At 41.4% G+C, this 62648-nt stretch overlaps 4 protein-coding genes across 4 annotated transcripts in view; all 4 read left to right on the top strand.

The window, feature by feature from the left end:
• LOC123016554 (vomeronasal type-2 receptor 26-like) overlaps window positions 1–707 on the top strand; it is an 8104-nt gene extending 7397 nt beyond the window's left edge. The window contains exon 4 of the mRNA XM_044417067.1: window positions 7–707. Within this exon, the coding sequence (XP_044273002.1) occupies window positions 7–707 (701 nt within the window). The remainder of the gene's footprint in view (window positions 1–6) is intronic.
• Window positions 708–3391: 2684 nt separating this feature from the next.
• Window positions 3392–11630, top strand: LOC123016553 (vomeronasal type-2 receptor 26-like). The gene is made up of 7 exons (XM_044417066.1): window positions 3392–3606; window positions 3971–4262; window positions 5325–5750; window positions 6531–6758; window positions 7742–7868; window positions 9948–10839; window positions 11603–11630. The coding sequence occupies exons 1-7, from the start codon at window positions 3392–3394 to the stop codon at window positions 11628–11630; spliced, it is 2208 nt and encodes a 735-aa protein (XP_044273001.1).
• A 2660-nt stretch (window positions 11631–14290) lies between these two features.
• On the top strand, window positions 14291–22921 carry LOC123016552 (vomeronasal type-2 receptor 26-like). Its single transcript, XM_044417064.1, has 5 exons — window positions 14291–14500; window positions 16240–17097; window positions 17569–17796; window positions 18893–19019; window positions 22020–22921. Exons 1-5 carry the CDS (start codon window positions 14291–14293, stop codon window positions 22919–22921), a joined length of 2325 nt encoding a protein of 774 aa, XP_044272999.1.
• A 15599-nt stretch (window positions 22922–38520) lies between these two features.
• Window positions 38521–57989, top strand: LOC123016551 (vomeronasal type-2 receptor 26-like). The gene is made up of 9 exons (XM_044417063.1): window positions 38521–38819; window positions 40988–41048; window positions 41930–42157; window positions 48962–49068; window positions 50132–50423; window positions 51613–52407; window positions 53957–54181; window positions 55493–55619; window positions 57088–57989. Exons 1-9 carry the CDS (start codon window positions 38521–38523, stop codon window positions 57987–57989), a joined length of 3036 nt encoding a protein of 1011 aa, XP_044272998.1.
• Window positions 57990–62648: the final 4659 nt, after the last annotated feature.

Here is a 62648-nt window from a genome sequence, read left to right as displayed (position 1 = left end):
TCAAAGCCAACAACCAGAAGCTCACCTACACTCTGCTCAGCTCCCTCATGCTCTGCTTCCTTTGCACTTTGCTCTTCATTGGTGAGCCTCAGGAGCCCACTTGCCTCCTCCAGCAAACTGCCTTTGCCATCATCTTCTCAGTGGCTGTGTCCTCAGTACTGGCAAAAACCCTCTTGGTTGTTCTGGCTTTCATGGCCACTCAGCCAGGATCGAGGATAAGGAAGTGGTTGGGAAAGGAGAAGGCTGGTGTCATTGTTCTTTCCTGCTCCCTCATCCAAGTGGGCATCTGTAGTGTGTGGCTGGGAACATCACCCCCTTTCCCAGATGTTGACCTCCTCTCCATGGCCGAAGAAATCATACTGGACTGCAACGAGGGCTCAGTGATCATGTTTTACTGTGCCTTGGGCTACATGGGCCTTCTTGCAACCATCAGTTTCACGGTGGCCTTCCTGTCCAGGAGGCTTCCTGGTAGCTTCAATGAAGCCAAGTTCATCACTTTCAGCATGCTGGTCTTTTGCAGTGTTTGGCTCTCTTTTGTTCCTTCTTACCTCAGCACCAAGGGGAAATCCATGGTGGCTGTGGAGATCTTCTCCATCTTAGCTTCAAGTGCAGGATTACTTTCTTGCATCTTCTTCCCCAAATGCTACATTATTGTGCTGAGACCTGAGCTGAACAGCAGGGAACAGCTTATTAAAAGAAAATACTGAAGGATGAATGCTTGCCCTTCATTACATTTTTAGTCTAGAGGATTGTGCCATTTTACAATAGTGAATCAAAGTTTACTTCACAAAAAAATCATATAAATATGAAAATTTCTACTTGCTATGCTCCCAGATCCAGGAGCATCAGTGACATGAAGAAATGATGCTGCTTACACAGCATATCGACCTGAATTCCTGCCCACTCCACATGAACCCTGGGCATACATGCCAGGAAGATGCTAAGTGAACTGCTAAGATACATGCTAAGTGAACTGGATTCTGGGAAGCCAAAACCAGGGAATGGAGTGAATTTCCTGCACAAAGCAGATTCCTTGCACATCTCTACTTATGTTTGGATGGAGACTACAGAAGGAACCAACATGCTTCATCAATATGAAGAAAATATAAAGCTATGGATAGTGGTGGAATGAACCTCACCCATCCATCTTTCAACTGCAGACTTCCTATCCTCCCAGTTTTGCAAAGTGAGCCAACTCAAGAGAAAGTCCACAAATGATCATGGAATGAAAGTTGAGCAACTGGCAACACAAGCAGAAGCTGCAGCATGTGTTGTAGGAGAAGCACACCAGTACTGGTTGTGCAGGGCTCCATATTTGCTGAGCTTCCCGTGACCAAATGTCCATTTCAGTACAAAGCACTACTGCATGTGGCATGGAAGAAGAATGCTGCTAGCAGTAGTGGAGATCTCCAGTACTAGTGAGTACAGTACAGACATTGGGCAAGCTCACCAGGAACCTGGACTCCCTGGAAAGCAGAACAATGTCCAGGGGAATGCATGTGGCATGGAAGAAGGATGCTGTGGAGATCTCCATTTCTGGAGAGTGCTCCACAAACACTGGACATGCTCACAAGGAAAATGCACTCAGGGCCAGGACAAGCAGAACAGAATCTGGATACCCAAGTCTTCAGAATATAATGGAATCCCACCCCTACAACGTATTTTTTATCCCAAGCTAAGAACATGCCCAAATGATCTCTGGGTAACTCCAATGAAGCCTGTGAGAGTAGGCATGCAGATTTTAGGTTTGTCATTCTACACAGCAGCTGCAACCATCCAGAGTTCAGGTGTCATTAATGTTTCCTCCAACATCAAAGCTTCCCCCAAAAACATGGGCAGGAGGAGGCCTTGCACCCATCTTGCTAGAGTGATCCTGTGGGCACCTGGTTTGCTGCCATATGTATCCAACGCTGGACTAGATGGATTTTTGGTCTGATCCAGCATGGCTTTTCTTATGTTCTAGGGGACCACAACGTGAATAGCTTCTGTTGATCGGAAGCAATGAAAACAGTTTGTATTAATAGATTTCTGTAGGCCCATTTAACCAGCATGAGGAAAGAGTGCAAAGAAAGTAAACCATGAATTTTACATACTCAGAAATGGTCTGAGATTACTGGGAATTAATCAATTATTTCAGGAGGAAGAGGGGGGTATTGGAAATAAATACCTCATAAGGTTCAGTTTAGGATGCTTACAAAATGCCCTGTACAGACTGGGTGCATGCCCAGGGTGGGCCAGCTGAGTAGGTATTGACATTGAGAATGAAGGAAGGAAAATCCACCCAAACACTCTGAAAGGTAGCTAGTGCAAAGTAGCTCAATAGCTTGGAATCACCACTTGATCATCCACTGCAACCCAAAGAATGTTGGCCTCAAGCCTCATGGAACCTTTGGGGAAAATTGGAATAAGGGGAATTGGCATGGGCTCTATTGTATTTTCTTCATCCTGGACCTCAGTGAGGGAGCCAGATCCTCGGTCTGAGGCACTGAGTAGTGAGTTGAACTGCAAGAAACTGCACTTCACTGATGTAGGATTGCAACCTTTTACATAAAGTATAAAGAGAAATGCCGTGGAGGAGGATAGGAAGAGCAAATTAAGATACAGGTACCCACACAGGATCCTTCTGAAAAATGTAGCTTCAAGAAGATCAAAGGCTAACTTATCTACCCTACATCCTGCAGGGGGAAACCAAAACGGTTCCAAGGAAGCATTGAACGATCCTGAATGGGAAAACAGGAGTTCACATTAACTGCTTGGTACAGAAAGACTGCATAAAATCTGTTTTCTAAGTCGAAGTTCCTGACCTCTGCATTGGAACTAAACTTTTCACCTCCCAACATTTAACCATTATTCCTGAACAGAGTAATAGCTTTGAGTGTACATGACAAACAAGATTAATTTCCATAATATATTGCAATTACACAATGTGCCCCCAATGGAAGAGAGTTCTGCTCTTTCATTGAGTCATTGAAAGCATTAAGTAGTCGATGCTAAGGTACATCAAGCATACTTTTTCTCTCATCAATTCATCAGAAAAATTTCAACTTTGAAATGGTAATTAACTAGCATTGTAATTATCCATTAAATGCTGCCACACCACAAAACCCCTCTGGAGTTCTAGTAGACTCACACCAGAGGAAACACAAAATAGTGAAGGCTGTCATAAATAAGACTACTACATGATAGAGTTGAGGAAGGGACTCGGAACAAGCAAGTTTCCTGTGATGCGATAATGTGATGTGATTTGATGTTGGATACCTCTCTACCTGCAGACAGCTGTCAACAGAGAAACTACCATTTGAGGAGGGAGTTCCATGGGGAGTGCTTCAAAAGTTGCCATAGAAAAGGGGGAAGGTGGTGTGGCACTGTTAAATTTGGCATTGCATTGAGAATGGTGCTGCTTCAGGTCTTGCTTTTGGTAGTGCTTTCTCAAATTGAATACCTAGCACACATCCTCAAATGCAGCAACTGGGAGCCGCCTGTCGCACAGAGAGCCTATCAGTCAGGAGACACTCTCATCGGCAGCATCACTTTTCACGGTTTAATCATATCCAGTGCACTAACCTTCACTGAAGAACCCCAGCCAGACTCACTCAAAGAATTCATGTAAGGATTGCACTGCTGTCTGTTTTCATTTCTTTTTCATCTTGCAGAGAAATGATCACACCCCAGAGAGGATGAATCAGAAATGAATCTATGACCCATTCAGGTCAGTTTTAACTATTTTCAGACAAAGCAGCCTCACCACCAATTCCCAAGAACTGAGATGCTTCAAACTCAAAGCATTTTGCTTTCGACTGTACATATCTGCATGGCTTTGCTCTGTCCATGCTGACTCCTATTCTGTGATTTGCTCTTTTTCAGCCTAGTGCCCTTATTCAAGGCACTTTCTGTCTGGCCATTCATGTATAGCTTTTCTTTGCGTGTGCTGACTTCCACTCTGTGTCTCCGGTGTTGCCTCTACTTTCAGCATGATCCCTAAGAATTATCAGCATCTCTTGGCCCTGGCATTTGCAGTAAAGGAGATCAATGAGAGCCCTCACATACTGCCCAACTGGACTTTGGGCTTCCACATCTACGACAGCTATGACAATGCAAGGAGAACATGTCTGGCCATCCTACGACTTCTGTCAGTGCAGGAGAGATTGGTCCCCAACTATGCATGCGGCATCCACCATAATCTAATAGCAGTCATTGGGGCATTGGACTCTGAAGTCTCTCTCAATATGGCAAATATCTTGGATATCTACAAGATTCCACAGGTAAGAATCCTCATCCTTTCTCTATGTGAGAAATGAGGATATAGCTGCACAATCGCACTTCCTTGGTTGTTCCCAGCTCCTGTCAGAGAGATTGTTCCAGTGAAATCAAGCAGTTGGGTTCTTATTCATCTTCTTTTACTCAATTTAAATAATGGCAGATTACGTTACTTGTTCCTCATGCTGGCGTTGCTTCTCAAGCCCCATATTGCTAGTTTCAGCCAGAATGAACACACATTACTATTTGGACAGACAAACTTAAAATGACTGAAAAAATGTTCACCATTGTATTTGATCATTCTCATTAGCCATTATTAATCTTGCTATCATGTTTACTATGGTAAAAGTTTTTATGTCTTTTAAAAATGTCCTTTCCTTTGTATAATACACACTGTAATCAAATCACACTTCAAGGAATAATTTAAAATTATCTAAAATATTGCAGATTTTGCAGTATTACAAAATTATACAACTTGACACAGTTAAGATGGACAAACGATTGAAATGTATGCTTACTCTCATTCAGATGCAAGTTTCTCTACAGGTCAAGCTAGCAAAACTCTGCAGTACAGGACTGAATTGACAAGCTCAACATTTCCTGCATATGTATTCTTGTCAAGTAGGGAATCTGAAACCTCAATTTGTCAGTTGCTCCAATTGATTTTATATGCTTGTTTTATTTTGGATGTACTGCTATTTCTCCCTTTTCATGATAATTTGGTATATCAGCAGCAGTATTATGTCTCATGTCATGGAAAAAAGGGATGCCAGTTCAACTTGCACTTCATAACTATTTCAACATTTCCTTAAGAAGTCTGCTGAGCAGAACAAGCTTTCTGAAGAGGCAACCATGAAGAAGTGTTTCACTTCAATACTCTTCAATAGTTCTGAACTGCATATTGAGAACTCCTGATTGTGGGAGACAGAGCATTCCTTTGGAAAGCATAAGCTTTGCAAGTCATGCAGTGCTTCTCACAGAATGGCTGGCAACCAGCATGTGGGTCATACAGAACTTGTTCCAATCATTAATGTCATGTTTCTAAAATTTCTTCAACCTCTCTTTAGCTCATCTATGGTGTGCGTCCCGTCATGAACAATAAGACCCCAGGACTTCCCTTCTATCAGATGGTTCCTCATGAAACTCTGCAGTATGAAGGTATTCTGTCTTTGCTCCTGCATTTCAGCTGGACATGGATTGGACTTGTTTTTATGGATAATGACAATGGAGAAAGATTCTTGCAAACTGTGTCCCCAATGTTTTCCAAAAGAGGCGTCTGTTTTGCATTCATAGAGAAACTCCCGCCAAACACTTACGTCACTAACATTAATGCTATGTTTGAAAAGGGGGCAAAAATATATGATATACTAGTGGACAGCAAAGCCAATGTGGTGGTTGTTCATGGAGAATCACATTCATTTGCAACTTTTAGATGGCTTCCATATATACCAAAACTGGAGAAAAGGACAAGCAAATTCAAGGGCAAAGTCTGGGTAGTGACAACCCAGATGGAGATCAATGCATTGGCCTATCAAAGGAATTGGGAGACAGAAACATTCCATGGCACTCTCTCTTTGAGGATGCACTCCAATGACCTACCAGGATTCAAAGTATTTGAGGAGAGCAGAAATCCAGTCAGCACAAAAGGAGATGATTTTCTCAGGATCTTTTGGCAACAAGCTTTTGGCTGTCTTTTCCCAAATTCATTAGCAGAGTATGTGGAAGAGGAGATCTGTACTGGAAAGGAAAGGCTGGAGAGCCTTCCTGGAGTTTTCTTTGAGATGAGCATGACTGGCCACAGCTACAGCATCTACAATGCAGTCTATGCTGTGGCCCACGCTATGCATGCCAGGTCTGCATCCGAAGTCAAACACAGGGCCATCATGGAGACAAAAGGGCAGAAGTTCAGAAATGAAGAGCCATGGCGGGTAATGTTCTCCCAGTACTCAAATGTGAAACTCTCCTGCCTTCTGCCATGGCAGGAGCCCTCAACCTATGCCTCAAAATATATTCTATATTTCAGTCACCTTCCCCTGTTTTCTTCTGATTTTTGGACCATGTTGCAGTCCACACTTAACCACTAAACTAAGTGCCTGGATTGGATTCAGGAAGTGCATCAAGATAGCTCCCATTCAAAATATGAGTAGCTGTTCTTCAGTTTTCCATCCCCTCAAAATTATTAATTACATTCTTCTACAGCTGATCTTCGAACTTAGCCTCATATACTACATTATCACCCTAACTAAACTCTTGCATTTCCAATTTCAATCTAGCTCCATCACTTTCTCAGAGGGGTCTCATTTAATAGCAGTCCTCACAACATGATTTCCTTCAATGAGAAAGGGGAGATGGTACCAGGTTTTGACGTTATCAATTGGAAGTTTTTTGCCAATGAATCCTTTCTCCGTGTGAAAGTTGGAAGGATCAATCTTCAGGCTTCTACAGGCCAAACTGTCACCATCAAGGAGGAGGCCATCACATGGCACCACTGGTTTAATGAGGTAGGAGACACTGGTCATGTCCTTGGAACAAGCTCTGATCTTCAGTCCTGCTGGCTTTATTTCAGTCAATTCCAGCAAAGCAGTATGCAAAATTCATTTTGGATTGAAAGAAGCATATTGTGTGAAGTGAAGGCATAAGAGGAAAAAGACTTCCACATATAAGGTTTACTTTGCCAACAATACTGTTACAACAAAACCAATGGAAGAAATGTAAATGCAGTTAAATTTATATCAGGTTTTTATTATTTGGAATAGATTAGCCAACATTTTTAATACTCTGCTAAACAGAAACCATGCAAACACAGCCAAATGTCACTGAAAATGTCTGTCTAAAGCTGTTGTGTCTGTTCCCAGATGTGTGGGGAATATCTTGGGAGACACTGAAGGGCCCAGCCCCAGAACCTGGAAATGATACCAGCCACAGACTTCAGATTACCACTCTTGTCCTTATAGACCTGAACAGCAAATGAGATCAAAGGAATATACTGTATGTAGAGTGATTATCATACCTGTTTGATCCAACAGCTTATAAGTTAATTCCAGTTCTCATTGAAAATACTTCTACATTTTGCTTCTGGAAACCTTCTGTAGCAGATTAGTTCTGCTTTCAAAGTCTGCTGCTGACACTCATCCATGATGCATGAAGAGCAATAATTTTCCTGTTGCTATGAGTAGCATTCTAAATAGTTCAAGGCAGTCTTCTAAGATAATATCTGATGCATTGTCAAGCAATGCCACTTCAAGAAGTGGCATCTCATCTAGTACATTATTCTATCATTTGCTGTATTTCTTCCTACAAAATGAGGGTCTGTGTGAGCACTCACCCCTAAATAAAGAAAACTTGCAATTCATGGTAGTAAATTAAGAATCTCAGCCTGGAATGCTGGGAAAATTTTGTAACTTATTTGTTGTTTGAGAACCTTCCATTTAAAAAAAATGATTTCTGTTCATGTATGTATTCTGCTTTTGTATTCACATATTAGACACGACCACTTTCTGTATGTACAGAGCGTTGCCATCCGGGCTCTAGCAAGACAGTGAAGGAAGGAGAGCCGTTTTGCTGCTACGACTGCATTCCATGTCCAGATGGAAAGATTTCAAGCCAGGCAGGTAGGAGTATTTATTTAGCTATTCATTTATATTAATATTTTTATACCACCCTATTCCCATCAGCTCTGGGTGGTGTACAAGAAATTGAAACCAACAGTGATGAACATGGACTAATACAATATATTAAATAAAACTAACATGGAACTATTTAGTCAGAAGATATAGGCTTTAACTCCTTAATGTGAGAATCTGTAAAGTCAGATGCATGTCTCTGCATGTAATACACTTTCATTGATTAGATATTAAAAGTGGCTGTTTTGTAGATGAGGTGATTGTTCTTCAGTGTTTCAAATGGGATCAGAAGGTCTGTGAACCAGTGCCTGGCCATGGTAATGGACTTGACCAGGAGCAATACACTGAGACTCAATCCAGGCAAGATAGAGGTACTGGAGGTGTGGTTCGCATGTAAGGGAGGAGTGACCTCTTTCACCCCTTCTACAGAGGTTGACAGTTCCCATAATGGCTCAAGTTTGGCTGAACTGTCACTTGTCACACAGGGGGACCCTGTGGTATGGGGCAGCTTTCCCCATCTTAGTTTGCTATGCCAATTATATCCATCTCCATCCAGGTACAGACTAGACATCTATGTTTTCATAGCCGGTTGCATGGATTAAGACATTTTACTTAAGACTGCCTTTCCAAATGGGTCAGAACCTTTGGCTGGTCCAAAATAGGGCAGCAAAATGGCTAACAAGCACTGACTGACATGATCTTTTTGGGGGCAGTATTATCTGCACAGACTGCCAGTCCATAACTGGGCTGATTTCTCCTAGAATTACATTCCAAGCCCTACATGGCTTGAGGGCAAATTACCAAAAGAAGCATCTTCTTGATAAATATAACAGCTGAACATTGGTACTAAGTCAGAAAAATAATAATTCAAAATTACTGGATTTATATAAAAGAATATTCTGATTCAGCATAGGAATTAAAAACTTTCAGAGCCAGGGAAGTGTATATCTCAGTCAGATAATTGTAAATATCAAAGTCCAGTCTAACATTATTGACAGATGCTGTAAATCACCATATACCAAAATTCCATAAATTATATAAAGTTAGCCAATCTAATCTAACCAATTACATCAGCAACAAGGTACCAGATGCATATTGATTATGGTGTTAAAACAGTGATCCATATCTGAAATAAATGGAGATCATGATATTTCTTTTACTCTTTCTTCTTGTTTCCTTCTACCACATAACCCTGTGAATTAATTTAGTTTATTCATCAAAAACCACATCTTATGAAGTCATTTATTCATATATGGCCCAATAGAAAGAAATCATCTAGCAGGAGTTAGAAGCTGTTGATTTTGACTGTTCTGGTGAAGCTAAAGAGAGAAATAAACCTTGCCTAAAAATCTCCCTTTTCTCCATAGAAGGAAATCTCTGAAGCGAATGCATTTACAACTCCTGACAAGTGAGAAATTCTCACTTGAACCTTTGAAGCCCCATTTGATTTGGCTATTATTTACACCTGGAGGGTGCCAGAGACTGGATGAGAAATTCAGATTTACAGCTGGAGAAGCAGATTTATGCCGGGGCCCTGTTTAGTCATCACTTTTCATTTATGAGACCATTCCTCAGAACCTTCACTCTGATTCTCACCCCTTTCATTCATGCATGCAAGAAGACTGGTGAAAAAGGGATCCATTGAAGCACAGAGCCCCATGGGAGAGGCACCCCCTGTTTGTTGCAACAGTCCCTGCTAGAGTAGGAGGGAGAATTGCCTGTTAAGCTCTCTGTCCACTCTGCTGCACTTCAGGGCATGAGCCCAGAGAGCACAACAGACACAGCTTGACAGCCACATCAAACTGACTTCTACTCAGACTGTCAAAGTAAGGAATGACTGTGTGGTGTCTCCAAGGAATCACCTGTAGGACTAAAGATGAAAATGATAGTAGAAGGGCGGAGAGTAAGTAGGACAAGCAATATTGTCTGTCACACACAGCTCAGCATGAGAGGAAAAAAATATCACATCATGTTGAGATTAATGAAATGTTTGAATTCTGAGTTCTGGTTTTCCTGTCTTTGTTTTGTCTGATAAGACCATCCCTTTTCCTTTCATATCCTTTCTAGACATGAATGATTGCAATCCGTGCTCAGATACAGAGTATCCAAGCAAAAATCGGGATTTCTGCATTCCAAAGACCACAACCTTCTTGTCCTATGAAGAAATTTTGGGACTCAGTTTAGCCTTCCTTGCTCTTGGCTTTTTTTTCATCACAGTTCTGGTGCTGGCCATGTTCGTGAAGAACCACAGGACTCCCATAGTCAAAGCCAACAACCAGAAGCTCACCTACACTTTGCTCAGCTCCCTCCTGCTTTGCTTTCTTTGTGCTTTGCTATTCATTGGCAAGCCTCAAGAGCTTACCTGCCTCCTCCAGCAAACTACTTTTGCCATCATCTTCTCAGTGGCTGTTTCTTCTGTGCTGGCAAAAACCCTCTTAGTCATCCTGGTTTTCATGGCTACTCAGCCAGAATCCAGGATGAGGAAGTGGTTGGGGAAGGAGAAGACCAGTGTCATTGTTCTTTGCTGCTCCATCATCCAAGCAGGCATCTGCACTGTGTGGCTGGGAACTTCACCCCCTTTCCCAGATGTTGACCTCTTCTCCATGGCTACAGAAATCATACTGGAATGTAATGAGGGCTCTGTGACAATGTTTTACTGTGCCTTGGGCTACATGGGCTTCCTGGCAATCCTCAGTTTCACAGTGGCCTTCCTGTCCAGGAAGCTGCCTGGCAGCTTCAACGAAGCCAAGTTCATTACTTTCAGCATGCTAGTCTTTTGCAGTGTTTGGCTCTCTTTTGTTCCTTCTTACCTCAGCACCAAGGGGAAATCCATGGTGGCTGTGGAGATCTTCTCCATCTTAGCTTCCAGTGCAGGATTGCTGTGTTGCATCTTTCTCCCCAAATGCTACATTATTCTGTTGCGGCCTGAGCTGAACAGCAGGAAACAGCTAATCAGAAGGCAACACTGAAGAATGTATTCCTAGCCTTTGCTATCATTTGCAGCCTAGAGTTTTGGACAGATCAAGACTATGGATAGGTTCTTTCAGGACAGCAGCTTTTTTTAATCAGATCAGATCTCCCCTACTTTGCAGAACTGAATTAGGATCACTTAAAGAAAAAAATCATCAATTAGATATTCTGCTTGTTAGCTTCCTAAATGGATTGTATTCACTGCTCTTCAATAAGTTGGCATGGCTGTTTTTTGTTTCTTTAAATTCTCATTTAATTGGTGTTCCTTAAGTTTCAATTAATTTTTAAAATGGTCATCCTTCCAACCCTGTACTTCTTACTATTTGATTTTCTGGTTCCAAATGAAACCAATAAAAGCTGCTTTCTCCAAACTATCAAGACAATCAAGCAACCTAAACTTTCCTAAGAGGAAACATGATAATGGATTATTATTGTCATACATATAATATTAAGAATTCCTTTTTCTTATTTATGGTTCTACATTGCTACTGCTAGCAAGGGTGTGTCCTTAAATATGATTCTTTGTTTTATACATTCCATAGTGCTGTATAGGAATTTTGTGCATCTGCACATGGAGAGTCTGTGTACTGTAAATATTTCCTGCTTCCCTTCCCTGCATGAGATCTGTAATTTATTGGTAACCAGTAAAATATCTTGTTCTACCCTAATGTACTATCACCTGTTTAAGAGAGGAAGATGTGCCCCTGCAAGAACAATACTGATTCACTGTCCCTTTTCTGTATTCAAATAAGCAAGTCTGCTTCTTACATTCATGTATGAGTCACTTGACAATATATTGGCTGTCTCTTTACAATATATTGGTCTCTCATGGACACTTCTCATGTCAGATGCAGCAGCACTAACACTTACTGCATGTGGAAGACAGATGCTGCTAGCAATTGTGGAGATCTCCATTCCTGGTGAGTGCTGCATAAGGACTGGACAAGCTCAGCAGAAAAGCAGAACAAAGTCTAGGGAGCCAACCCAGGTGATATACTGGGGTGCCACACCACAATATGTTTCTCAAGACTTACAGCTTATATAAAGTATAGATAGGAAAAGAATGGAAGATGATAGGAAGAGAGAATTAAAATACAGGAGTTCACACAGGATCCTTAGCTAAAACATAGTTAGTTTAAATTAATTTAAATTCAGATTTTAATAGTTAAAGGCTAATTTATCTATGGTACTGTGCATGATGGAACCAAAAAGGGGCGGCATAGAAATGTTAATAATAATAATAATAATAATAATAATAATAATAATAAAGGTTCCAAAGCAACAATGGGGGATCCTAAATGGGATCCTAAATGGGAAAACATGCATGCACAAGAACTGCTTGGGACATCAAATCTACTGCTTCCTGAATCAAATTTCTGACTTTTACATTGAAAGGAAACTTTTAGCCTCCCAATGCTTAACTGTTTGCTTAAACTGAGTAATATCTCTGTATGGATGTGACAAACAAGATTAAATTCCATAATATCCTGCAACCACCCAAAATATCCCCCATGGAAAATAGTTTCACTCTTGCAATGAGGCTTTCCAAGCATTAAGTGGCCCATGCTTAGATGTATCAGGAAATCTTGAGAGTAGGACTGGGAGAATGCATGTTTTGATTCACACACTACATGAAGCAAGATGCTTTACTTATTCTCAGCACTTTATTGGGAAACCAACTGGATACCCATTTCTGAGAGAGAAAAACAACAGTGCTGTCTGGTAGTCAATACATCAAACCAACTACGAGTGTTCCAGTATGTATACAGAATTTTTAGAAGTTATGGGTCACACACACACCTTCAGGGTGGTGATGAGATTCTAAATGGGTGAAAAGCTGAGGGTAATGGAGAAGTGAAAAAATATAACTCAAAAACATCGAGGAATCATGTCTCTCATCAGGAACAACACCATGACACACTAAAGGCTAGACAAACAGCTAATAAATAAAACAATCAGGAGTTACAGAATTCAAACACGTTTCAGTGTTTGGTGTCTATAGTTAGAGATACAAAATTCCTTAAGACAATCACCAGCTTGCTAGGTATTTTTACATTGCAAAGGAAGCACAGATGCCCCAATCAGCTTGCAATATTGTTTCAGTTCTGATTTGGCTGGCAATCAGCAGCTATTTGAGAACATACGGATCATTTGCATAGCCTGGGCTGTTTTTCATTCGCCCAGAAAAGAAACTAGAAAGGAAAGACCATGCAGATGGGGGCAAGGGGAGAAGACAGGCAAGGTCCCCTATTATACTGTATAAAAGTTTTATTGGGGCAACTCCAACAGAAGCAACAAGCATATTATCTCACAGCAATTCAACAGAGAAATTGCAAGTTTGGACTGGTAATTAACCTGTGTTTTAATTATCCAAAGGGTAGCAATTAATCCTGCTGCACAATGAACCTCTCTGGAGTTTAAAGTGGCTACAGGCCACATTAAACAGAAAACTGTGAAGGCTGCCATAAGTATGCCCAGATCAAGGGAGAGATGAGGAAGGGACTAGGAACAAGCAAGGTGCCTTTACTGCAATTCCCAATGCAGAAGGGAATTCCATGCCACAGTGCTTCATGGTCTGAAAGGAAAAGAATGTACAGTATTTGAAAAGAGTTCAGAATGGTGCTTTTGGAGGTCTTGCTACTAGTACTCTTTTCCCAAAGTGTGTGCCTGGCACGCATTCTCAAATGCAGCTTCTGGGAACCGCCCTTCCCACTGCAGGCCTATCTGCCAGGAGACTTCCTTATTGGCAGCATCACTTTTCATGGTTTATTCATATCCCATGCAATAACCTTCACTGAAGAACCCCCACCAGACTCAGTCAAAAAACTCATGTATGGATTGAATTGCTGCTTGTTTTCATTTCCTCTCCATCTGTCACAGCAGTGATCAGTCCCCAGGGGCTTTCCTCAAAACTGTGGCTGAAGTTGCAAGCTTACTTGCACAACCCTGGGGGAAGGGACCCATAAATAACTCTGTGCCCCATCCTTGTCAGTTTTACCTCTCTTCAGTCATGAATTCATTCCCTCCAATTACCACAAAATCAGGCTGCATAAATGACAGCACATAAACAGCACACATGCAAGGATGATGCATTAGTTTTGTAACACTATTTTCTCTATGGCAGCTTCCTCATGCCTGCATAATTTAAACAAAATTTCTCCAGTAGTTATGTTTGCAGCAATGTTTTTTCATATATAGGCATTTTTGTACAAAGCCTTTCCACCTGTTCTCAGGGACAAAGCCCAATCAAACTCAAAGGAGTTTGCTTCCTACTGCATATATCCACATAGCTTTGCTCTGCCTATCTTGACTCTCATTTCATGACCTTTTCAGTCTAGTACGCAAATTCAAGGCACCTTCTTTCTGGCCATGAATGTATAGCTGTGCTTCATAGGTGCTGACTTAAACTCTAAGCCTCAGTTGTCACCTCTCCTTTCAGCATGGTCCCCAAGAATTACCAGCATCTCCTGGCCTTGACATTTGCAGTGAAAGAGATCAATGAGAGCCCTCACATACTGCCCAACCACACTTTGGGCTTCCGAGTCTATGATAGCTACGCCAATGCAAGAACAACCTGCCAGGCCACCCTGCGACTTCTCTCAGTGAAAGAGAGATTGGTCCCCAACTATGCATGCAGCATCCACAATAATGTAATTGCAATCATTGGGGCACTGGACTCCGAAGTCTCTCTCAATATGGCAATTTTCTTGGATATCTACAAGATTCCACAGGTAGGAATCCTCTTCCTTTCTTTGTGTGAGAGAGGGGATATAGATATACAATCACACTTCCTTGGTTTTTCCTACTTCCTGTCTGAGAAATTGTTCCAGTAAAAACAAGCAGATGAATTCTTATTCATCTTCCTATTACTTGATTTAAATAATGGGAGATTAGGATTCCTTCTGCCAGAATGAACACACTTTTCTATCTGGACTGATATTAAAACTTAAGATGACTGAAAATATGTTCTAACCACTTGCACTTTTGATCATTCGTATTAGCCATTATTAATTTTGCTATCATAATTACTATGTTAAAAGTTTTTGTGTCTTTTAAAAATTCCTTTTCCATTGTGTAATACACACTTTAATCAAACCACACATTAAGGAATAATCTAAAAGATTTTAATTTTTTTGCAGTAGTACAAAATAGTACAACCTGACACAGTTGAGATGGACAAAAGATTGAAATGTATGGTCACTCTCATTCAGATGCAAGTTTCTCCAAAGGTGAAACCAGGCAAATTCAGCAGTGCAGTACTGAATTGAGAAACTCAACATTGTCTTCCAATGTAATTTTGCTATCAGTTTTACTATGCTACCAGTGTGTGACTTTTAAAAAATTATTTTCCATTGTTTGTTAGACAGTGTAATGAAACCACATCCTAAAGGGGGGAAAAGATAACCAACTACAGCATTGTAATTTAGTCAACAATTCATGGTGAAAGTGAACACCATGAAAATTTACCAGAGAAAACCAAAGGACCTGAAAGCTGACCTTTAGGGCACTGGTACTCTCCTGCTAGCTGCTGGGTGAGAGTGGCAATTGTCCACTCTAGACAAATGGCTCTATGGATCTATCCTTGATACCAAAGCATGAAAAAATGGAATTTATTTTAAATGTTTATACCCTAATCCATGCATGTAGAATAGGAGAAGTCCATCTGCTCAAGTACTTTGAGATTGCAAAGTCTAAATAACACCACTGTATGACAAGTACAGAGATATAAGAGCTATATAGGCAAGAGTTCTGACACTGAGCATTTAGCAACATAACCAGATAAATATGTGAAGAAATTAATCGTCTGATGCTACCAACATTTCAGTCTTGCACTCCCTGACTTTGCATAAAATGAATGTGGGAACCAGAAAATAATCCTATCAGATGCACTTAGAGCAGACAGAAGATCAAAACATATGGTCATTCTTGTCAACTTGGAAAACCAAAACTTCATTTTATGTGTTGTTTCAACTGATTTGATGGGTTTTTTAAACTTCTGGTTGTAATTCTATTTCTCCCTTCCTGTGACATTTCACTAAATTATAGTTATTATTGTCTAATGTCATGGCATGATAGAACACCAGTCTGACATGCAAATGAATTAATATTACAAGACTTCTGAAAGGAGGACCACTAAAAAGAACAAGCTTTCTGAACATGCTTCCATGGGGATGTGTTGAACTCCAACTCACATCAAGCCATGATGGCTGGGAACCATAAGAACTGAGAACTCCTGATTGCAGGAAGCTGGGCATTACTTTGGAAAGCATAAGCTTCACAAGCCATGCAGGGCTTCTCACAGAATTGCTGGCAACCAGCATGTGGAACATAAAAAACTTATTCCAATCATTAATGTCATCATGCTAACATTTCTTCAACCTCTTCTTAGCTCATTTATGGTGTGGCTCCAGTCATGAATGATAAGACACCAGGACTTCCCTTCTATCAGATGGTTCCTGATGAAACTCTGCAGTATGAGGGGATTCTTTCTTTGCTCCTGCATTTCAGCTGGACATGGATTGGACTTGTTTTTATGGATAATGACAATGGAGAAAGATTCTTGCAAACTGTCTTTCCAATGTTTTCCAAAAGAGGTGTCTGCTTTGCCTTCACAAAAAAACTTCCCCCACACACCTACATCACCAACATTAATGTTATGTTAGAAAGGGGAGCAAAAATATATGATAAACTAGTGAACAGCAAAGCTAATGTAGTTGTGGCTCATGGAGAATCCTATTCCATTGCAATTTTTAGATGGCTGACATACATATCAGAGTTGAACATCATGACAAGCAAACTGAAAGGCAAAGTATGGATAGCCTCAGCCCAGATGGACTTCAATGCATTTGTCTATCAAAGGGATTGGGTAACAGGAATATTCCATGGTTCTCTGACCTTGCGGATTTGTTCCAATGACCTACCAGGATTCAAATTGTTTGAGGAGAGCAGAAATCCACTCAGCACAAAAGGAGATGATTTTCTCAGGATCTTTTGGCAACAAGCTTTTGGCTGTCGTTTCCCAGCTTCAGTCATGAATGAGGTGGAAGAGAAAATCTGTACTGGGAAGGAAAGGCTGGAGAGCCTTCCCGGAGATTTCTTTGAGATGAGCATGACTGGCCACAGCTACAGCATCTACAATGCAGTCTGTGCTGTGGCCCACGCTATGCATGCCATGTCCTCATCTGAAGAAAATCACAGGGCAATGGTGAAGACTAATGGACAGAAGTTGAGGAATGAACAGTGGCAGGTAATGTTCTCCAAGTACTCAGGTGTGAAATCTTCATGTTTTTTTCTCTGACAAGTGCCCTTGAACCCTCCTTCAAATTATACTGCACATTTCAGTCACCTTCCCCTGCTTTCCTCTTCTGAGTGTTGGATGGGGGAGAGCCAAGACCTTGCCCCCACTTAGCTACTAAGCTGATTGTGTGAGTTTAAGTAAATCACCTACTTTAAGCTTAAGGGCCCTTAGAGATTGTTGTGAGGAGAAAAGTTGGAGAAGAGGAAATTATTTAAAGCTGTTTTGAGTTCTTTACATTGGGCCAAAAAGAAAAGCATAAATGTAACTCCTATTCAGTACAGTAGCATTTCTTCCTTCAGACGTCTCACCCCTAGAAATCATTAATGATTAATCATTAATTATTCTCCACCTGATACTAGAACTTTCCCTTTTATGCTACACTGCATTCTTATAAACATTCTTGTTTCCATTTTCAATCAGCTCCATCAGTTTCTCAGAGGTGTCTCCTTTAATAACAGTGCTCGGAACAAGGTTTCTTTCAGTGGTAAAGGGGAGGTAGTGTCTGGATTTGATGTTATCAATTGGAAGTTCTTTTCCAATGAATCCTTTCTCCATATGAAAGTCGGAATGTTTGATCTTCAGGCTTCTCCAGGCCAAACACTCACCATTGATGAGGAGGCCATCACGTGGCACCACTGGTTTAATCAGGTGGGAACCACTGGTCAGCTGTTTTGAACAAGCTCTGATCTACAGTCCTGCTGGCTTTCTTTTCAGTTGAGTCCAAAAAAGCATAAAGCAAAAGACATTTTAAATTGAAAGAAGCATATTGGGTCTAGTGAAGACATAAAAGAGAGAGGACTTTCCTGGCCAGTTATATTGTTAACTCAAAGCAGCTGGAAGTAATTTAAATACAGTTAATTTATGTCTGTTTTTAATGTATGGAACATCACAACCTGCATCTTTAATGGCAACCATGCAAATACAGCCAGATGTACACTGAATAGCCAGAGCCTGCTTATGTCATCAGCACTAGACTTCAGATCTCCACCAGCCAAACTCTCTTATACCAGGACTCAAAGAGTTCTAACATACAAATTTCTGAGTGACATGTTAATAAAATGTTTAACACATATAAGTAATTGCTGGAAAGCCAGAAAAAAAAGATAGCCAGCACTTTTAAAAGCCCTTTTTAACAGTAATATGCAGAAATCCCATCTAGGGAAAAATGGTCTTCCCATAAGACCCCCTGCCCACTTCCCTTTTTTATCTTGATAATCTGCCCCTGCCTTCCAAGTTGGAATATGCTGTGGCATTTGTGTCTGGAAGCCTCATGACTCGTGCAAGAAGAATGCATGAGAAGGGAAGTGTCCACAAAGTTCTCCTTTTATGAGTGTTTTAGAAGCAGGCATTTTTAAGCAAGGTGCCCTTTTTGAGCTGAAGGCCCATATTCTGAAGCTGTCCCCACCAGAATTACACCATATGTGTTCTTCTCAACCTTGTAATTCAGGACAGCAGGGAGCATCCAGCATGCCTCCATGCTAGTTGCATTCCATTTGACTTATGGCCTCCTTATCACTCATATAATGAACTTGAATATGTTGTAACCATGCTATTTCTGTCTGAAGAGTCTGGTCTAATTCAGAACTCAGTTGTGCTTATGTTGGCACAAGATTTTTAGTAAATTAGGATTCGCACATTTATGAAATGCTGGGTCAATTTTTTAAGTCATCCATTGACTGAAAGCGCTTTTGATTTGAAAGGCTTCTGCCCAAGTATTTATCCTCCTTTTTAATCCATATATTAGACACGACCACTTTCTGTATGCACTAAGAGTTGCCGTCCAGGCTCCAGCAAGAAAGTGAAGGAAGGGGAGCCATATTGCTGCTACAATTGCATCACATGTCCAGCTGGGAAGATCTCAAGTCAGGAGGGTAGGAGATATGCATTAATTGGACAGATATTTAAAGTGGCTGTTTGTAGATTGGGGTGATTGTTCTTTAGTGGTTTAAATGGGATCAGAAGGTTTTGTCAGGGATGGAGTTGGAAAAAGGGAACATGTTGATTCCCTTGTACCCCTCATTGGTTCTTGATACTATGAGCCACAGTATCCTGCATCAGCTACCTGTCTTGGGAATAGAAGACAGGAAACAGCAGTGGTTCAACTGCTGCTAGGAAGGCAAATCCCTAATTGTTGCACTATGCCTTGACAGTCATGAAATTGGAGCTCCACAGGGCTTTATCTTATCCCCACCCCTCTTCAATGTCTACATGGGGAAGGTGTTCTGGGAGTGTGGACCAATATGTCATCAGTACGTCTGGACTGATATCTGCTAGAATTAACATTCAAAGCCCACATGACTTGAGGCCAAGTTACCAAAAAGTGCATCTTCTTTTCATAGAACCATAAAGTAGTAGAGTTGAAAGCAGCCATGGTGCCATAGTGTACAACCCCCATCAGTTGTGGAAGTTAGAGTTGTTTCTAATGCACATGACCTCTCTAGGCAACCAGTTCCACTGTTGTAATGCTCTGTCATTGAGGAATCTTTTTCCTGATACCTAGCCTGAGTTTAAGATTATTCTAACTTGAACTGAGTATTCTATGTGGTACATCTGGTATGAGCGAGCAGAGATCTTGACCTTCCTCTTTGTAACAGCCGGTGAGGTACTTACAGTGTCATATCATGTCCCTGCTCTGTCTGCTGTTCTCAAGGCTGAACATGCCAAGTTCTCTCAGTCTCTCCTCATAGGGCAGTGTTTGCAAACCTTGTTTCATTTTTGTTGCCCTCCTCTGGACCCTTTCTCATTTTTCTCCATCTTTAATAAATCTTGGTGCCCAGAACTGGATACAGTATATCAGTTGAGGTCTGATTAGTGGAGAGTATAGGGGAACTGCTACTTCTCATGTCTGAAAGTCATACTTCTATGAGTACATTCCAAAATAGCATGTGCCCTTTTTGCAGTTGCATTCCATTGTTGGCTCAAATTTAGCCTATTGTCCAAAAGAACTCCAAGTTCTTTTTCTTTTTCAGTTCTGTCGAGCTACGCATTCCCAACTTTTATCAATGCATTTGGTTTCTTTTTCCTAAGTGGAGGACTTGGCACCTGTCCCTATAGAATCTCATTCTGTTGCTTTGACCCCAGTGTTTAAATTTGTTATTCTCAATCCACCTAATACCTTTTCTATCTAGTCCATTTTTTTACTAATTTGGTTATCAGAATGTCACAATGCACTAAGGCAAAAGCTTTCCTAAAATCAAGGTAGATTATGTTCTTGGTGTTCTTCCAGCCTTTCTCCCGTCATCTGGCACTTCTCCCATATTCCAAGATTTATCAAAGATAATAGCTGGTGTTTCTGTTAATTCCTCTGCTACCTCTTTTATGACTCTACAATGGAGCTCATTGGATCTGGGAGATTTGAACATGTTTATTCCATCTAGAAATTCCTTGACCAAGTGTCTGCCAATCTTGGGCTGCCATCTCTCACATTCAGCTTTACTTCCCCTTGGTTATAGATTTTCATGTGGAAGACTAGGAATTGAGCACCTCTACCTTTTCTCTGTCATCTGTAAGCACTCTGACATCCACTTTTAGTAGTCACCTCTCTAGTTCACATGTCTTTTGTTTTGGATGTATCTGAAGAAGGCTTCCTGATGCCTGCAGTTCCTTACTCCTTGTTCATTTTCTTCATTCGTGGCTTCGCCCTGCTTCCACCTCCTGAACATGTTCTTTTTTTCTTTTGGGTTGCCACTTAACTTTTTGAGGAACCATATGGCCTTCCTCTCTTGCTTTCAACATGTTTTTCTTGTTGAAATTATTTGTAGTTGTGCTTGGAGAATCTTCTTTTTCAAGATTTCCCACCCCTCTTGGGCTTCTTTTCCCTTTAGAGTGAGTTGTCATGGCACTTGGCTTATCATTTTCCTGAGCTTGTTAAAGTTGGCTTTCTTGGAGCCCAGGGTACATGATTGGTCATGGTCAACCTTCCTCTCTTTATTATCGAGAATTCAAGTATTGAATGGGTCACTGTCTCATTCTCATGGATGCTATTTTGTCTTCCTGTTAATATTATATTGAGGCTAGCTAATGCTCTTGTTCCTTCCTCTACCTTCTGCTGGAGGTAGTTCTAAGCAATGCAAATATACTTGCCCAAACTTCAAAAACATCCTAAGTGTTTCTTCTTTGGGAGTCCCTGCAAAAGAAAGTAAGCTGGAAGACTCTTAAGGAAAGTGATGTCTCTGTAGCACCACACTTGTAGAATGAACTTCCCAAAGAGGCTTGCCTGGCACATAGATTGCAGGAAACACCATCTGTTTTCCTCCTTTTCATAAATTCCAGGTGAGGAAGTGGATTCTCTGAATCTGTGCCTGGCCATGGTAATGGAATTGATAAAGGGCACTACATTGAGTCCCAATCTAGAGAAGATGTAGGTATAGGAGGTATGGTTCACATCCCTGGGGCTGTGATATTTCACCTCTTCTATACAGGGCTACATTCCACATAATGGATCAGGATAGGGTTAACAATCACTTGAGAAACAGGGGGACCACATAGTTTGGGGCACCTTTCCCCAGCTTTGGCTGCATTGCCAATTATATCCACATCCAGGCAGGTATAGACTACTTATCTATGCTCCCATAGGCAGTTGGATGGGTTACTGGAAGACAGTACACTTATGCTGACTTTAAAATCTCTGCATCATGGGAAATAGCTTGTCATCAGAAGATTGTCCTGACTGCAGATATTTAAACAAAAAAAAAAAAACTAGACCAAATACAGTTCATTTGAGAGCCTGAGGTTGATACTGCTCCATTTCTGTATTCAGACAGTTGCGACTTCCTTTGATACTAAAATTTATGACAATGAATTCTTTGTTTTCACTTGTCTGTCTTCTTTTTATCAGATCAACACCATCTCTCCTTTTCTTTCCTTTCTAGACATGAATGATTGTAATCCATGCTCAGATACAGAGTATCCAAGCAAGAATCAGGATTTTTGTCTTCCAAAGACCATAACCTTCTTGTCCTATGAAGAAGCTTTGGGACTCAGTTTAGCCATACCTGCTCTTGCCTTTTCTTTCATTACAGTTCTGGTGCTGGCTGTGTTCGTGAAGAACCACAGGACTCCCATAGTCAAAGCCAACAACCAGAAGCTCACCTACACTCTGCTCAGCTCCCTCCTCCTCTGCTTCCTTTGTTCTTTGCTATTCATTGGTGAACCACAGAAGCTCACCTGCCTCCTCCGACAAACTGCCTTTGTCATCATCTTCTCAGTGGCTCTTTCCTCTGTGCTGGCAAAAACCCTCTTGGTCATTCTGGCTTTCATGGCTACTCAGCCAGGAGCCAGGATGAGGAAGTGGTTGGGAAAGGAGAAGGCCAGTGCCATTGTTCTTTGCTGCTCCCTCATCCAAGCAGGCATCTGTAGTGTGTGGTTGGGAACTTCACCCCCTTTCCCAGATGTTGACCTCTTCTCCATGGCTACAGAAATCATACTGGAATGCAATGAGGGCTCGGTGATAATGTTTTACTGTGCCTTGGGCTACATGGGCCTTCTTGCAACCATCAGTTTCACGGTGGCCTTCCTGTCCAGGAAGCTGCCCAGCAGTTTCAATGAAGCCAAGTTCATCACCTTCAGCATGCTGGTCTTTTGCAGTGTTTGGATCTCCTTTGTTCCCTCTTACCTCAGTACCAAGGGGAAATCCATGGTGGCTGTGGAGATTTTCTCCATCTTAGCTTCCAGCGCAGGATTGCTGTGTTGCATCTTTCTCCCCAAATGCTACATTATTGTGCTGAGACCTGAGCAGAACAACAAAGAGCAGCTAATTAGAAGAAAACATTGAAGAACGTATGCCTGTCCTTCACTATCATTTCTAGTCTAGAGGGTTGTGCTGCTTTACAGAAGTGATTTATATGTAACTCATGGGGGGAAATCAGATAAAAATCACTGCATATATTTAAAAAATCATATATATCATAAAAATTCTGACACGTACCCCACATTCAATTTTAGTTACTCTTCATAATGACTATCAGCCTCTTTCAATTTTCAGTAACTTTATAATGATTCTGTAGGTGGTAATATTGACTAGGGAACTCAAAATCATACTTCTGAACCAATGCACATATAGGGAACAATTCTGTACTGATGCACATATGTATATGGACCTCTGGCACTAAGCAAAAGCAATTGAGGTTCTCCTTGCTGGCCAATCAGTTCACTCACAGCAGACTATCTTCGAGGAAGCCTGACAAATAGTTAAACTGCTATATGTAGTTCATAGAACAGCTTATTTTCCTATTTATTGTTGGGATCAGATGCTGATTCACCAAGAAAGTGACTGCAGAACATACCTGGAGGTGCTATCAGGAAACAAGTGAGTGGAAATAATGCAGCACATCTGGAAGCCCAGGGAGCTGCAACAGAAGATTCCCTGTTCTTTGCCACGGTAATAGAAGCTGCTGTAGTTGCTAATTTGTGGTCGCACTCCCAGCTTTTCCTTTCCCCAAGCACTTTCACTGGCATCCTACCAGACCCCTGATGGCCCACCCACCTTTCTCCTGCCTGGCTCCATCCTGTTCCTGTCTTTATCCTTGTCTTCAGCCTGACTCTACCTAGAGTCTACCCTGTACCCCATTCTCCCTATTTAGTCTTTCTCCTGCATTAGTGACTTAACAATCTTTGACCTTAGGTCTGCTCTTGGACTGTGCATTAGCCTGGACCCTACTGTATTATCAGTTCCTGACATTCAACTGTTTGAAGGAGTGCCTCTTACCCCTAGCCTTCTAAACTTGGTGCCAGTCTCCACCCTGCTGCTGGCATCCTGACCATAGCTGCCTACATCCTGGACCTTATGATTCCCTATTACTACAGCTGCATATTTAAAGCTATTGACACAAGAAAGTAATGGTGCAAATAAATTCCTCAGGATGTTCAGATAAGGAAGTTTAGGACAAGTTCACTGAATCGCTCTGCAAGAATGCTAGTGAAACCACCCCAGGGGCTTGGAATCACCTCTTGAGCATCCACTGCAACCCAAAGAGGATTAGACTCATGTACTTTTGAGGGGAACTGGAATAAGGGTGATGGGTGAGAGAAGTGAATCAAGTGTTACCCTAAACCCTAAACCTCATAAAAAAAATCATATGAATATGACAATTCCTCCACATTAAGCCCCCAGATTCACTTTTAGCTGCTCTTCATGAAGACCATCAGCATCTTTTGATTACCAATAACCTAAGAATGTGTCTGTAGCTGACCAGAAAACACAAAATCATACTTCTGAACCAATGCATGTATACCTATGGACTCTGCATACCAAGCTAAAGCAAATGATGCTACCCTGGGTGCTCTGTCAGTTCACTCAGCATAGATTGTCTTACTTCTGAGAAGCCTGATGAAGTATTGCAATATATAGTACTTAGAACATCTTATCTTCCTTCTTAAGATAAGCCTGATTAACCATGCAAGTACCTGCATGGACCATGAAAACTCTGGAGGTGCTTGCCAGGAGCAGGTGGAGGGCAATAATGCATAATAACTGGAAGCCTGGAAAGCTGCAGCAGATAAGATGAATCAATGGAGAATCATGAATGGGAAAACATAAGTGCACAATAACTGTTTCATACAGAGAGGAGGTATAAAATCTCCTGTTTCCTGGGTAAAAGTTCCTGCCCTGTATATTAGAACTTGGTCTCAGTACCATTGACCACTGCCAAACACCGTGTCACTTGGCTTATTCTGGAATAAATGGGCATGCAAAGGCATTCTATGTTGCATTCTTTGTTTCTGTAGCCACATTCGATTTTATGGTTTATGTGTTTATATGAATGTGTATTGAACATTGACACAACTTCTGTTTCTGCTCCAAGAGCTCCACAGAGACACTGTCACTGAAATTAGGGTGGGAACCTCTGGCTCCCTAACCAACAACATTTTAATCAGAAAAGGTGTGAAGCAGGGGAGAGTGTTGTTCCCCATATTATTATTCAGTTTATATGAATTATTATTTTATTATTTTATTTCAGATTATTTTATTTCGTAGAGCATTTGCCAGAATCACAGTATAAATCTCCATCATTGGATCAACAAAAAAAAAAATCAATTTTGTTATATGCTGATGACATTGCCCTTAGTTCTCAAACCAAAATTGGCCTAAGAAGGTTTATACAGCAACTTGAGCAATATTGCAAGGAAGAGGATATCACTATAAATCAGCAAAGACTAAAGTAATGGTTTGTAGGAAAAAGTCTAGAATTTCATCTTGGAGTATCCTCAGTAACTCACTTAAACAGTGTTGCTTCTTTAAATACCTGTAAGTTATTTCCAAGGATAACTTGAACTGCAATCTCCATCTGGTAATGCTCAAGTCTACAGTGCTAAGGATCATAGGCCCAGTCTTCCATTTTTCCCACACCATGGGGGGATGCCTGATAGGCTCAGCACTGAAGCTATTAGAAAGCAAGGTCATTCCTCACCTCCTATATGGAGCTGAAGTCTGGGGATAGAATGAAGATATTCTTTCTAACCTGGAGATAATCCAAAATCACTTTCTAAGATGTATCCTTGCTCTCTCAAGGGACACCTCAGCTGCCCTATTGAGAACTGAAACAAGGCTCCCTTCTCCTAGGACTTGTGCACACGTAGGCATTCTCAAACATTGGAATAGGAACATATCCCCTTGTCCCAATTCTTAATTCAATCTGTTATTGTCAAAATATTTCTAACATTCTGGGTTCTTTTTTAATTCTATCATCCATAGATACTCCATTCCTGATGCTATTCTAGGGGCTGCAGCTGAAAACTCTCACCTCGGCGATTGGATCTACTATTCAGACACCATACTAACTAGCCCCTTACAACAATTCAAGCATGATCTTTGTAGGTCTATGTAGTCAACATCTCTAATCACAACCCCAGGATGGTTTTTACAGCCCTGTGCTTTCAAACCATGCATATAGCTCTCATGTTTGGTCAATATTCCCAAATCCAATGGAGCACCATAACTGTATCTGTGGATCCCTCAAAGTGGAGAACCTTCCTAATTACATTATCAATAGCTGTCTATATGGAGAGCCAAGAGACAAAATTTTGCTGGGTTTCTTATCTGCTATAAAGGCATAGTCTGATTCTGAGAAAATACCATTTCTGTTTTCAGACCATGATTCCAAAGTGTCATACAGTTTCTCTTTTTGCCTCTGCAGCTAAGAAGATAAGATCTAGGGAGGTTTTGAAGGAGGTACGTTCTTGCACATGACAGGCCCATTTTTAATTTTTATCCCTTTTTAACTCTTTCAGTTTTAATTAACTTGCCACAGCAGATTTGAAGCTCTCCTTTGTTGAATTGTATCTTCTGGCTTTGTAAATATGTAATGGCCTATGACTTAATAGAATGAAATACCTACCTACCTACCAATGTTGCAACTAAACCTTTAACCTCCCAGTGTTTAACCATTATTCTTGAACTGAGTGATAGCTTTGAGTGTGCATGACAAACAAGATTAATTTCCATAATACCCTGCACATGCAAGATGCCACCAAATGGAAGCTAGTTTTGGTCACTCATTGAGGCATTACAAACATTAAGAGGCCAAAGTTGGAATGCAACAAACATACCCCCCCCCCCCCACACACACACACACTCCCGGATAAACAATTCAACAGGGGAACAGCAACTTTGAACTGGTACTTGCATTTTAATTATCCAAAGGGAAGCAATTTATACTGCCACACAATGAAACCCCTCTGGAGTTCCAAATGGCCACAGGCCACATAAACCAGAAAACCATGAAGGCTGTCATAAATAAGCCTACTACAAGATAGAGATGAGGAAGGGACTAGGAACAAGCAAGTTGTCTGTGCTGTGATCTTGAATGCTTCCTATCAGCAAACAAAGCTGTCAGTAGACAAGACTACCATTACAGAAGGGAATTTCATGGCAGAGTGCTTCAAGGACTTAAGTGTCATCCACAAAGAAAAGGGATTTCTGGGCATTTGGAAAAATGTTGACATCATGTTGAGAATGGTGCTCTTAGAGGTCTTGCTTCTGGCACTGTTTTCCCAAAGTGTGTGCCTGGCACGCATTCTCAGATGCAGCATGTGGGAGCCACCAATTCCAATGAAGGCCTATCAGTCAGGAGACATCCTCATCGGCAGCATCACGTTTCATGGTTTAATTGTAACCAGTGCAATAACCTTCACTGAAGAACCCCCGCCAGACTCACTCAAAGAATTCATGTATGGATTGAATTGCTGCTTGTTTTTCTTTCCTCTTCCTCTGTCGTAGCACTGATCAGTCCCAGAGTTCTTGCTTCAAAACTGTGGATGAAGCTGCAGCCTTACCTGCACACATTGGCAGGAACAGATCCAAAAATAAGTCCATGCCCAATCCCTTTCAAATTTTACCTCTGTTCAGTCATGAATTTTTTCCCTCCAATTACCACAAAATCAGGCTGCACATAAATGACAGTACATAAACAGCACATATGCAAGGATGATGCATTAGTTTTGTAACACTATTTTCTCTATGGCAGATTCCTCATGCCTACATAGTTTGAACAAAATTTCTCCAGTAGTTATGTTTGCAGCAATTTTTTTTCCAGAGGTAGGCATTTTTGCACAAAGCCTTTCCACCTGTTCCCAGGGACAAAGCCCAATCAAACTCAAAGGAGTTTGCTTCCTACTGTGTGTATCCACATAGCTTTGCTCTGCCTATCTTGACTCTCATTCCGTGACCTTTTCAGTCTAGTACGCAAATTCAAGGCACCTTCTTTCTGGTCATGCATGTATAGCTGTGCTTCGTAGGTGCTGACTCAGGCCACCCTGCGACTTTTGTCAGTGTACTAGAGATTGGTCCCCAACTATGCATGTAGCATCCACAATAATCTAATAGCAGTCATTGGGGCACTGGACTCTGAAGTCTCTCTCAATATGGCAATTTTCTTGGATATCTACAAGATTCCACAGGTAGGAATCCTCTTCCTTTCTCTGTGTGCGAGATGGGAAGATAGATACACTTCCATATTTCCTTGGTTGTTCCCAGCTTCAGTCTGAGAAATTGTTCTAGTGAAAGCAAGCAGATGAATTCTTATTCATCTTCCTTTTACTTGATTTACATAATGGGAGATTACATGATTCTCTCCTCATGCTAGTGTTTCTTTTCAAACTCCATATAGCTTCCTTCTGCCAAAATGAACACGTATTATGATATGAACTGACATTCCAACTTAAGATATCTGAAAATATGTTCTAACCATTTGTGTTTCTTATCTTAACTGGTAACCAGTATTAATCTTGCTAGCATGATTACTATGGTAAATGTTTGTGACTTCTAAAAATTCCTTTTCCAATGTGTTTTACACACCATAATTAAAGCACACCTTAAAGAATAATGATGAAGTAATCTAAAATGTAATAATTTTTTGCAATCTAGTGCTTATCAACAATTCATACTTGGGTAGAACACCAGAAACATTTATCAAAAAAAGTTAAAATTCTGGGAATGCTGGTCAAGTAGAAAGAAATAAAACATGCACAATTTGAGTCATTACATTTATTTTAAATATTTTCACTTTTCTTCATAGATGAAAAGATGCCAATCTTTAAAAGTCCATTGAGACAGCAACATCTAAATTACAGCACTGTATATAGAGGTATAGCAGGCATATTTATTTATTTATTTAAAACATTTCTATGCCACCCCCATCACAACAAAGCCTCAGGGCAGCTCACAAAAAATACATAAAAACATACATAAATAATAATAATATAATAATTTAAAAGGAAAAAACATTTAAAAACCCCCGGTGCATTCTCGGCTAATTTTAAAATACTAATTAATTCAATAATTTAGCGATTAAAATAAGTTTTAAATAAAAAGGTCTTAGCCTGGTGCCGAAAAACAAATAACGATGGCACCAGGCAGACCTCTCTGGGGAGCGCATTCCATAGATGGGGCACCACCGCAGAGAAAGCCCTCCTCTGGGTATTCACCCTCCTAATATCATTCACAGAGGGTTCCCGGAGAAGGGCATCCATTGCTGATCTCAAGGGGCGGGAGGGCATATATGGGCGCAAGCATTCCTTTAGATATCCAGGTCCCAAGCTGTTTAGGGCTTTATAGGTCATCACCAGCACCTTGAATTGGGCCCGGACTTCAATCAGAAGCCAGTGGAGCTGACGGAGAACTGGGGTTATATGAGAAGAATGCCCAGTCCCTGTCAGCAACCTGGCATCACTATTCTGCACCAATTGAAGTATCCGGACCATCTTCAAGGGTAGCCCCACGTACAGCGCATTACAGAAATCTAATCAGGAAGTTACCAGCGCATGTGTCACTGTTGCCAGGCAGTCATTCTCCAGGAATGGACACAGCTGATGTATCAGCCGAAGCTGAAGGAAGGCACTCCTCGCCACCGCAGTCACCTGAGCTTCTAGAGATAGCTCAGGGTCGAGGAGCACTCCTAAGCTGCGAACCTGTCCCTCAGAGGGAGTACAACCCCATTTAGGACAAGGCCCAAGTCCCCCATCCTGAGGCCCAAGCTACCCACCAACAGGACCTCCATCTTGTCTGGATTGAGCTTCAGTTTATTGGCCCTCATCCAGCCCATTACCTCGGCCAGGCACCGGTTCAGTACAGCCACTGCCTCACCTGGATTGGTGGAAAACGAGAGGTAGAGCTGGGTATCATCAGCATACTGATGATTCCGCAGCCCACACGTCCTGATGACCTCTTCCAGCGGTTTCATGTAGATGTTAAATAGCAAAGGGGACAAAATGGACCTCTGCGGAACTCCATGGTATAACTGCCATGTTGCCTTTGATCAGTTAGCAACATAACCAGAAATGTGATTTGGCAAATTGATTTGGCAAAACGTAGATGGGGAAATCAGAAAATAGTTAAACCTGGCACAGTTATGGCAGACATAAGGTCACATGTATGGCCCATCTCATTCAGATGCAAGTTTCTACACAGGTCAAACTGGCCAAATTCTACAGTGCAGGACTGAATCGAGAAGATCAACATTGCCTGCCCATGTATTCTTCTCAAGCAGGGAATCTGAAACCTCACATTGCGGGTTACTCCAATTAATTTGATGAATTTGTTATTTTGAATGTAATGCTATTTCTCCCTTTTCATGGTATTTTCATACAATATTATAACCATTAAAATATATCTGATATCCTGAAAAATGAATATGCTACTTTAAAATGCACAGTCATGAAGATTTCAACATTTTTCAAGAAGGCCTACTAAGCAGAACAAGCTTTCCAAACAGGCAATCCTGGAGATGTGTTGCACTCCAACTTTCACCAAGATATGATTGCGGTAATCATGAGAATTGTCCTCAAACACAAATTGCAGACTCCTGGATGTGGGAAGCTGGGTGTTAGTTTGGAAAGCATGAGCTTCACAAGTCATGCAGTACTTTTGTTAAAATTGCAGGCCTGCTCCCCTGGATTGAATTTGTTCCAATCATTAGTGCCATGCTAATATTTCTTCAATCCCTTCTTAGCTTATTTATGGTGTGGCTCCAGTCATGAATGATAAGACACCAGGACTTCCTCTCTATCAAATGGTTCCTCATGAAACTCTGCAGTGTGAGGGAATACTACCTTTGCTCCTACATTTCAGCTGGATGTGGATTGGACTTGTTTTTATGGATAATGACAATGGAGAAAGATTCTTGCTCACTGTCTTTCCAATGTTTTCCAAAAGAGGTGTCTGCTTTGCCTTCTTAGAAAAACTCCCGCCATACACCTACATCACTAACCTTAGTGACATTTTAGAAAAGGGGGCAAACATACATGATAAACTAGTGGATAGCAAAGCCAATATAGTGGTGGCCCATGGTGAATCATATTCCTTTGCACTATTTAGATGGCTAATCTATATTTCAGATGTGGAGAACAGGACAAGCAAATTAAAAGGCAAACTGTGGATAGCCTCAGCCCAGATGGAGGTCAATGCATTTGTCTATCAAAGGTAGTGGGCAACAGAAATCTTCCATGGTGCTCTGACCTTGAAGATTCACTAGGATACTAGAATTCAAATCTTTTGAGGAGAACAGAAATCCAATCAGCACAAAAGGAGATGATTTTCTCAGGAACTTTTGGCAACAGGCTTTTGGCTATCTTTTCCCAAGTGCAATAGCAGAGGATGTGGCAGAGGAGATCTGCACTGGGAAGGAAAGGCTGGAGAGTCTTCCTGGATCTTTCTTTGAGATGAGCATGACTGGCCACAGCTACAGTGTCTACAATGTGGTCTATGCTGTGGCCCACGCTATGCATGCCAGTTCCGTACATGAAGTCAAACACAGGGAAATTATGGAGACTAATGGACAGAAGTTTAGGAATGAAGAGCCATGGTGTGTAATGCCCTCCAGATACTCACGTGTAAAACCCCCATGTCTTTTGCTGTGACTAGAGCTCTCATATTTTTTCTTTAATTATACTCCAAATCTCTCTCCCTCAAAGTGTACTCCAGTTATGGTCACATTCTTTTGGTTTCCTCTTCTGAGCATTGAACTGAGAGGTGGGTCCAACTTCTAGACCCCCACTTAGTTACTAAGCTCACTCTATGAATTGGAGTCAGTCACCTACTATCAGCAGACTTTAGAGGGTTTCTTTGAGGGGAAAAAAATGAAATGGAGGATGGTATTTTGAACTGTTTTGATTTCTTCACAGAGAGAGAGAGAGAGAGAGAGAGAGAGAGCGAGCAAGCAAGCAAGCAAGCAATAAATATAACTCATTCGCTACATGTGTAGCATTTTTTGGTTTAGACTCTCACCTGTGGAAATCATTAATGATTAATCATTAATTAATCTCCACCTGATGCTAGAACTTCACCTTGTAAACTACCTTGCAATTTTCTAAATCTTCTTGTTTCCATTATCAATCTAGCGCCATCAGTTTCTCACAGGTGTCTTGTTTAATAGCAGTACTCAGAAAAAGGTTTCCTTCAATGAGAAAGGGGAGGTGGTGGCTGGATTCGATATTATCAATTGGAAGTGTTTTGCCAATGAATCCTTCCTAACTGTGAAAGTTGGAAGGATCGATCTTCAGGCTCCTCCAGGAGAAACAGTCACCATTGATGAGGAGGTCATCACGTGGCACCATTGGTCAGTTCCTTCAAACGAGAAACTGTGAAACATGCTGGTCCCTTTTTCCCCACGGCTCATGCAGAGAGAACTTCATTGGCACTGTGCTTAAATGGGATTGTGACCTCAGAAAAGCAGATGTGAGAGGGGCATTTGGTGGGAAGGGAAGTATGTTGAAGAGGCCAAGATATCTTGACTCACCTCCAGAGCTGTTCCCTCTCTGACAAAACCAGTCCAGCTAGAGAAGGAAAATGCCCATCTAGAAATAAAATATATGATGGGAGGAAGGGTGAGGAAGATCACCTCTGATCTTTCTGTATGATCCCTTGCCCAATTCTCCTCTTTATCTTCTCATGATACTCTGTAGCTGCCTTCCAAGTTGGAATAGAGGGCAACAGTTGTATTTAAGCACCTTTAAGCAAGGTGCTCTTTTTGAGCTGAAGGTCCATTTTCCAAAGCTGTCCTCATCAGAATTACACTGCATGTTGTCTTCTCAGCTTTCTAATTCTGAGAGCAGAGAGCATCAGCCAGGCATCCTTGCTGACTGCCTTTCCATTTCACTTACTGCATCTATTTCAGCCCTTACTATGCAAAGGTTTTTAAGTCAGCATTTCTTTGACCATTGATTTTCATCCAAGGTATTAGTCATATACTGCTTCAGTCCTTCCTGTAAAGTTCCATCCCCATTTGGGACATCATTAGCATTCCAAGGAATATAGCTTCAGGAGTAAGTCTATTTTTCCCTGTCTGGTCTCTATTTCTGTCCTCTTTGTGCTGCACTGCAGGTGTCTGTTTTATGCTGGAGTAGTGTTGGCCTGGTATATCTGTGAGCTGCACTACCATATCTCCAGTGGCTGGAAGATAACTTGGTCCATCATCATAGTTGACTTCTGTCATGTCCTTCAGCCCATTCTCTGGTGTATTTACAGCCGGAATCACAAATGAGATCAAAGAAATATATGGCTAGTCATTATCATGTCCTGTTGTTCCCAAAGTTTCTCACTTAATTCCAGATCTCTACCCTCTCTAGTGTATGAGTTCTGGGTTCAAAGGGTGCTTCTGAAGCACATCTGTAATGATGATGTTACTGGTTCCAGAGAAGAGCGATACTTTGCCTCTTGAAATTAATGAATTTGTAACCAGCTTCTGGCATGCTTCTAATATAATATCTTACACAGAGTCAAGAAATGCAACTTCAAGAGGTGGCATATCATTCAGTCAATTATTCTATCATGTGCTGTATTTCTTCCTTCCAAATGGGGTGTCTGTGGGCACTTATAATCAAATAAAGAAAACTAGCAATATTTGGTAGTAAACCCTAAGATTCACACATTCTTGAAATGGCAGGTCAGCTCATGCATTGACTTGAGAACCTTCCATTTTTAAAGAAAGTTTCTGCCCATGTATTTATACTGCTTTTAATTCATGCATTAGACACGAGCACTTTCTGTATGCACCAAGAGTTGCCATCCAGGCTCTAGAAAGAAAGTGAAGGAGGGGGAGCCATTTTGCTGCTATGATTGCATCCTGTGTCCAGTCAGGAAGATCTCAAGGGTAGGAGATATACATTCATTGGAAATAAATTTATTTATTGTTGTAAGCCGCCCCGAGGCTTCGGCGAATGGGGCGGCATAAAAATGTTTTAATAAATAAATAAAATAAATAAATATTCAAAGTGGTTCTTTGTACATGGGGTGATAGTTCTTCAGTGGTTCAAATGGGATCGGAAGATTTTGTAAGTGATGGAGTTGGAGGAGGGGAAATGTGTTGATTCCCTTCCATCTTTCATTGGTTCTTGATATTATGAACCACAGCATCCTTCTGCTTCAGCTGTCTGGGTTGGTAATTATCTCTATGCTGTTAAACATTTGCCCAGACATCAAAATCAATCTAAGAATTTCTTCTTCAGGAGTCCCTGCTAAAGGAAGTGAGTTGGGTGGCTCCTAATAAGACAGACTTCTCTGTGGCGCCCCATTTGTGGAATGAACTTCCTAAAGAGGTTTGCCTGGCACACAGACTATGCTCTTTCCAGCACCAGGTGCAGACATTAGTTTCCTGGACATTTCGGATTTCAGTTTTGTTTGTTTGTTTGTTTTTTGTTTTTGGGGGGGTTTTTTGTTTTGTTTTTTAATGCTAGGCCATATGTTAAACTTTTTGGTTGCTCCTGGGTTTTGCTTTGGAGATTATTTCTATTTTGCACTGCACGTTTACATGAGTTCTTCTAAGCCACTCAGAAAACAATGACCATTGGGCAGGAGAGAAATGTAACAGATCAATAAAATATACTGATTGAGTGGGTTTCCTTTACTTTCTAGATATGAATCATTGCAATCCATGTTCAGGTACAGAGTATCCAAACAAGAATCAGGATTTCTGTCTTCTGAAGACCACAACCTTCTTGTCCTATGAAGAAGCTTTGGGGCTCACATTAGCCTTCCTTGCTCTTGGCTTTGCTTTCATCACAGTTTTGGTGCTGGCTGTGTTCGTGAAGAACCACAGGACTCCCATAGTCAAAGCCAACAACCAGAAGCTCACCTACACTCTGCTCAGCTCCCTCCTCCTCTGCTTTCTTTGTGCTTTGCTATTCACTGGGGAGCCTCAGGAGCTCACTTGCCTCCTCCGTCAAACTGCCTTTGCCATCATCTTCTCAGTGGCTGTTTCTTCTGTGCTGGCAAAAACCCTCTTGGTTGTCCTGGCTTTCATGGCTACTCAGCCAGGAGTCAGGATGAGGAAGTGGTTGGGAAAGGAGAAGGCCAGTGTCATTGCTCTTTCCTGCTCCCTCATCCAAGCAGGCATCTGTAGTGTGTGGTTGGGAACTTCACCCCCATTCCCAGATGTTGACCTCTTCTCCATGGCTGCAGAAATCATACTGGAATGCAATGAGGGCTCGGTGATGTTTTACTGTGCCTTGCATTACATGGGCTTTCTTGCAACCATCAGCTTCACAGTGGCCTTTCTGTCCAGGAAGCTGCCCGGCAGTTTCAACGAAGCCAAGTTCATCACCTTCAGCATGCTGGTCTTTTGCAGTGTTTGGCTCTCCTTTGTTCCTTCTTACCTTATCTTAGCTTCCACCACAGGATTGCTGGCTTTCATCTTCTTCCCCAAATGCTACATTATTGTGCTGAGACCTGAGCTGAACAACAGAGAACAGCTGATTACAAGAAAATATTGAAGAAAGCATGCCTGTTCTTCCTTTCATTTATAGTATAGAGGATTGTGCTGCCTTGGAGAAATGAATCTAAGTTTCTACTCCTTATGTTCCCAGATTCACTTTAGCTGCTTGACTGGCAACTGATATATGCAGTACTTGGAGCATCTTATTTTCCTACTTCTTTTCAGGATCAGAGCCTCATTCATCAAGGAAGTGTCAGCAGTGCTTCTAAATTGTCATACATTTTTTGTCTTGTTAGGTTTCAATTTCCTGCTGGAATAACTGTAAAGTCATCCTATTAAATGGTTCTGCAGTATAATCAGCTTTTCAAAATCAGTCAAATATCTTAAAGTGCCTTGCCCTGATTGTATTTCCACTTTCAATCTGGAAATCAGTCGATCATAAGCAAACCACTACATAGTTTTTCCTTCTTCTTTTAGTTCTTACCAAGATTAGACTTGTGCTTGCTGATCAATCATGTCTCAGTAGGTTACAACATGGTAATTTTTCCATATGTTTCAACTGGAGACATCAGAGGGCTAATATTTTTCCTCATGGAATATGAAGTTTTTATTAGGCTGTCTCTTAATGCATGGTTATTATATGATATCAAGACTTTTTAAACCAATTCTTTAACCCACAAGAGACTGTGCATTCCATCTTCAAGATCTGTTGTTTCTAACTACAATAGCCTACCATTAGCTTTTAAAACAGTAACATGAGCTGCTCTAGTTGCTACTTCTAGGTCAGACTCCCAGCTTTGACTTGCCCCATTCCTACTAGCCAAACCTCTTCCCCACTCACTGCTGCCAGGAGCAGCAGAGGATGGTAAAGAATGGTGTTCCTTGCACAGCACATGGGGCTCAATTCCTGCCAAGTACCCATGAACCCTGGTCATCCCCTCCATCCCCTTAGTTGGACTGGGCCCCTAACTGGACTGGTGTCTGGAAAGCAAAGTGAGGGGATGGAGTGCATTTCCTGCACCAAGCATATTCCTTGCACATCTCTGCTCATCTGTGGATGAAGACTGCAGAAGGAACCAACATGCTCCATCAATGTGAAGAAGATAAAATGCCACAGATTGTGTTGAAATGAACTTCAGCCATCCAGCTCTCATCTGCGTACTTCCTTTCACATTCATCCCAGTCCTGCAAAGAGAGCCAAGCCAAGAGGAAGTCCACAAATGACCATGGAACAAAGGCTGAACAACTAGTAGCAGAACAAACTGCTGAGAGAAACACAGCTAGTGGTTGTGCAGGGCTCCATACCCAATGACCTTTCCTTGGCCACACTTCCATGTCAGGTGGCACAGGACAAATGACTACTGCACATGGAATGGAAGAAGGATGTCCCTAGCAGTTGTGGAGATCTCCATTCCTGGAGAGTGCTGCACAAACACTGGACATGCTCATCAGGAATGTGCACTTAAGGCCACAGCAAGCAGAACAGGGTACAGAGAAGCAAGTCCACAGAATATAATGGACTACCACCCCTCCAACAGTTTTTTTATCCCAAGCTAACAAGAACCCCAGATAAACTCTGGAGAACTTACATGAAGGCTGTGAGAGTAGAGACGCATATTTTGAGTTTCTTATTCTGCTCAGCAGCCTCAACCATCCAGAGTTTACATGTCATCAATATTTCCTGCTTTCCTCCAATGGCCTTGCTGTCTATGTGGTACCTTCTTTACCAGAGCTGGCATGCCTGCATACAGCAGTTGCTGAAAAACCTGGGCAGGAGGAGGCCTTGCACTCACCCTGCTTGATGGGTACTGCATGCAGCTGGTTTTCCACCATATATATGCAGTGCTGGACTAGATGGATTTTTGGTCTGATCTGGCATTGCTTTTCTTATGTTCTTGATGCCTCAACACTGATAGTTAATGTCGATTGCAAGCAACAAAACCAGTTTGTATTAATAGATTTCTGTAGGCCCATTTAACCAGCATGAGGAAAGAGCGCAAAGAAAGTAAAGCATTAATTTTACATACCCAGAAATGGTCTGAGATTACTGGGAATTAATCATTTATTTCAGGAAGAAAAAGGGGGCATTGAAATTAAATACCTCTTAATGTTCAGTTTAGGATGTTTACAAAATGCCCTGTACAGTCTGGATGCATGTCCAGGGACGGGTCAGCTGAACAGATATTGACAATGTGAAAGAAGGAAGGAAAATCCACCCAACCACTCTGAAAGGTAGCTAGTGCAAAGTAGCTCAATAGCTTGGAATCACCACTTGATCATCCACTGCAACCCAAAGAATGTTGGCCTCAAGCCTCATGGAACCTTTGGGGAAAATTGGAATAAGGGGAATTGGCATGGGCTCTATTGTATTTTCTTCATCCTGGACCTCAGTGAGGGAGCCAGATCCTCGGTCTGAGGCACTGAGTAGTGAGTTGAACTGCAAGAAACTGCACTTCACTGACGTAGGATTACAACCTTTTACATAAAGTATAAAGAGAAATGCCATGGAGGAGGATAGGAAGAGCAAATTAAGATACAGGTACCCACACAGGATCCTTCTGAAAAATGTAGCTTCAAGAAGATCAAAGGCTAACTTATCTACCCTACATCCTGCATGGTGAAACAAAAACAGTTCCAAGGAATTATGGAATGATCCTGAATGGGAAAACAGGAGTTCACATTAACTGCTTGGTACAGAAAGACTGCATAAAATCTGTTTTCTAAGTCGAAGTTCCTGACCTCTGCATTGGAACTAAACTTTTCACCACCCAACATTTAACCATTAGTCTTGAACCGAGTGATAGCTTTGAGTGTGCATGACAAACAAGATTAATTTCCATAATATATTGCAATCACACAAAGTGCCCCAATGGAAAAGAGTTCTGCTGTTTCATTAAGTCATTGAAAGCATTAAGTGGTCAATGCTTAGGTACATCAAACATATTCTTTCTCTCAGCAATTCATCAGGAAAATTTCAACTTTGAAATGGTAATTAACTTGCATTTTAATTATCCAGAGGGCAGCAATTAATGCTGGCACTCCACAAAACCCCTCTGGAGTTCTAGTAGCCCCAGACCACCAGAAACACAAAACAGTGAAGGCTGTCATAAATAAGCTTACTACAAGACAGAGATGAGGAAGGGACTAGGAACAAGCAAGGTTCCTGTGATGTGATGTTGGAGATATTGCTGTCAGCAGACAAACTACCATTTGAGGAGGGAGTTCCATGATGGAGTACTTCAAAGACTGCCGTGTTGTCTTGAAAACAGAGAGAAGGAAATGTGTCACTGTTAAAGTTGACATTGAGTTGAGAATGGTGCTGCTTCAGGTCTTGCTTCTGGCTTTATTTTCCAAAAGTGAATGCCTGGCACACATCCTCAAATGCAGCAACTGGGAGCCGCCTATCCCACTGCAGGCCTATCAGTCAGGAGACATCCTCATCGGCAGCATCACTTTTCATGGTTTAATCATTTCCAGTGCACTAACCTTCACTGAAGAACCCCCACCAGACTCACTCAAAGAATTCATGTATGGATTGCACTGCTGTCTGTTTTCATTTCTTCATCTGTCAGAGCAGTGATCACACCCCAGGGATAAGGATTCATAAATGAATTTTACCTCTACTTGGCCATGAATTGCTTCTAATTGCCACACATTCAGGCAGCACATGAAAGTAGACATGGAGAAAGCACACCCACACAGAGGGTAAAAGTTCATGCATTTTTTTTTTTTTTGATGCTACTTATTTTCCACAAAATTTCTCCAGTATTGTCTGCTGCCCATGCTGTCTGATGTAGACATTTTTGTATGCAACCTTACCACCTGCTCCCAGGGCTAAAGCCCTGTCAAACTGAAAAGAGTTTGCCTCCTACTACGTACAGCCATAAAGCTTTGCTATGCCTTTGTAGACGCTCGTTCTGTGACTTGGTCTTTTTCTGTCTAGTGCCCAAGCTCTTTCTTTCTGGCACTTTCTTTCTGCCCATGCATGTATAACTTGTAGGTGCTGACTTCCACTGATTCTCAGGTGTTGCCTCTCCTTTCAGCATGATCCCTAAGAATTAACAGCACCTCCTGGCCTTGGCATTTGCAGTACAAGAGATCAATGAGAGCCCTCACATACTGCCCAATAGCACGTTGGGCTTCCATGTCTATGACAGCTATGACAATGAAAGGAGAACCTGCCAGGCCACCCTGCGACTTCTGTCAGTACAGGAGAGATTGGTCCCGAACTATGCATGTGGCATCTGCAACAATCTAATAGCAGTTGTTGGGACATTGGACTCCCAAATCTCTCTTCATATGGCAAATATCTTGGATATCTACAAGATTGCACAGGTGGGGAACAAGTTCTTTTCTGTATGTGAGAGATGGGAATTTAAATAACCTCCTACACTTCCTAGTTTGTTTCCAGCTTTGGTCTTAGAAATTGTTCCAGTGAAATCAAGCAGATGAGTTCTTATTCATCTTCCTTTTACCCAATTTAAATAATGGGAAGTATACATCAATTGCATATTTGATCATTCTTTGATCATTCTTATTAGCCATTCTTAATCTTGGTATCATGATTACTATGGTAAAAGTTTTCATGACTTTTAAAAATTGCTTTTCCTTTTTGCGTTACACACTTGAATCAAATCACAGCTTGAGGAATAATTAAAAATAACTTAAAAGATTGTAATTTTTGCTGTAATACAGAGCAGTACAACTTATACATTTATGGGAGGCAGAAGGTCAAAATCCATGATCACTCTCATTCAGATGCAAGTTTCTCCACAGGTCAAACCAGCTAAATCCAGCAGTGCAGGACTGAGTTTAGAAACTCAACATTGCAATTCCACATATTCTTCTCAAACAGGGAATCTGAAACCTCATTTTGTGGAGTGCTGCAATTGATTTGATGGGTTTGTAATATTTTGGATGTAATGCTATTCCTCCCTTCTCATGGTATTTTACTTCCTTATTATTATTACAAGGAGTTTCTCTGATATCCTGGAAAAACAGGATGCCAGTTCAACATGCACATTCATGATTATTTCAAGATTTCTTTAGGAAGGTCCAGTGAGCAGAACAAGCTTGCCAAACAGGCAATCCTGGAGATGTGTTGCCCTCCAAGTCTCATCAAGCCATGACTGCTGGGAATCAGAAGAATTTAGCTCAAACACATATTGAGGACTCCTGATTGTGGGAGAATTGGAATTAGTTTGGAAAGCATAAAATATATAAGTTTTGAAATGCTTTTCTGAGAATTGCTGACAGCATGCATGTGGATCAGACTGAAATTTCTCAAATAATTGATATTATTTTGCTAACATTTCTTCAGCTTCTCCTTAGCTCATATATGGTGTGGCTCCAGTCATGAATGATAAGACTCCAGAACTTCCCTTCTATCAGATGATTCCTCATGAAACTCTGCAGTAAAAGGGGATTCTGTCTTTGCTCCTATATTTCAGCTGGACGTGGATTGGACTAGTTTTTATGGATAATGACAATGGAGAAAGATTCTTGCTCACTGTCTTTCCAATGTTTTCCAAAAGAGGTGTCTGCTTTGCCTTCTTAGAAAAACTCCCCTCATATACCTACATCACTAACCTTAGTGCCATTTTAGAAAAGGGGGCAAACATACATGATAAACTAGTGGATAGCAAAGCCAATGTAGTTGTTCTTCATAGAGAATCATATTCATTTGCAACTTTTAGATGGCTTCCATATATACCAGAACTGGAGAACAGGACAAGCAAATTCAAAGGCAAAGTCTGGGTAGTGACAGTTCACATGGATTTCAATGCATTGATCTTTCAAAGGAATTGGGAGACAGGAATATTCCACGGTGCCCTGTCTTTGAGGATGCACTCCAATGACCTACCAGGATTCAAAGTATTTGAGGAGAGCAGAAATCCAGTCAGCACAAAAGGAGATGATTTTCTCAAGATCTTTTGGCCACAGGCTTTTGGCTGTCTTTTTCCAAGTTCTGAAGCAGAGGATTTGGAAGAGGAGATCTGCACTGGGAAGGAAAGGCTGGAGAGTCTTCCTGGATCTTTCTTCGAGATGAGCATGACTGGCCAAGCTATAGCATCTACAATGCAGTCTATGCTGTGGCCCATGCTATGCATGTCAGGTCTGCATCTGAAGTAAAACACAGGGCCATCATGGAGACAAAAGGGCAGAAGTTCAGAAATGAAGAACCATGGCGGGTAATGTTCTCCCAGTACTCAAATGTGAAACTCCCCTGCCTTCTGCTGTGGCAAAAGCCTCAAACTATCCCTCAAATTATATTCTACATTCCAGTCACCTTCCCCTGCCTTCCTCTTCTGAATTTTGGACCAAGTTGTAGCTCCACTTAGCCACTACAGTACTGTGTGATTTGGAATCAGACAACTGCCTTCAGTGTTATAGACAAAGGGTTGTTGTGAGGATAAAAGTTGGGTAGAAGAAAGTTATTTTAAGCTACCTTGAGTTCTACACGAGAATCAGAAATGAAGAGCAGCAAGTTAACTCCCATTCAATACATGAGTAGCATTTCATCAATCAGTCTCTTCATCCCTGGAATTTATTATTGACATTCTTCCCCAGTTGATAGTAGAACTTAGCCTTGTATGCTGCAATGCAATCCTTCTCTTGTATTTCCATTTTCATTCTAGCTCCATCACTTTCTCAGAGGGGTCTCATTTAATAACAGTCCTCACAACATGATTTCCTTCAATGAGAAAGGGGAGATGGTACCAGGTTTTGATGTTATCAATTGGAAGTTTTTTGCCAATGAATCCTTTCTCCGTGTGAAAGTTGGAAGGATCAATCTTCAGGCTTCTACAGGCCAAACTGTCACCATGAATGAGGAGGCCATCATGTGGCACCACCAGTTTAACCAGGTAGGAACCACTGGTCAGTTCCTTGGAAACAGCACTGATCCTTGTTCCTGCTGGTTTTAATTTCAGTCAATTCCAACAAACCATCATGCAAAACACATTTTGGATTGAAAGAAGCATATTGTGTGAAGTGAAGGCATAAGAGGGAAAAGACTTCCACATGGAAGGTTTTCTTTGCCAACAATACTGTTACAACAAAACCAATGGAAGAATGTAAATGCAGTTAAATTTATATCAGGTTTTTATTATTTGGAATAGATTAGCCAACATTTTTAATACTCTGCTAAACAGAAACCATGCAAACACAGCCAAATGTCACTGAAAATGTCTGTCTAAAGCTGTTGTGTCTGTTCCCAGATGTGTGGGGAATATCTTGGGAGACACTGAAGGGCCCAGCCCCAGAACCTGGAAATGATACCAGCCACAGACTTCAGATTACCACTCTTGTCCTTATAGACCTGAACAGCAAATGAGATCAAAGGAATATACTGTATGTAGAGTGATTATCATACCTGTTTGATCCAACAGCTTATAAGTTAATTCCAGTTCTCATTGAAAATACTCCTACATTTTGCTTCTGGAAACCTTCTGTAGCAGATTAGTTCTGCTTTCAAAGTCTGCTGCTGACACTCATCCATGATGCATGAGGAGCAATAATTTTCCTGTTCTATGAGTAGCATTCTAAATAGTTCAAGGCAGTCTTCTAAGATAATATCTGATGCATTGTCAAGCAATGCCACTTCAAGAAGTGGCATCTCATCTAGTACATTATTCTATCATTTGCTGTATTTCTTCCTACAAAATGAGGGTCTGTGTGAGCACTCACCCCTAAATAAAGAAAACTTGCAATTCATGGTAGTAAATTAAGAATCTCAGCCTGGAATGCTGGGAAAATTTTGTAACTTATTTGTTGTTTGAGAATCTTCCATTTAAAAAAAATGATTTCTGTTCATGTATGTATTCTGCTTTTGTATTCACATATTAGACACGACCACTTTCTGTATGTACAGAGCGTTGCCATCTGGGCTCTAGCAAGACAGTGAAGGAAGGAGAGCCGTTTTGCTGCTACAACTGCATTCCATGTCCAGATGGAAAGATTTCAAGCCAGGCAGGTAGGAGTATTTATTTAGCTATTCATTTATATTAATATTTCTATACCACCCTATTCCCATCAGCTCTGGGTGGTGTACAAGAAATTGAAACCAACAGTGATGAACATGGACTAATACAATATATTAAATAAAACTAACATGGAACTAATTAGTCAGAAGATATAGGCTTTAACTCCTTAATGTGAGAATCTGTAAAGTCAGATGCATGTCTCTGCATGTAATACACTTTCATTGATTAGATATTAAAAGTGGCTGTTTTGTAGATGAGGTGATTGTTCTTCAGTGTTTCAAATGGGATCAGAAGGTCTGTGAACCAGTGCCTGGCCATGGTAATGGACTTGACCAGGAGCAATACACTGAGACTCAATCCAGGCAAGATAGAGTACTGGAGGTGTGGTTCGCATGTAAGGGAGGAGTGACCTCTTTCACCCCTTCTACAGAGGTTGACAGTTCCCATAATGGCTCAAGTTTGGCTGAACTGTCACTTGTCACACAGGGGGACCCTGTGGTATGGGGCAGCTTTCCCCACCTTAGTTTGCTATGCCAATTATATCCATCTCCATCCAGGTACAGATTAGTCATCTATGTTTGCATAGCCGGTTTCATGGATTAAGGCATTTTACTTAAGACTGCCTTTCCAAATGGGTCAGAACCTTTGGCTGGTCCAAAATAGGGCAGCAAAATGGCTAACAAGCACTGGCTGACATGATCTCTTTTGGACCAGCATTATCTGCACAGACTGCCAGTCCATAACTAGACAGATTTCTCCTAGATTTACATTCCAAGCCCTACATGGCTTGAAATTACCAAGGAGAACATAGTCTTTTATATATACTTGCCCAAAAAATAACAAAATCATCCTAAGAGTTTATTTTTCTGGAGTCCCTGCTAATGGAAGTGAGTTGGACAGCTCCTAAGAAGAGAGACTTTGCTGTGGCAACTCATTGGTGAAATGACCTTCCCAAAGAGGCTGGCCTGGCAGATAGATTGTGCTCTTTCCAGCACCTGGTGCTTTCCTGGACAATTTAGCTGTTCGGTCCTTTTTTATGCTTGGCTATATGTTAAACCTTTGTGTTGTTCCTGGGTTTTGCTTTGGAGATTATTTCTATTTTACACTACAGTTTTAAAGCAGTTCTTCTGAGCCGCTCAGAAAGCAATGGCCATTGGGCAGCAGAGAAATGTAACAGATCAATCAAATCAAGTCAAACCTGACTGGGTGGGTTTGCAGCACAGAACCAGCAATGGTTGCTTTTTTACAGAAGTCCATCTGATTTGTCATACAAAGCTAGCCATGGAGTTCATAGTTTATTAGTAACCACAAATAGGAACAGTGGCCTATTGTATGGTTTCTTGGTAGCACAATGGCTCCCTGTCTTTTCCTTATCTAGAAAAGCAACATGTCCTGCCACCAAGGATGGAACTATAGATCCACGTGGCAAGAGTGAACAACTGCCACTCTCACCCACCAGCTAGCCAGAGAGCATCATTTCCTAAAGATGAGCTGGTCAGTGGTGAGAGAAGAGTACTGAGTGGGAGGGGTGAGAGTCAGCAGGCAGCAGTAATGAGGGGGAGGCATCATGGGGTTGGGGGGCCTTAACACTCTGGTTTGCCAGAGAGGCATTCCCAACCCAGTGTCCACAAAGTGAGCACTTTAAGTTCCAGGGTTTGAAGGGTTTGGGAGAAATCCCAGCATCATGGGAAGGATACTTGTCATCATCCAAAGATTAATATTAGGCTGATTGGCCTATAGTTCCCCAGTTCATCTTTTTCCATTTCTTGTAGATGGGGAGAACATCAGCTCTTCTCCAGTCATTCAGCACTTTTCCTGTTTTCCAAGATTTCTCAAAGATTATACTTAGTGGTTCAGAGAGTTCTACCAGTTCTTTTGTCACTCTAGGATGGAGCTCAGCAGGCCCGGGAGATATGAATGCATTAAGCACATCAAGGTGCTCCTTGGTGAATTGTCTAGAGATCTTAGGCTGCCTGCCCACCCTTTTGTCTTGTACTTCCTCCTATGGAGGTAGGTCATCTTTTCTCTTGTGTGAGAAGACTGATCCCCTGTAGGGGTTAAGTACCTTTGCCATCTGTTATCTTTTTGCTGTCCACATTGAATTGTTGAACTCTCCTCTCTTTTGCTTTTTGTTTTGGATGTAACTGATGAAAGTTTTTTTTGTTCCTTTTAGCAAGCCTCACTAGTCTCAGCTCATAACCCACTTTAGCCTTCCTGACTCCATTCCTGCAAGTCTTTGTTGTCTGTTTATATTCCACTTAATTTATTATTCATTAATTTATTTAAAACATTTGTATGCTGCCCAATTGTGCCACAGCACCTCTGGGAGGCTCTCAATTACAAGATAAAAACACAATAAATACCTGAAAGAAGATTTTTAAAATAGAATAACAATAAAATACAAGCAGAAATATAAAACAAAGGTCAAATGGAAATTAATTATTAAAATATGTATTTTTAAAAGGAAGGTTTTTGCCTGGCACCAAAAAGAACATAAGGAAGGTGCCAGGTGAATCTCCTTGAGGAGAGCATTCCAGACATGGCAAGCAGCTGCAGAAAAGGCCCTCCTTCTAGTGGCCATCCCTCTCACCTCCTTAAGGTGAGGCCCCCTGCATAGATCTCAAAGGCTGGGTAAGCATGTATGGCTGTAGGCACTCCTTAAGATAATTGGGGCCTAAGCCAATCAGGGCTTTATATGCCAACACAAGCACCTTGAATTGGGCCTGGGCCCAATTATGTGTTTTGTGGGCCACTGTGTCACCAACTGAGGGGTTCCCATCACCAACTGAATGGCCCTATTCTGTACCAATTGTAATTGCCAGATGGGCAAGTCCCACGCAGAGTGCATTGCAGTAATCTATTTTGGATGTTACCACTGCATTGGTGACTGTTTTCAGGCTCTGTCCAGGTAGGGATGAAGCTGGTGTACCCTCCATAGGTGGAGGAAAGCACCCCTGGACACTAAACTCACCTGATATTCCAAGGATAAACCCAGGTCCAGGAGCACTTTCGCAGCGTGGCCTCCCTATCACTTCCTATACATATCCTTTTGTTTTCAGGTTGTCTCTTAAGTTTTTGTGGAGCCATGATTTCCTCTGTTGTCTTTTGCACTTTTTAGTTGGAATTAGTTGTTGTGCTTAAGGGAATTTCCTTCCTTCCTTCCTTCCTTCCTTCCTTCCTTCCTTCCTTCCAGATTCCCCATCTCTCTTGGACTCCTTTTCCCTTGAGAGTGAGTTGCCAGGGGATTTTGCTTATCATTGATATTAAATTCATGCCTTTTGAATTTAGGGTATGTGATGGGCTACAATTGATTCTTGTCATTTTCTTAACTGGGAATTCAAGAATGACATGGTCACTTTCCCCCAGGAAACCAGCAGCTGCTATTCTGTCCACTAGATCTGGCCTGTTGGCAAGCAGTAGTTTGAGTGTTGTTGTTCCTCTTATCCCTTCCTCTAGAGGAAGTTATCAGTGACACATGTAAGGAATCTCTTGGAGTAGCCGTGTTTGGCTGCATAAGTCTCCCAGCAAATAGTTGGATAATTGGCACCCCCACACACACACACACACCGATCATGCTTCCTTGCAACACTGGTATTTTTCTCCCCAAAGATAATGTCCTTGTGCTCTCTTTGAGTGGCTGAACAATAACAGACTCAGATAACTATGCTGCTTTTGGGTGTTTTTGCTCCTCTTAACCCAACCCAGATGCACTCAATGTGACTACTTAGCTCCTCCTGTAATTCATTGCAGGTATAAGTGTTTTCAATGTATTGTATGACACCACCTTCCTTTTATCTTTTCTGTTTTTCTTGAAGAAGAAAATTATAAAGGTTCACATTAAAAAAACCCCCAGATTTCTGCCCCATTCCTAATGTGTGTGCGTGCGTGCGAGAGAGAGAGAGAGAGAGAGAGAGAGAGAGAGAGAGAGAGGAACACACAGAGAGACAAACAGACAGTCAATATTTTGTGAATACTCTGGGAAATGGATGTAGGAAACAGACTTATTTCTTTGAATACTGAAAAAGGAGGAAAAGGGCTAGTGAATCAGTATAGTTCCAGCATAGCTTCCTCTCTTAAAGAGCTGTGAGTACATTAGGGTAGAACAAGATATTTTACTGGGTAGCAATAAATGACAGAGCTCAGATGCAGGAAATATAACAGCACATAGACCCTTGAACAGATGCTCAAAATTCCTATACAGCATTATGAAATTGTACAAAACAAAGAACCAATTTGGTAATTATGAATAGTTCTGAGAAAATGACTAGGAACTTTTCTCAAAATGGTAAGGATTTTTTTTAAAACTGAGGGTCCCTTTTATGAATTTCATAACTGAGCTCCCCAGTCTAAAGCTTTTTGTAATACTGGAAATAGCACTGATGTGCATTTTGTTAGGGAAAACTGCTTGCAATCTGTCTGTCTGTCTATCTACCTACCTACCAAGCTATTTGGTTTGTCTCCTGCCCCACTGGCATGGCTCATCACATAGTGAGTTCTTATTGAAGAACATCTATGTATTAGAACAAGTGTCCACAAAAATGCTTTAGGAATGTCTATGTGAAAATCTGTTCCAATTGCCCAGTTCAGCATGTTCCAAATTCTAAGAAAGGAAAATGAAAAATGAAGAGATAGTGAAAGTACAGAATTTGTCCATCCCTGAAGCAAACACACCAACCCAACATTTGCCTTTTTACATTCCCATTGCTGTCACTGTGTATTAGTTCCTCTCATGCCAGTGTTTACGTAAGTGCTCCCTTGGGATGGAGCATGTGGAAAAGCTGGGTTTTGAAGTGGGTACCTGCACATTCCAGGAATCCCACTCCTAATGGTTATAGTTCAACCCTTTGCCCCTTAAATACAATTGACCTGACACTCATCAAGATTAAATGCACTTCCACTGGATTAAATCTGAATTGCTCAATTGAACAACTATGGAAAAGGAAAAACAAGTAAAACAAAAGCCACCATAGTACAAAAACATGGTGACAAGAGGTATCCAAGAGAGGGAAGCATTTTGGCTACACTTCTGGATGAGGACAGAGAGTTGTGGCACACAGCAGCATTTTTCCCAGATGGTCTGGACAGAAATTCCCACTGAACTTTACTGCAGAATTACAATAATTGATGCTGCCAAGAACTCTCAATCTCGATGGGACCAGCATGGAAAAGTAGACTTCACAATATGTTACAGAGCTGTTTTCTTCAGTAAGTCCACAGGGAATCTCATCTTTGACTTAGTACTTAAATTCCTGATTGATTACTTAAAGGACAATAATTATGCCTCCTGATCACCCAAGCCTCAGTGACATTCAGTAACCACAAGAAAATACTAATTCCAAAGAAAAAAAATACAAACCCAGTGAAATACAGACCCAGTATTTTTCCTGGGGAGAAGGGCAAGCAACTGGTGAGGATTTGCCATTCTGGTCTTTGATACTCCATGGTTCAGGTGACACAAAAAATATTGCTTTTCAAATAAGGAAGTTTTAACCATGTAAAGATTAATTATAGAGCTTCAGGGGATGGAAAAAGAGAGATCAATTCCCATAACGAACATCTGTGGCTGCACTGAGAATGATGATTTTGGTGGTCTTGCTGGTGATGTTTCCTCACCTGGTTTGCAAGGCTGGCACTGTGAAATGCAGGGTCCGGCACCCACATTCCCCGCTTCACTCATATCATCAGCCAGGAGACCTCATGATTGGTAGCATTGTGACTCATGGCAGCATCGTCCACCATTCTGAACTGCGCTTCACTGAAGATCCCCCGCCAGCACTGTTGGAGGATCTTGTGTAAGGGCTTAATGGTATTGATATTAATATTAAATAAACTAATAATGGAATGCCATCAAAATTTATAATGAAGTTACAAATAAATAATGCTAGCTAATACTATTGAACAATAGTAATAATTTATTTCATCACTGCTATGGTCAGTCATAAAGTTCTATGTTTAGAACACTGGCTTGTTAGCTTAGCATGCAGGAAAAGAAGGTAATCCTGCAAGCTCTTTTCCCAGAAGAAAACAGTCATCATGGAGTTTTTACACTTCAACTGCTCTTTCATTCATTTGTTGTTATATAATTTTTACCTAATCCTCCAACTAAGACTCTCTCAGGGCCTTATGAAAAAACAAAACAAAAAACACTGATTTGCACACCTACATCTTTCATGTCCCTTAATTTGTCCACATGCCTTCAGAATAGCTGATACTTGCTACAAGAAGACCTCATCAGTGAGACTTTTAGAGTTAGGGATTTGCCTTATCCTGAAATCAGAGAACTAGTCCATCCAGCTCACTGCACTCTGATCAGGTTGGCCCCTGTCTCCCGGATCTGAGACAGAGTTTTTCCATAGCCCAACTATACTTAATTGCTGATGCTGAGGACTGAATCTAGAATTTTTACCACTCCCTATGACCCAGATAGAATCTCTCCACTTCCACAGAATATGTGGGGGCACGCTGGAGACCAAACCATCCTCCTCACTGCAACCACTTGGTGAATTTTCAAGGATCCATGTGAATTTCACCAACGTACTATTATGCCCCTGGGCTTGCACTTTAATGCCTTGCTTTTTAAAAAGGACTTTTGATGCTTTGTGAGCTTTATTTTGTGACCAGGGCTTCTCTTCTTCAGAACACTTAGACAGCATTTTCTACTAAAATTTTTGTGCAGAGGGAGTGTGGTGTTCTGAACAGAACCAGGCTTACCACTTGTCATTGATATTTTTGTATAGATCACTTTAGGCAAAAGAGTCCATCACAAAAGATAGTGAGAAGATGACACAGGACAGGGTGACAATAGCATCATTTTTGGAGATATTCTTTTGATGCAGAATGTATCTTTCTTTTCAGTGTACTGTCTAAGAACTACCAGCATATCCTGGCCTTGGTGTTTGGCACAAAGGAGATAAATGAGAACCTGCAGATATTACCCAATTTCACTCTGGGTTTCAACATTTATGACAGCTATACAAATGCAGATAGGACCTATCATGCCACAATGCTACTTTTATCTGCACAGGAGAGATTGGTCCCGAACTATGTGTGTGACATGCAGAGCAACCCTGTAGCAGTCATCGGGGGACTTGACTCCCAAATCTCCCTCCATGTGGCAACACTCTTGGATATTTATAAGACTCCACAGGTAGGAGACGAGTCGGTCTAAAGCAGAATGGAAGATGTTGACATGACTGAGGCTTCCTTCATCCTTTCAAATATCTTACTGAGTGATGCAAAACAAGAAATAGTTTCCATGAAAATAGTGAGAGGGGCCTTTTGGTCTGTATATTTTGGATGTCTTTGTCAAGCTAAGAAGAAGAATCTTCATTAGTGAATATGTATACAGTTGTTGATCTAGATCATCTTTTATGCTTTGCTGTTGTGCCATTGTGCATTTGCACTTACGTCTTTTTCCCTCCCTCTCTATATATGCAAATGTGTGTGTCTCCACAAATACACAAATACCAAGTCTCGACTAGGGTAGTACCTCTACATTCTTATTTTGCCTCTTACTCTTACTACAACTAGTGGTGGTATAAGCTGCATTTGCAACACAGTGCAGCTAGGTAAGGTGTATTCTTTTCCTTTCCCTTTAGCCTGGATCGCCAGGTTCTTCCACTACACCCAAACAATCCAGTCAGCAAACCATGGCCACTCAGTAGGCTCATTCCACACTGGGTCCTTTAGGGGATTTCTCCAGCTATAGGGCCCACTCTGCCCACTGATGCATCCCTTCTGCATGCAAGCATTGCTCTTTTCGATACATAAGCAAACAGCTCTTGCATTCTAAATTCAGGAGAGAGAACGAATGATTGTTACAGGAGGTCAAGAGAGCTACCTTAAAAAGGCAGATCCATGCCAACCTCAGAACATCTTTTGTAACAAGATAGGGGCCTGATTTTCAATGTGGGAACAGCCACAAGCTCAGCACTGTAATAAAGCATCTCCAGGTAAGAAGGATGGCTTCATAAGAAAGCATTTATGTATGTATGTATGTATGTATGTATGTATGTATGTATGTACGTGCCATATGATTATTGCATGGACACCCAAATGTCAATATCAGATGGACAGGTCAACTCGGCCTCTTTGGAGACTCAATAAAATTCACTGGTGATATATGCAAAGCTACAAGATACAGCAAGAGTCTGACCTTAGATCATCAAGAATTATTTCAACTTACTTTAAGCAAAATGTAAAAGACCATTTTTTCTGCTCTTCATATTCTCTCTCTCTCTCTCTCTCTCTCTCTCTCTCTCTCTCTCTCTCTCAAGCTCATATATGGTGCTGCTCCTATAATGAATGATAAAACCCCAGGTCTTCCTTTCTACCAGATGGTCCCCCAGGAAGCCCTTCAATATAGGGGGATTCTCTCACTATTTCTGCACTTTCGGTGGACGTGGATTGGGATGCTCATTATGGATGATGAGAATGGAGAAAAAATTGTGCAAACTCTGGTTCCAGAGTTTTCCCAGAATCATGTCTGTTTTGCCTTCATAGAAAAACTTCCCACACTCAAATTTATCACTGATTTTTCTGGTATGTTCCAACATGGAGAAAACTTGTGTAATCAAATCATGAGCAGCAACGCTAATGCATTGGTCGTTTATGGAGATTCTTACTCCCTGGCCCTTTTGAGATGGTTGCCATATCTTTCAAGCATGAAAAATGTGTCAGCTGAACCAAGAGGTATAGTATGGATAATGGCAGCCCAGGTGGAGTTTTCATCATTCGTCTATCAACGGAACTGGGATGCAAGCATATTTGATGGTGCTCTGTCCTTAACAATTCACTCCAGTGATCTACCCAGATTCAAAGCATTTCTTCAGGGCAGAAACCCTTCCAGTATTGAAGCTGATGGATATATCAGGGATTTCTGGCAACAAGCCTTTGGGTGTACATTCACAGATCAGGTTACAGGAACATTGGAGGAGACTCCTTGTACAGGAGATGAGAAGCTGGAGAGCCTTCCAAGGTCCTTCTTTGAAATGAGCATGACTGGGCACAGCTACAGTGTTTACAATGCTGTTTATGCTGTGGTCCATGCTTTGAATGCCATGTCCTCATCTCATCTGAAGCAGAGAACAAGAACAAGTAGAAGAGAATTTCAGAATCAAGATTCCTGGCAGGTAGTTCTCAACATCACTCTGTGGGAGAGCAACAATCTTTGGGAGATACAGCAAGCCACAAGCCTTTCCTACCTTTTCTTTTCTGCACTGAAATGTGAGAACTGATACTTGTGCTGTCAGAGCACAATTCCTTTGGATTTTTGTTTTGTTTTCTTTGTTATTTTACAGAAAGAAATTGTCAGAAATCTACAGCAATCACTCTTTTCTCTTTTTGTCTCTTTTGCCATGCTTCCAAAAACTGAAATTCAGAATATCCCCTCCCACCATTGGGCTTACCCAAGGAAGGCATATCAGTTGAGTGGGTATATACTGTGCCCCTTTGGAGAAATATATGTTTGTAAAGCCAACACTGTTTTTGTACATTTAGGATGACATGGTTGGCATGACATTTGCAGTTACCCATAGCATGGAAAACAATCCTAAGTTATTTGAAGGATTTAACTTGTTGTATCAGATGGTTATTTAGTTGCCAAACCTGTGTCTTAGGGCATCTGGCAGAAACCATGACTTTGCTTTTAGAGAAGTTAATATCCAAACTGTCTTCTTGGCAATGCTTAGCTAGTACATGGAATGCCCTTTTCAGGCCATTCTGCATTTGAAAATGCAGCACAGCATCATCTGCACACAAAGGAACAGAGATGTGCCTATTTCCCAATTTCAGTATATGAAGGGAAGGGCTGTTCTGTTTAACAATGAGATAATTCATGTATATATTAAAAAGCAGATGAACTAGTATACATCTTTGTCTCACTCCTCTCCTAACTGGGATTACTTCAGTGCAGTGTCCTTGGGTGTTATATTGGACCTTCCTCTGAGAATTTTCACATAATTTGTATATGAGCATGAGTAATCTTTTATCAATTGAAGAAGAGTTCAGTTTCTCCCAGAATTTGGATCTGGAGATGAGATCAAAAGCACATCTGAAGTCAATGAATGCTGCATAGAGTGATGAGTGTGCTCCAGAGGAGTATTTCTCAGTCAGCTGTTGAAGGGTTAGAGCATGGGCAATGATCACTGGCCTTCCCTACTTGTCAGCCAAAATATTTTCAGTTACAGCCCAGTCCTGAAGTTGGTAATACAGGTGTCTGGCATAAAGTTTACTAACAGTACTGAGGGGGCTAATAGGATCGTAATTGGCAAGTAGATATCTCCCTCCTTTTTTGTAGATTGGAATCACCAAGTCCCAGTCCTTGGAGTCCTCAGCTTGTTTGTCAATATAGGTGAATAAGGAAGTCAAAACAAGTAGCCACCAATCTAAATTGTTTTGAAATTTGGGTTAATTTGTCCTTTGTCTGGCCTGTCCATTTTGTTTGTATTTGTCCCTTGAGGATATCTTCAGATGGAATGGAATAAGTATTCAGAAAGGGGGAAATAAATTGAGCAATAGGGCAAATCACACAGGATGTCAGAGTTGTTTAATAGGTTGGTGATTTCCCTTCTCCCAACTCAACAACTGCCCATAACATCATTCTTCAAAAGCCATTATTCCTCAGCTTGTAATGCCCAGCTGTAGCTTTTCCCAAATTCTTGCTTGTTCCTTTTAATCTAGCTCCATCACTTTCTGAGAAGTATCTCTTTTAATAACAGCGCTGGAGATGAGGTCTCCTTTGACCAGAATGGGTGTTTAAAAGCTGGATTTGATGTGCTCAATTGGGTTCTTTCCTCCAACCAAACTTTCCACCATGTGAGAGTTGGAAGGGTGCACCCACAGGATCCAGAGCAGGCATTAATGATCCATAACGAGGCTATAACATGGCACCACTGGTTTAACCAGGTGAGGTTCATTCACTCATGCTCTTCCTACCCTATCTTTCTACCAAGAAAATTTATTTATTTTATTTTTTATTTATATCCTGCCTTTTCCTACAAAGGACTCAAGGCAGCTTATATCATTCTCCTCCTCCATCTTATCCCCACAACAACAACCCTGTGAGGTAGGTTGGGCTGAGAGTCTGTGGCTGGCCCAAAGTCACCCAGTTGGCTCCATGGCCAAGCGGGAACTTGAACCCAGATCGCCTGAGTCCCAGTACCATGCTCTTAACCACTACACCACACTGGCTCTCAAAATGACCTTCAAGTTGGCTTGCAATCATCAAAAGAATTAGAAACTTGAGTGAAAAAAAATAGAATTAATATATTAATAACACCAACCTGTGTGGATGCCCAGAAGTCTGAATTCGAATGATTGCTAGCATTCAATGGAGGGTGCAAGAAGCACAGAGGCTAAGGTCAGCTCTGCACTCCTCCCAACTTGCGGAAGGTTCAGATCAGATTTCAGCCACTAAGTCTTTTGCCCCAGAGCACAGTGTGAGCAGGCTGAGACACAGTCAGAAGACAATGTATGCTGGTGGAGCCTGGCTCTCCCTCTTCCTGCTTCTTAGAACTCCCACAGAACTCTCCCTTAGAGGTCAGCCTCAGAGGGAAGCTCTGAAAATGCAGTGCCCAAAGCTCTCTGCCATGTCCACAACCTGGGGTGAAATTTAGATCACCCTGAGGCATAATCTAAACAGTTCACAATGAGAAATAAAGGCAGGGGGTATGGGGAGGGGGCAGGAAGAAAGAAATGAGGAATTTCTTTCTTCCATCCCTTCTGCCCCACCAACAGGAAACCAGAAATGCCAACTTCAACCTTGAATTGCTCCAAACAGGCTATCAGAATGCATAGCCCAAAGTCAACTTTTTGTCCAAAAGATGTATTCATAGATCTGCGTTTAAAAGCCAGTGTCCATGTCGATATGTTCGATTTAGGGTTTTTCTGAAATGTTACAGGAAGGGAGTATTAATGAAATTAAAAGTATTATTTAGAAGTCCATGTAGGAAGTAAAACTGTCTTGAGAATAGATCTATAAATAACTTGCCCATCTTCATGAAGTGTTGTACTTTTAAAAGAGAAATAATACTGTACCATACTCATTGTTTGAATTTAAAAAGAGATAACACCCTGTGGCATATCCAGCACTCATGTTCAGACAATTGACACAGGACAGGAAATGTGATGATTGTTTTAGTCAAATTCAAGAAGATAGCTGAAATGTAAGTATTTCAAGTTCATTGTGGTTGTTTTCTCCGTTCTTTTTCAAATTAGGTCCAGCCTCTTTCTGTGTGTACTGCGAGTTGCCATCCAGGTACAAGCAAGCAAGTGAAGGAAGGAGAGCCATTCTGTTGTTACAATTGCATTCCATGCCCAGAAGGGAAGATTGCAGAGCTTGAAGGTGAGTGGGCTGATTCTCGTTCTGCCCTAAGAACAAGAAATCAAGAATAAGAACAAAGAACAAGAACTATTCTACTTAAAAGTAGTGAGATCAACTTTTCTGAAACTTTCCAGTTTAGCAGAGGTGTGATCTTGGATGGTCTGGGCAAATGCTGAGGTAGCAACAGAAATAAAAGTCTTCTTTATAGCAGGTTCTAAAATTTTAGCTTATGTCATTTGCATAAGCAGGATCATGTGAAGGTGTATAGTGGTGGAACTTGCCTGGCCAGTGACCAAACCATCTGGCTGATATTTTTCCTCATTCTAAGTTCCATTGAAGCAATTCACTTCTATTTAACCAATGGAAGAAGCACATACAACATCACCCTGACGATGTTGTAACCATCAGAGAAATTCTTATTCTCAGCACAAGTTGCGGGTCAGAAATATGTTCACTTCACATATTAAAGTGAACTTGCCTAATTTCACACTTTCACACTGAAACTCAGCCAACTGCCAAAATTCTCTCTTCTCACAATGTTGCAGTGGAGTTCTTCAATAAAACATATATGTACAAGCATGTATATATTAGGGAGGAGTGTGTGCAGAAGTTATATGGAAAATAATGTCCAAAATGTGTGATACACTAAAAGTGCTTGCAGAAAAAAATGTGTGTATAAGTCACAGTTGCATACAGAATGCAGGTATTAATAGAAATGTGTAGAACATGCATATGATTATTTAAAGTGGATTTTTATACAAAATTCAAGACAAGCTGTACTTGTAAGTTGAAAAATTCTCAGATTAGGAATGAAATGAGAAAATGCTGCTTCTTCTAAAATTGAAATAAACACATTTTGCACTTTGAAGAAGCAATTTTATGCATGTTTAGACAGAGGAAAGGTCTACAACTCCCAGCATGCCCTACCCATGAAAAGAAAAACAGAATGCAATTGGAAACAGGAGCATGCAAGCTGAGCTTTGAGGTGGGTTCCAGAAAACTTAAGCAAGGTCAAGTCTCACAAACTCTTCCATCCGTCTTTTGAGTCAGGGTAATGACAGTGAAAATACAAAATAAAATTTGACATGTTTGGAGACCTTGTTCAGAGAGCCAGCAATTTTGGTCAAGCTCAAATGTAAGCATTTCTATATGATTTATCCAGGTCTAGTTTTCAACACTGTTTGAGTGCTGCAGCCAATCCAGAAGAAAGAGGTCATTACTTAATCATTGTGGAGCTGCAGCCGTATTTTGCAAGGCATTGTGATAATTTTGTTTTTAAATCCTAAGACATGTTTAGATCTACAAAGTTATGCACTGTTGAAACCAACATTGCCATGTTTAACTTTATTGGTAGGACTTAAGTTTGATAAGATTTGATTTGATTTATATGATGGGACAACAACAGCATATAATGAAGACCCATGGAACCTTTGTGAAATCTTTTTTTTTTTTTTTTTGATATCTTTTCTATTGGATGACTGTCCAATAGACATGGATGACTGTCAGAAATGTGAGGACAGAAGCTATCCAAAGAAGGACCAGGATTACTGCATTCCCAAGACAGTAACCTTCTTGTCTTATGAAGAACCTCTGGGTCTCAGTTTAGACTTCTTTGGTATTTTCTCTTCTTTGATCACAGCTCTGGTCTTAGGGATATTTGTGAAGCACCACAACACTCCCATAGTCATTGCTAACAACCGGAACCTCACCTATGCTCTCCTCATCTCCCTCCTGCTCTGCTTCCTTTGTGTGTTCCTATTCATTGGCCAGCCAAAGAAGGTGACGTGTCTCCTCCGGCAGACCACTTTTGGCATCATCTTCTCTGTGGCAGTCTCTTGTATATTGGCAAAAACCATGACAGTAGTTCTGGCTTTCATGGCCACCAAACCAGGGTCCACGATGCAGAAGTGGATGGGGAAAAAGCTGGGCAGCTCCATTGTTTTTTCCTGCTCCCTTCTTCAAACAGGCATCTGTACTGTGTGGCTGGCCACAAATCCTTCCTACCCAGATGTCAATGTTCATTCAGTACCTGAGGAAATAGTCCTGGAATGTAACGAGGGCTCTGTGACTATGTTCTACTGTGTCCTGGGCTATCTGGGCTTCCTGGCAATGGTCAGCTTTATGGTGGCTTTCTTTGCCAGGAAGCTCCCGAACAGCTTCAATGAAGCCAAATTCATCACGTTCAGCATGTTAGTCTTTTGCAGTGTTTGGCTATCCTTTGTTCCAACCTATCTAAGCACCAAAGGAAAACACATGGTAGCTGTGGAAATCTTCTCTATATTGGCCTCCAGCGCTGGATTGCTGGGTTGCATCTTTTCCCCAAAATGTTACATTATTTTAATAAGACCTGAGTTCAACAGCAGGGAACAGCTTATCAGAAGGAAAGACTGAAGAATTATAAGTGTCTGCTCTTTGGGATGATGTGGAATCTAGGGACTGACATCTGTGTGGAATATTGGTGAAAATTCCCCTGTCTGCACCTACTCTCCTGCAAAACTCGCCAACTTCTTGCTGGTTGTATTTTTCATTTAGAAAATTACCAAAGGCAAAACCACTGTATTTGTACATAAAGCTCTGCTGTACCATGACCTTCCCTTCCAGCTAGGACAATGAATTTTCAAAGCAATTTCTTTGGGCACAGACATGGACATGCATGTGATGCATTTCCTAATTCTGAGTAGCAAAGTGTATTTCTAAGCATTTCAGGGCAGATGAGGCCAAAAAAAAAAAAAGTACCATATGAATGAATCTGGTCTCTTAAAAACACAGAATGTAATATTTATCAGACCTTCTTTTCCTCCTTACGATTCCTTGTTGCTATGGGTGGGTGAGAAATGGAGGACCCTGAGAGAGCTTTTTGGGTTTATCAAATCTCCAAATCCTAGAAATGAAAGTAGAATTGGATTAAGTTTGCAACCAAAATCCATACATTACTCAGCTTATGCCGTGTTCTGTAAATTAAAAAATGCATTGGGCAACATGGGCCAATTTTAAAATGCAACACCCACACCCCAACTGCACACAAACATAAATTAATGAATAAAAGAATGCATCTGTTAATACACCTGTTAATGTGTTCATATGAAAAATATTCAAACAATATGTACAAATAATTTTTGGAAAGTCCACACAGAACTGAGGGAATTAACAGCTATCCTTTTGTCATGGTTGGATCACTTCCTGGTCAGATTAGGACTTTCAGCTTCTTTCCCCCTTCATAACGGTGCAGGACCTATTAAAATGGTTCAGTCTCAGAGCCAGATGGATCCTGATGGATTCCTGAAGGGTCTGGGGAATTTCTGGCTGACATGAGAGGTGTCCTGTTGAAACCTAGATCATGCTATGGAACTGGGAACTGGCCCAGGCAAAATCACTTGGATCTACCATGGTTAGACTCAATAGTTGGAGTTCATCCTGTACAGCAAGTGTCTAGCTCTCCATCTCATCGAGTCTTGTTGGATGAGTATAAATTATTGTGGCCTGAGGATGTGGTCAGTGTAATTGGATAAGTCCATCCCACCACCTGTATACTCTACCCTTGTCCTTCCTGCTTGATCACCAAGGACAGGGAAAGGATGCAACCCTGGGTGCAGGAGGATATCAACACCTCTCTGAGGGAGGGTGGACTGGTTCCCTCTCCTTTGAAAGAAGCAGTGATTTGGCGAATGCTGCAGAAGGCAAACCCGGACCCAAAGGATGTCACCAATTATAAACCGGTGGCTAACATCCCTTTTTAAAGCAAGGTGCTTGAGAGGATGGTGGCTGGGCAATACTGGGCACTCTTGGAGAAAAGTGACCATCTTGATCCATTTCAATCTGGTTGCAGGCCTGGTTATGAGACTGAAACTGCCTTGCTCTCCCTATGGGATAACCTTTTCTGGGAGAATAACAGGAGGAGTGCTCTCCTGTTAATTCTCTTGGACATTTCAGCTGCTTTCAATACAATTTACCATGAATAGTCAATGAATAGGTTGGCCAGGTTGGGAATCTGAGGCACTGCTTTGCGGTGGTTCCACTCCTACCTGGCTGGCTGATTCCAGATTGTGTCACTAAGGAATTGTGGCTCAGCACCATGACAGTTATGCCATGGGGTGCCACAGGGTTCCATTTAATCCCCTATGCTGGTCAATAGCTACATGAAACCACTGGGAGAGGTCATCTGGAAGTTTGGGCTGAGGAGTTATCTGTACCCTGATGACACCCAGCTCTACCTCTCATATACATCCAATCCAGATGAGCCACTGACTGCTCTAAACAGGTGTATGGATGGTGAGATGGCTGAATGAGGGCCAATAAATTGAGTCTCAATCAAGATAAGGCAGAAGTGCTGCTGGTGGGTGTTCCAACTGTTCAGCTTAGTGATATGTGCCCTGTCTTGGATGGGGTAGCCCCTAGAATATGCAATGGGCTACCACAGGAGGTGGTTGAAGCCCCATTGGTGAGGGTGTTCAAGGATGGGCAGGACATGCACAGGGTAGACATGTCATGAACGGGACCAACTCAAGCCAAGGGTCAGACTAGATAGCCCAGGAGACCCCTTCTTACACACTCTGTTTCTATGTTTCTAACTTATCTACCCTACACTGTAAATAATGGGGAAAAAATGGACCCAAAGAAACATTGGCGGATAATGAATGGGAAACTAGGAGTACACAATAACTGCTTTACACTGAAGGGTTGTATAAAATCAGCCACTTCCTGAGTGAAAGTCCCTGAACTCTATATTAGAATTAATTGTTTAATCTCCCAATGCTTGACTGTTTTTCTTCAACCGAGTAATGACTTTGTGTACACCTGACAAACAGGCTTAATTTCCATAATACCTTGCACACACAAAATGCCCACAATGGAAATTTTTTCCCCAGCAGTTCAACAAGGATATTACAACTTCAAACTGGTAATTATCTTGCATTTTAATTATGCAAAGGATAGCCATTCATCCGGCTGCTCCATAAAACCCATCAGGGGTTTCAAATGGCCACAGGTCATGTTAAACAGAAAACGATGAAGGCTGTCATAAATATGCCTAGAAGATGGGAGAGATGAGGAAGGGACCATGAGCAAGCAAGATGCTTATGCTGTAATCATAGATACTTCTCTATTAGCAGACCAAGCTATCAGCAGACAAGACTGCCACTAGAGAAGGGAATTCCATGCCTCAGTGCTCTAAGGCCTAAAGTGTCCAGGAAAGGAGCAAATCTGATATTCAGCAAAGATTCATAGACTCATAGAATAGAAGACTTGGCATTCTGCTTAGAATGGTGCTTCTTGAGATCTTGCTTCTGGCACTGTTTGTCCAAATCCTATGCCAGGCACGCATCCTCAAATGCAACATCTGGGAGCCGCCCGTCCCACTGCAGGCCTATCAGTCAGGAGACATCCTCATTGGCAGCATTGCTTTTCACGGTTTCTTCATCTCCAGTGCAATAACCTTCACCGAGGAACCTACACCAGACTCAGTCAAAGAACTAATGTACGGATTGAATTGCTGCTTGTTTTAATTTCTTCTTCATCTGTCACTGCACTGATTAGTCCCAGGGCTCCAAACTGTGGCTGAAGCTGCAGCCGTACATGCACACCCCTGGGGGAAAGGCTCCATAACTATCTTTATGTCCCTTCATCTCGGTTTCTCTTCTACTCAGTGATGAATCCATTGCTTACAATTACCACAGAATCTGGCTGCATATGAATAAGGGCATGGATAAAACACACACATGCAAAGATGATGCATTAATTTTGTAATGCTATTTTCTTGAAGGCCACATCTTCAAGAATATTTATTTTGAACATAATTTCCATAGTATTCATGTCCACAGCCCATTCCCTCTGATGCTGGCATTTTTGTACACAGCCTTACCACCTGTTACAGGGGTGAGCACCAGTTAACTCAAAGAAGGTTGCTTCCTACTGTGCATATCCATATAGTTTTGTTCTGTTGGTGTTTATTGTCAATCCGTCACTTGCTCTTTTTCAGCCTACTGCTCAAACTCAAGCCACTTTCTTTCTAGCCATGCATGAAGAGCTTTGCTTCATAGGTGCTGACTTCAACTCTGAGTCTCAGCTGTCACCTCTCCTTTCAGCATGATCCCCAAGAATTACCAGCATCTCCTGGCCCTGGCATTCGCAGTGAAGGAGATCAATGAGAGCCCTCACATACTGCCGAACCACACTTTGGGCTTCTCCGTCTATGACAGCTACGACAATGCACGGAGAACCTCGCAGGCCACCCTGCAACTTCTGTCAGTGCAGGAGAGATTGGTCCCCAACTATGAATGTGCCATCCGCAAAAATCTAATAGCAGTCATTGGGGCACTAGACTCCCACATCTCTCTCAGTGTGGCAAATATCTTGGATATCTACAAGATCCCACAGGTAGGAAGCCTGTTCCTTTCTGTATGTGAGAAATCAAAATGTTAAACTAATATCACACCTCCTTATTTTTTCCTGTCTCCAGATTGAGACATTTTTCCATTTTACTTGTTTTATATAAAGGGAGACTACATTATTCCCATACTTGCCTTCTTTCTCAATACATATAACCTTAGCTTAAAGAAAAAAGATAAAATATACTAAAACATTATATTCTGGGAAATCTAGTGCAATTCAAAACTATTGGAAAAAATCAAAGAAAACATTAAGATTCTGGAAATGCTAGTCAGGTAGAACTAAACAAGTATAATAAAGCCTGAACTATTTGAGTCACTATGTAACATGGACGTGTGAACCACAAAACTACCAAGCCAGACACAGTTACAGTGCAGTCTCACACATTTGGATGCAGGTTTCTCCACAGGTCAAACCAGCCGAGTTCTGTGATGTAGGCTTGACTTGAGAAATTGAATTTGCCTGCCAGTGTCTTCCTGAAACATCATTTTGTGGATTGCTTCAACTGATATCATGGCTTTTAAAAATTTTGGACATCATACTATTTCTCCCTTTCTGTGATATTTCTACACAGTATAATTTCTATTAGCCTAAAGTCCTGGAAAGATGAGGTACAAACTTAGCATGCACACTCACAAGTATTTCAAGACTTCTTAAAGGAATGTC

The sequence above is a fragment of the Varanus komodoensis genome, unplaced genomic scaffold (assembly GCF_004798865.1).
Source record: "Varanus komodoensis strain SLA01 unplaced genomic scaffold, ASM479886v1 scaffold86, whole genome shotgun sequence".
Lineage (NCBI taxonomy): Eukaryota > Metazoa > Chordata > Lepidosauria > Squamata > Varanidae > Varanus > Varanus komodoensis.
This window is presented reverse-complemented; position numbering and strand designations above follow the sequence as displayed.

What these genes read in the sequence shown, in the direction of transcription:
- LOC123016552 (XM_044417064.1), top strand. Translation starts at nt 14,291, where the DNA reads ATGGTCCCCAAGAATTACCAGCATCTCCTGGCCTTGACATTTGCAGTG. An exon ending in CATGCAGCATCCACAATAAT is followed by an intron (nt 14,501 to 16,239) that starts GTAATTGCAATC and finishes ACCTCTTCTTAG; the next exon opens with CTCATTTATGGTGTGGCTCC. An exon ending in GAAGATCTCAAGTCAGGAGG is followed by an intron (nt 19,020 to 22,019) that starts GTAGGAGATATG and finishes TTTCCTTTCTAG; the next exon opens with ACATGAATGATTGTAATCCA.
- LOC123016551 (XM_044417063.1), top strand. Translation starts at nt 38,521, where the DNA reads ATGGAGTACTTCAAAGACTGCCGTGTTGTCTTGAAAACAGAGAGAAGG. An exon ending in GCACTGTTGGAGGATCTTGT is followed by an intron (nt 49,069 to 50,131) that starts GTAAGGGCTTAA and finishes CTTTCTTTTCAG; the next exon opens with TGTACTGTCTAAGAACTACC. An exon ending in GGCACCACTGGTTTAACCAG is followed by an intron (nt 54,182 to 55,492) that starts GTGAGGTTCATT and finishes TTTTCAAATTAG; the next exon opens with GTCCAGCCTCTTTCTGTGTG.
- LOC123016553 (XM_044417066.1), top strand. Translation starts at nt 3,392, where the DNA reads ATGGTGCTGCTTCAGGTCTTGCTTTTGGTAGTGCTTTCTCAAATTGAA. An exon ending in AATTCAAGGGCAAAGTCTGG is followed by an intron (nt 5,751 to 6,530) that starts GTAGTGACAACC and finishes ATTTCAATCTAG; the next exon opens with CTCCATCACTTTCTCAGAGG. An exon ending in GGCACCACTGGTTTAATGAG is followed by an intron (nt 6,759 to 7,741) that starts GTAGGAGACACT and finishes TTCACATATTAG; the next exon opens with ACACGACCACTTTCTGTATG.